The sequence below is a fragment of the Crotalus tigris genome, unplaced genomic scaffold (assembly GCF_016545835.1).
Source record: "Crotalus tigris isolate CLP2741 ecotype Arizona unplaced genomic scaffold, ASM1654583v1 scf7180000017674.1595824, whole genome shotgun sequence".
Taxonomy (NCBI): Eukaryota; Metazoa; Chordata; class Lepidosauria; order Squamata; family Viperidae; genus Crotalus; species Crotalus tigris.
In genome coordinates this window covers 732,617-800,208 of record NW_024096559.1, presented here as the reverse complement: position 1 = coordinate 800,208, position 67,592 = coordinate 732,617, and the positions used below count along the sequence as shown (strand labels likewise).

Genomic DNA, 67,592 nt, shown 5'->3' with positions numbered 1-67,592 from the left:
AACTGACAAAGGTTGGTGACCTCTGCCTCAGCTAACCTGGGCCCGTGCCATAAAGGGCTTTAAAGGTGATAGCCATCACCTTAAATTGGACCCAGAAGCATACTGGCAACCAGTGCAGTTTGCAGAAACTGGAGGGAGGGGCTTTGAAACTATTGAGAACCCCCTTGTCCTCCATTATAGTTTTAATGAAAGGAAGCAAAACATGATGCTGCATTGTTAGGAAAGGGAGCGCTTCAGAGAAAGCAACAACTCCCTCCTCTGTTCTACACCGAATCATTCCAGAGGCGTTGGTCACAGGTACATATTCTGCCGATTTCAGGGCTTCCGTTATTTTGCATTATTAAACTGATCAGGATAGGGAACTTCTAAGGACCCAAATCCCCAGGGACAAAAACTAATGAACTAGAGCAACGTAAATAAAGGAAATGTGCGTCAGTTCTGACATGCTGCTCATCCTTTTCATTTTCTCCTCCTCCTCTTCCTCCTCTCTGCCATTTCCTCACTGAACAAGGGGGGGGGGGAGAATAATTAACAGAGGACGCTTTCTCTTATTCTTCTAGTGCTCAGCGGAAAAGGTTTCAGAAACTGGAGGTGGAAGGGGGGGGGTTGAAAAAAAAGAAAAATAAAAGACAAGATTCGCTTTTTCTGTTGCTGCTGCATTGAAGACAGCGCACCCTGACCTCTCCCCACGGATGGGAATGACGCAGGCTTCCTCATCTTGCTAATTAAAGGGGAGTGGAGGCGGAAGAGAACCACGTGGCACCCCCACAGCTCTGCCTGCAATAAGCCAGGATTTCGCAGACATCAGGCGGAACTGCAGGTTGAAGGCTGCCCTGGCGGTTAGATGGTACCCTAGCAACTCCCTTGGGGAAGAAGGAAGAAGACCTTTTGAGGTCCGCAGAAAATTTGCAAAGAACAGGAATGGACCACAAGGGAATAAACAGGACATTGCATCGGATGACCGGTAGCTATATCCATCTCAAGACTGCATGGAACAGCAATCCCAGGGTCTTATATTTTTGCCTGGGGATTGTGTGTGTTTGCCGCACACAGCCAGCTCAAGCAGCACTGTCACATTCCCCACGTCAAAATTTGCACCAATCAGACCATTTTGAGAAGGGCAGTAGCTTGCAGTTAGTTGCAGGGTGAACTAATCTGCAAAAGGCAAAAGGAGGCAGGCATTTAGGTTGCTGTTTTAAACAAAACCAGAGCTGTCTAATTCAGTGCAGTATCAGCTACTGTTAAGAGCAGCAGCTCTCCAGGGAAGGAGGGAGGGAGGGAGGGAGAGAGAGAGAGAGAGAGAGAGAGAGAGATGTGTGTTTCTAAAATTGTATACTTAGAAATTCATACATGGCTTTCCATCCTCTTTAATACTGCAAGAGTTTACGGTCACCTCAACTTCTTTTGTGATGGGTTCAGAACAGGCATGATTTAATTGTGGCAGTTTTCATTCAGTTAGCTTGCTTTCAGAAATTATTAGATCAAATGAAGAAATACGGGGCTATTCACCGTTACAAATCTCAGTAAGCAAATGGGATTTATCTGATCTAGACAATCGGTGACTGGAGACAACCTCATGGAAGAGAACTTGACCTTTGGGTGCTTCATGGAGATAAAAACAAGTCAAAATGATCATAACTGGCAGTAAAGTGATACAGAAAGCTCAAACATGTTGCTGATGCTAACAACTGTCCAGATTTTTGCAGTAAGTATGTGTGTGTGTGTACACACACACACACACACACACACTATATCTACCTCTGGTCCCCATAGTGTAGAAGACTTCAAATGAAAAGCCATACAACCTTTGTTAAATAAAAATAGGTTCCTGTCTTCCTTCAAAAAAGGAATGTGAGCAGCTTATGTGGCCTCAAATCCACTTTGTAGCCTTCAAGGAACACCCACTGTTTTTCAATAAAAAGACATCATTTAGCTATCTTTTAAGCCTTCACAATACTTAAGACACATTAACACCCCCCCCCCCCAGCCAATGGGGGAAAGGATATATTTGTCCCTGGTTACTTCAATAACACAATCAATTGAGAAAAGTCACTCCTGTTGGTCCTCAGAGAGCTCTTTATATAGGACTCCAACCAAAGAGTGAGGTCATATGGATCAGGACATCATCGGATATATGGTGCAATGTTCATAACTGGTGTCATCTGGGTAATTATGTCCTATTTTAGAGGAAGGCAGAATATGGAAAGAAAAATTGGAAAGAGGAGAGAGCATGAAGGGGAGCTGGGGGAATGATGGGGAAATTGAGGAAGGGATGGCAAAATGGGGTTTGAAGTGGTTCTTTGCTGGGCATCCATGCTGGCATTGCCAGGATTTAGCAAGTAAATAAATGATTTTCATACCTGAAATTGTAGAAGTCTTGTATATACAAGGTTCTACATATTTGTTACTTCATTTATTTTAAATGTAATGATGTTTTTAGTGCACGATCCTGTATTCCAAGGATCACAAAAAGTGATGTTTAAACCTGTTTCATCAGTGGCAATAGTGATGCTGCCAGCAAGCTGGAATTGCTGCATTGAAATGCTGTAAATACCCTGCTGGCGAACGATGCCAGACCCAAAGCAAGAAGCAGCGAGGCTAGATGAGACAGCCAGGAGTGAGATTCATCTTTTGAGCCTCAGCAAAGGCTCCTTGTAGCCTGAAGACATAGGATGGCACCTTCTCGGTTTGGAAGGAATGTCACTCATTTTTCTCAATGAAGTTGATGGAGGGAGGGGGGACCCCACCCACTTGAAAGTGATGGTATTCTATGTGGTGCGTCTCAGCAGCCTAAATAACAATGCACTATCATGTATATATATATAAAGACCAACCAGAGGGAATACCGGTCAGGTATCCTGCGGGTGCTTGTCATTCGTCAGACTCAAGGAGCGGTGATGCTGGGAGATTCCAGAAAAAAGGAACTTGTAAGGTAAGGGAGCAGCTTGCATTCAGTCCTCCTCCTGAATTCCCATGTGAATTTGCGTCCAGTCCTGGCACTTACAGAAAGCCTGTATCCTTCCTCCCAGCTCTATTTTCCCTCTCCTGAGGGCACCAGGAAGAACATCTCATATGCATAAGCAAAGGCAGGAAAAAAATCATTCTGCTCCAGTTAATTGCTTGGGAGTTTTCCTGCCTCCATCTCCCCCACCTGCCTTGCACTAAAGAAACACAGCATCTTGGCTAAATGTTACTGCTTTGCACCTCTCCTTTCAGCAATTGCTTTGTTGTATCTCCTCCCCCTTTACTTAAAGAACATGCAAATTAGATGCCAAGCATCCTTCCTACACACATATATATACAGATGACAACCATTTGCTCTGCTCTGCACTGGTGAAACAAAAGGTGGGGGGGGGGCAGTTTTTTTACAAATCCATCAGGAGTATGTCAGGGAACAGTAAGCTATCTCCACACATGCCAGTCTTTCATAATGCCACACTTCCAAAGGGAAGGGCGTTCTCACTTATTTTTCTTTTCCAAAAGCAAGAGGCTGTGGTGTATGAGTAAACTACATATAGTTGACTTGGTTGTGGTTTACTCCATTCACCCAATTGCTGAACTCAGTACAACACAACATGCTATCTGCTTAAACAAAGCAGATTGTAGCTTGGTGCATTGCATGGTTTTCAAACCCAATGGCCTTTTTTTTTTGGCAGCCATTCAAGGATTGCTATTCTTAATGGCTCACTTATAGATCAAGTCTCCTTTGAGTTCCTCTCCTGGTTAAGTTCATAGACATATTGATATAGTTTTCTCAACAGAAGGCAGTAATGGTTTATTGTCATCTTTTTTAGGCCACCTTTTAACCTACAATTCTGAAATCTTTTATCCAAAGATTAATCAGATTAATCCCACTTGGCTTTCTAGCTCAGCCAAGGTCAGCTAGCTGATCTGAATCATTATTCCAGGGCTAGAGATGAGAGGTTAAAATCAGAACTGCAGTTCCCAGAACTCCAGCATCGTGGACCAGTATGTCAAATACTTCAGCAACATTTGCACAGAATAATTCCCTTTTCCTGTTTTATCCCACATTCTGCTTCAATGGCAACTACCAGCAATACCCACCACCCACCCGCTTACATCACTACTTTAACATCCTCACTAACAAGTTGTATTGTAGTTGATGTTCTTATGCCCCAGACCAGGCAATGTGCAATAGATAACATGATGTAAAAAACACAGCATCTGTCACCTGTCTTTACACTGGTTATCTAGCTAGCCGAATAGCTCTCCTATAGTGATTACTTGGCATCTTGCAAAGCCTTTTTCATTCACGTTCATTTGGCTGTAAGATAGCACAAAAGAGATGCAAAGAGGCTAGAATGTACAGAAAGAAAACTGGATCCTTTCCAGGACCATTAGGTAGCAAAAGAAACCATTGCAATGTGTACAAGCAAATTCTGCTGCTGGAGTATGTAAAATTGCAAGATTAGTGTGGTTAGATTTGCTATGCCAGTAGTGCCAAGTAGAATCCTATTAGGCATGGGAAACGGGTGGTGCCAAAGGACTGGTTGACCCATACTAGAGTTAAGTTACTGATCTAAGTCAGTTGCAGACAACCTGTCCCATCCAGCTGATTCTAGTCAGGAAATTAGCTACTACTGCAGTTAGATGCAAAGGTGACCCATTAAGATGTGCTGCATTAAATAATAGGATATCAGGTCACATGGCATCAAACTATTTGAAAGGGTGGCAAATGAATATTTCTAGGTTTATATGACAAGGAGAAAAAACCCCCCAAAATAGATATAAATTTTTGCAAGATACTAAAGGAGTTTGAGTTTACTAGATTTGAAATTGTACTTTGATACTTGCTGTTTGGCCTAGCTAAAAGAATGAGTGACTCCAAAATAAAAAGGTTATTCGTTTTGGAGGGCCACAAATTAAGATTTGGATGGCATGCCTGCTTATGATATGACACGATTAAAATAAATGATTTCAATAACCACTTTGTTAGATGTGCCATCCTAAGTATTTGGAATAGAAGGTTCTCTGCAAAGATACCTCTCTGGGTGTCACGCCAGAAAGCTTATCTTTAGAAAAGAAAGGACAGTGAGGTCAGACTGGTGGACCTATGGTTAAATAAATTTTTAATCAAGGCAAACCTACTCCCAAATCTAAAGAAGAGTTGGAATCAGAAGTTATGTATCTGTCACTTGTTTATGTATTTACAGTTGAAAAGGTAGTTTTAAACTAGAGGAAAAAGATATGGATCTGACTTTGCAAAAAATGATTTGGAAACACTTATGTGGTAATGATGAACATATTACCAAGATTTATAAACCGCTACTGAAATTGAAGAATGAATATGTAAACCATTGTATGATCCGATGGGTAAATTTTTTTTGAACAGAATGGTTGAACAATGGGAAAATATGTGAAGGGTTTAAAACTTACATTAAATTATACTTCAAAACAAACATTTTATAAGATGATGTGCCAATGGTATTTAACACCAGATAAATATCCCAAAGATGCTTTTTCACGAGGCAACTGAACTTTGTTTTGCTTTGAAGACTTTTAGCTGCTTCTCATCCAAGAAGCTTCTTCAGCTCTGACTGGATGGTGGGGGATGAAAGGATTTATATTCCTTGCAGACAGCTGTTCATTTGCATTCTTTTAGCAAGTCCTGGAAGCTTATCTATGTCCTCAGGGTTACCTGAGTGGTGCAAATGGAAAAGACTGTTGTAGACCGGAGATGGATGATATCAGATCCCTCCCCCTCTGTTGAGCTCTCTGCAAGGAATATAAATCCTTCCACTCCCCACCATCCAGTCAGAGCTGAAGAAGCTTCTTGGATGAGAAGTGAAATGTCTTCAAAGAAAAACAGTTGCTGAAAAAAGTATCTTTGGGATAACTATGACCTGGATGGCTAAGACTCTCCATAGACACCAGATATAGTAAAAAAAAAAAAAAAAAAAAAAAAAAAAAAAAAATAGAGGTATTTTAAATGCATGCTGGAAATGTAAATGAAAAGGGACCTTTTACCATCTCTGGTGAACTTGTGACAAAGAAAAAAATTATTGGAGTAGGATTGGTATCTTAATACAGAAGATTCTCAAAGTGAATATAAAAATAAAATCAAACTTGTCTATTAGGCTTAATGGACAAAGAATTTGAAAAAAAAAATAGAAGTTTGGTGTCATACAATGGTACCTTGGTATTCCTCATTAATTGGTACCAGGAGGCACAATGAGTACCAAAACTGATGAGTACATTTTTCCCATAAGGAATAATGTAGTGAATCACAACGCAGTCAATACTTGTGCACTGAATACCAATGAGCACCAGGACAATTTTTTTTGCATCAAAATGCATTGAGTACCAAATCTGAGGAGTTACAAAATAGTTGAGTACTAAGGTACCACTGTATATACCGAAAGCAGTAACTTTTGCCATGGATCTTCTGCTTGTCAATTCTAATTGCAGCAGAGTAGAAATGTAATAGCACATAACTATCAAATCTGTTCTGCAGGACACAATCTACGTGTGACAAACCCTCTCAGCCATAAAGGACCCTCTGATAAGTCTTTTCCTAATGAAAACCCTACTTGCTTTAGATCTCTTCATCACAACCAACCTCTGCCGCCACATTGACTTGTTTTGTGTTTTTGAAAAGGCATCAGGAGATTCTGTAACCAAACACCCCCAGACATAGGCAGAGCAATAAGCTTGAGAAATTGATACTAGAGCAATTACCGATCCCTTGAGTCTTAGCCGATTAATCCCGATTACTTTCATTTTACAGCAAGTTATTGATTTCTATTCTTTCTTTGAGCATCCAGGCATAACACCTTTAAAATGAGTTTCTGATGACAAATTGTTTATAGGTGGCAACCATGTCAAGGTTAATGTTACCCAGTTTCCTTACAGCAGGCAAAGGAAGAGAGAATTGCTGTCCTCCTCCCTTCCCAAAGGCAACCTTAATGGCTGTGGTAAGGGAAAGAGAAACACATCCCTATGTGTAGTGTGGGAGTCAGTTAATGAGATTCAGGAGGAAGTTGCTCAAGTACTTAAAAAAACCAAAGCTAGCTCAAGAGTGAAAAAGCCAGAGTGGATAATATCTCTTTTAAACATACTTTTGTTGCATCAGATTAACAGTGGCAGCCTTCTTTTTAGGTTTATGTAGTAAGGTACATAAACTTACATATTACTGAACTGGATTGTCACATAATACATTAAGCCAGAGGTGTCAAACTGGCAGCCTGTGGGCCAGATGCACATCCACGCCCACCCTGGCTCCACAATGGCAAAAACCATCACGATACATCATGTGACACAATCGAGTTTGACACCCCTGCATTAAGCCGAAACTAGATAGGTAGTGTTATGACTTGGTACGAAGTTGTGGAAACACAGAGGGTTTGAATGTCCATGTTTCTTTAAGATTCTATTCTAGGATTAAGGTTTAGCAACATCTGAGCATTCTTTCAATAATGATTTTTTTCAGAGACTTACGCAGCCAAAAAATTTCCATTCCAACTTTCCAAATTGTATCCATTCATTTGCATTAGAGAACACGGCACTTAACTTGTCCAAACCTGGGTGAAGTTGCTTACAAAAAACTGAACAGAGTTTTGGAATTCATGGCAAACATGCCTGTTCTGGGAGAACAAGATTTAAATGCATGCTATCTAGAATATTCAGAGGCATTTCTGGACTGCTATCCAAGGAATCTCCGCCTGCATGAGTGGCTGGCTGTAGGCGAGCATATTAACTATGCTAATCTGTCTTATTTGGCAAATGCTTTGGAGAAGAGGAAGGAATCATTAAGTGCCAGCACTTAATGATCTTTACAGGGTAGAAGGATTTTCTGCATCAATCCAGTTCCCATCAATTCTCTGTGGAATATTCTGGGCAATCACCATATTGGAATTAACCCTAAACAGCACAATCTTGCTTCCCAATACAGTCAGCAAGAATGCCTTACTTGTGGTCAGCGAATCCAGAATCAGCAAATTTGGTCTGCTTCAAGCTATAGCTTTTCTTCCTGTTCCTGATGCAACAGTACCATTAACTACTTCTATAATTGCACCAGACCGTTTATTGGAAACTTAAATATTTTCAAGAAATTTCCAAGAGTTTCAAGAACTGTGAGGTGGGACAAAGTGAACCACTGGACATTTGAAAGCATACAGGATTTGCCTCAAAGGTAAACTCATGCGAGTTCTTCCGCTAACTTGTCAGCCTTGGCCACAGCTTCCTCAATGGGCCCCACCATATAGAAAGCCTGTTCTGGGAGGTGGTCATATTCTCCTGCAGAGACAAAAAGTCAAACACTGAAAATCAGTAAAATCGTTAAGAAGAAACAGATCACGACTACATGCCTTTCCTGCTCATTCTACCGTCATCTAAATAACAAATAGTAACTGAGGCAGAGCACGGTGAGGTTGGGGATGGCTGCTGGTGGTGTGGGAACGGTCGCAATAGCCGCTGTAGTGTCTCACACTTCAGGAAGGGTGCTGTGGGCATGTGTGCACAGAACAGAGTACAAGATTCTTGAGGCCTTGTACCCCTTAGCCAGGCTCCTCAGGAGAAAAAGCATCAGAAGCAACTTGTGACCTTTTTTGCCACCTTCCCCTAAATCAGTGGTTCTCAACCTGTGGGTCGGGACCCCATTTGGGGTCGAACGACCATTTCACGGGGGTCGCCAAACAAGGCTGTCCGCCATTTTTCCCTTTTCTTTGGCCATGCCCCTGGCACCCGGTGATGCATAAGTGGTTGGGGGTCACCACAACATGGGGAACTGTATTATGGGGTCGCAGCATTAGAAAGGTTGAGAACCACTGCCCTAAATTGACTTTGTTTGTGGGAAGCTGGCTGGGAAGGTCACAAAGTGATCATGTGACTGCAAGATGCTGCAGCCATCATTAAGCACACACATGGCTTGCCAAATGCCCGGATTATAATCGCATGACCTTAGGCAATGCTGGGACCTTCAATGACCAGTTGTTAAGTACTTGTTCAGCACTGCCCTAACTTCAAACTAACTTCAAACTATCGCTGAATGAGGGGTTGTCAACTGAGGACTACCTGTAATTATTTGTAATCTCATTACAGGCAGCTATTATTTTCCTAGATTTGAATGGAATATTGATGGCAATCACTAGACAATTACTTGGAAAAATGCCTATATTACATCTGAAAAGCAATTAGATTGTAGTGCGGTAGATGCCTTATGAGTAGAATAGGGAAAATTATCAATGAGAAAAGATGACAACAAAAGACGGCCAGCAGCTTCAGGGGGGTTTTCAATTCCAGTTGTCATACATACCTATCAGAATCTGTTGGAATCCTTTGATTGTTTCTTTCAGAGGCACCAGCTTGCCTGCATGGCCAGTGAAAACCTCAGCCACCTGGAAGGGCTGGGACAAAAATTTCTGGATCTTACGGGCACGTGACACAGTCAGCTTATCCTCTTCAGACAATTCATCCATACCCAAAATAGCGATAATGTCTTGGAGGGATTTGTAGTCCTAGAGAGGAAGCCTACAGGTGAGTTGAGACAGCAAGGGCATCATGGAGTAGATCAAGCCATAGGCCACCCTCTCTACATTCTGCCTCTTCCAAGCGGCTGTTGCTGGTTTGCAGTATCACCAGTCTCACTTGCTATAAAAATGTGCTAATATTCTACATACACAATTAAAAAGAATACAAAAAGCATTCACTAATTTGTAAGTTAGGATTCCATGATTTTCACGCCATTCACCTGCAAAATCTTTTGCACCCCACGGGCCACATCGTAATGCTCTGGTCCCACAATATTAGGATCCATGATACGTGAAGTCGAGTCCAGAGGATCTACAGCTGGGTAAATGCCCAGCTCTGCAATGGCACGAGACAGCACAGTGGTGGCATCCAAGTGGGCAAATGTGGTTGCAGGAGCTGGATCTGTCAAGTCATCAGCTGGTACATAGATGGCCTTGGGAGAAAGATAATGATTTATAGGCAGTTTTAATGCTAACCATTAGAAGCTTTGTGTAGCTCTTTATATGGAAGGGGAGCACTTCCATCAGATCCCATGGGGAATGATGGAGATGAAAACGGAATCGCCTTCCAGAAATGAGACAGTAACATCGTACACCCTGAATTGGTAGACAATGTAACTGGAGAAACACATTTATAATAGCAAATTACCTGCACAGAGGTGATAGATCCCTTTCTTGTGGTTGTGATTCTCTCCTGCATGGTACCCATATCAGTAGCCAGGGTAGGTTGGTAGCCCACAGCCGAGGGGATTCTACCCAGCAAGGCGGATACCTGGAAGAGAAAATTAAAATCATCTGCAGTTGCCAAGGTTGTTTCTTTTATACATAGTTTCTTTTATACAACACATCTATGCTTTCCTTGTCCACAATTTAGGAAGATCCTAATCTTAATATTATTAATCTATTCTGGTTTTTTTTAAAATTTTTTATTAAGTACAAAGAAAAAAAAGGATTAAAAACACCGAACATGGTAAATCGTCTTTGACTGACATCTCAGTCCATATTGTACATTAATTACATATAATATACCTATATACAACTATACATTTCTAGTCTCTATCTCAGTTTATCTCTTTACTGTGACCTCCATTTCCCCCCCTCAATCTGTAAAATTTATTCCATATTCGATAAAATTCTGTTTCTTCCTGATTTTTTAATCTTTTAGTTATCCTATCTAGTTCTGCGCAATACATAATTTTCTTTATTAGTGCTTCCCCACTCGGTACTTCCACTGCTTTCCACTTTTGAGCAATTTGCATTCAAATCCTTGCTGCTGTGACCACATGGATAATTAAATATGTGTCCTCTTTATTTACATTTTTCTCTAGTATTCCTAATAGTAATGTCTCCGGTTTGTATTGAATGTTTTGCCTAGTCATTTCTCTTGCCCACTCCCAGACCATACGCCAGTACATCTGTGTTTCTCTACATGTGCACCATACATGAAAAAAGGTGCCCTTTTCTTTTTTACATTTCCAACACATAGATGAATATCCGTTATACATTTTGACTAATCTGGCCGGAGGGAGATGCCATCTATAAGCCATCTTATACAGGTTTTCTTTATATGATGTCGCCACTGTGATTTTGTTATTTCGCTCCCATACTTGCTGCCACTGATCCATATTTATATTATATCCTAGATCTACTGCCCATGTCACCATTGTTTCTTTAACCTGCTCCTCATATAGATTATGTTCCAACAGATGTTTATAAATATTCTTTGTTTTTTTTCTGGGCCTAGCAGTATTTTATCTAACCCCATATCTTGTCTGTTAATTCCCCACTCTTGCTTATCCTTTATGTATCTTGCTTGTATCTGGAGATAAGACCATCCCTCCATGTCTATTCCTTGTTGTTTTAGCTCGTTTTTGTTTTAAATAACCTTCTTCTGTCAAGATGTCTTTATATAAAATAGCTTTGCCTGTCCTGTACAAATTGGGGTATGTGACTGCCTCCAATGGCAATAGCCAAGCCGGGATCTTTGTGTAATATTGATGTTTAACTATATTCCAGCTTTTTATTGATTCTTGCCAAACCTTATGTCTTAAAAAATATTGGTGGTTTCTGCTTTGCCCCATCCATATGTGAGCATGCTAGCCCTGCTGGAGGTCGTAACCTTCTAAATGTAAACATCTTTTATTTTCTAAGGTTATCCAGTCTCTAATCCATGTTAGGGCCGCTGCTTGGTAATATAGCTCCCAATCTGGGAAACCTAAACCTCCACTCTCTTTGGCTTCCTGTAGTGCCTTTAATTTTATCCTTGCCTTCTTACCGGACCACACAAATTCTAAGGTTAATTTATTCAGCTCCTTGAAAAAATTCTTGTCTAATTGAATTGGAATATTCTGAAACAGGAATATCATTTTAGGTAAGATGTTCATTTTCACTGTGGCAATTCTCCCGAGTAATGAGATGTAAATTATTCCAGCGGTCTAAATCTACTTTTATATTCTTGACCAATTTGCCATAATTGTCTTCTTTAATTGATGATCAGCGAGCTGAAATAACTACCCCTAAATATTTTAATTTGGAAACTACTTGTATACCTAATTTTGCCTCGAGGTTTCCTTTTTGTATGTTAGTCATGTTTTTTGTGATAATCTTTGTTTTGTTTCTATTTATTTTCAAACCTGCCAGATCCCCATACTCTTCCAATATTTCGAATAATTTCTGGCCTGATTGTTCTGGGTCTTCTAATATAAATGCTAAGTCGTCTGCATAAGCTTGAAGTTTGTATATTTCTTTCTTGATCTTAAGTCCTTTAATCTGCTCTTCTTGTCTTACTACTCTAGCAAGAATTTCTAATGTATATATGAATAACAGTGGTGAGAGAGGACATCCTTGTCTTGTGCCTTTCTGTATGTTGAATTTATCAGTGGCCTCTCCATTTATTATGATCTGGGCCTTTTGTTCAGAATATATTGCGGTTATCACGTTTAAAATTTTTTCCCCAACATCCATTGATTTTAGTTGTTGGATCATAAATTGCCAATTAACATTGTCAAAAGCCTTCTGTGCATCAAGGAACAGAAGTGCCACTTGACGATCACTATGCGATTCATAAAATTCATGTTTTGGTGTCTAAAATTGTTCTTATATTCTGCTTAGTCTGCCTGTTTGGTAAAAACCCATTTTGATTCGAATGTATGAAATCAACTAGGTAGTTTTTGAATCTCTCCACCATTATTGAGGCAAAAATTTTATAATCAGAATTCAATAATGATATAGGTCTATAATTTTGTATCCATGTTTTTTCCGCTTCTTCTTTTGGAATCAATATTATATTTGCCTCCGACCAGGACTTAGGTATTTTAGCATCGGTTAATACTGCATTGAAAACTTCTAGTAGGTATTGATTGAGTGCACTTTGTTGTTCTTTACATAGTTCCGCAGGTATTCCATCTGGACCAGTCGCCTTATTGATCTTTTGTTTATTTATAGCCCTGATTATTTCAGCCATTCTTATTTCCTCATTTAACATAGATTTTATTTCCTCCGGAATCTTCGGTATGTCTACCTTCCCTAAGTATTCTATTATCCTTCTTACATTTCCCCCCCTCATTTCTCTTATATAATTTTTCATAGTATCTTTGAGCGATTCCCCTTTTTATAGTCTTCTCCCCCTGGGTCTCTCCTTTCTCATCTTCCAAATTAATAATCCATTGCTTCTCTTTCTGCCTTCTTAGTTTATACGCTAGCCATCTTCCTGGTTTATTCGCGTGCTCAAAGTTATTTTGCTTAGCTGCCTGTAGTTTTTGTGCTAGCTTTTCCGAATCCTCTATATCAGTGGTTCTCAACTTTTTAATGTCGCAACCCCAACTGGTCGTAAGTCGAGAACTACTCAACTGGTGCAGCACCGTTTGCAGAATGGGACTTTTGGCAGGCTCAGCAGGGCAGAGACAGCCTGGACAATTCCTATTGGCTTTTGAAAGCCAATAGAATTAGACTCTATTCAAGAGAGTCTATTCTATTGGCTTTCAAAAGCCAATAGAATAAAAGGGAGTAGCACAGCTAAGGAAAAGGGGGAAAAAATGGCGGACTGCGTTGTTTGGCGACCCCCGTGAAATGGTCGTTCGACCCCAAATGGGGTCCCGACCCACAGGTTGAGAACCACTGCTCTATACAGAGTTTATGTTTAATTAAATCCATTTTGTTTTTCAATCCTTTGTTTTCAGGATCTCTCTGAAATTGTGTTTCGGCCTGTTTGTATTCTTCCTCTAGCCTCATCCTATATTGTTTTTTCTCTTTGTTTCTCTTAGCCATGTACGAAATTGCTACACCCCTCATGTATGCTTTTGCCGTATCCCAAATGTTCTGCAAGGATGTATCCTCATTGTCATTCGCTTGAAAGAAAAAGTGCATTTCTTTCTCCATTCTTCCTTTAAATTCTTTTTCTTTAAGAATCACTCTTTGGAGAGTCCATCTTGGCCTGCTTCTTTGTCCTTTCAAGTGAAAACTTATCGGATTATGGTCTGCCCAGAGGCTAGGTTCAATATCAATTTCTTCAATTTCCAAAGCTAATTCCTTGGTAAACCATAGCATGTCTATCCCGGTCCATGGTCTATGTCTATTGGAAAAGTATGTGTATTCCCTCCTATCATAATTCCTTTCCCTCCAAACGTCATGTAAGCTAAGATCTGTACACATCTCAAAGAAGGTTTTGGGAAGTATTTTTTTTTTCCTTTCCTTGCCTCTGTACTTTTATGGTCTTTTGTTTTATCTGCAATCGCATTAAAATCTCCAATTATACAGAAACCATCTCCCTCCATATCACTCAGCTTATTAGGAAGATTTTTAAAAAAGGATACTTGAGCTCCATTTGGGGCATATATTACAACAATTATATATTTTTTTATTCAGCTTAGCTTCAACTATCAAGACCCTTCCCTCTTTGTCTTTATTTTTGTTTTGAAATTATCTTCTGCTTAACATAGAGCTACTCCTCTTTTTTTTTCTCGTCTAGTGAAATATATAGCCTACCTAATTTAGATTGTTCTAATAGATATTCTTGATCATTTTTTATGTGAACCTCCTGTAAGGTGATAATGTCTGCATTTAGTCTAATAAGCTTACTAAAAACTTTCCTACGTTTTACTGGTGCGTTCAACCCTCAAATATTTGTTGACCAAATCTTATACTCCTCTTCTATTGTCCTGTTTTTGTCGTGTCTTTGTGCTTCTAGTAATTCTTATTTCCTTCGCCTCCTCTAAGCTTCTCCCCTGCTGTTCTAGCCTATCATGACCTCTTCCCCTTCTCACTTCCTCCATGCTTTGCTCTGTCCCTCTTTTCTCCAACATTCGTTCAATATCTCTTCTTTTTTCAACCATAACTCTTTCTTCTCCGAGAGCCCTCAGGTCTTCCTCTGAAGCACAATATTGCCTGTAGAAGTCTTCTGCTTTCTCTACTGTATCCAATCTAAACCTCTTCTCTTGCCAAGTCACAATAAGTCCCTCTGGTGTTAACCCTCTAAAATTTACATTGCTTTGATGTAACCTGGACGTCAGGAAGAGGTAGTTCTTTCTGAGGTCTCTCATCCTTTTTGGTTATCTGTTTTAATACAATAATTTGTTTCCCTCCGTATTCTAACTGTTCATCACATGTTCTATATAATAGTTCATCTCTAATTTTCTTTTTTATAAACTTCACATGGTCCTCTCTGGGAAGGTTATGTCGTCTCCCATAATTTGTCTGCACCCTGTATGTCTCGTCCATTCCAGCAATCATCTCTTCTTTGTCAATCTCCAGAGCTCCTGCCAACAAACCCGCCATCTTGTCTGGAAGGTCTTCTCCTCTTTCCTCAATAACATTTTGGGATCTAAGATATTGGGTCGCCTTCTCCGCTTCCAGTAACTCTTTATTAGCTTCAGTTAAGTTTTGTCCATCTCTTCCACCTTCTTTTCTTCATTATCCAATCTTTGCTCTACTGCCAACAACTTCTGTTCATTTTTTGCGATTTGCTGCTGAAAAGCTTCAAATCTTCCGTCCATTGCCTGAATTTTCTCTCTCATTTCTCCAGTAACATTCCTAACTACTTCTAGTTCTGTTTTGATTTCCTCATGGTTCTTCATCATGACTTCCTGGATTGCCGCATCATTGCCTGCAATTCTTTAAGTGGATTGGAACATTCTCTCTGAAGCATGTCATCTAATGATCTTTGGCTCATAGGGCTGGAACCTTGTGTTACGTTTTTCTTCCCCCCACCAATCTTAGCTAAATTTGGATTGCTTGCCATTTTAAACAAACTCTCCCACAACTTACTCTTCTTCCAAAATATCTACTTTCCACTTCCCTCTTTTCGTTCTTCCACTTTCTTCTCCTTTATGTTATTCCCTTTCCAGATGTTTAAACAACAATAAAACTGGTATATTCCATCTATGTAACTCTATCAATATAATACTAATACAAGTACAGGTTCCAATAGTTCAATCTCAGCCGTTAACTTTAAGCTTTCCCAGCGTTTTCCTTTTTTCTTTATATAATCCAATAAACCCTTCAATCTCTCTTTAATATCCCTTCTCTTTTCTTCTTTCTTCTGTCTCACACCATTCCATTCTATACATCCATACAAACACCTGCTATCTCCTTAACAACGCATTCCACAGTTGTCAATCTCTATACCGTTCCAGTTCCTTCTATCATACAGTCTCTATCTCTTTCTGGGGAGGAGGAAAAAAAAAAACAAACACTAAAAGAGAGAGGACAGACATCTTTCCAGCCGGCCAATCCGCTCAGCAGTCAAAGGCAAAAGCCTGAGGCTATAAGACAAGATTCTTAGCTTAAATGAATGTTGATTCCTGTCTTTTTGTGTGGTTTTTAAAATGTTAGGTCTTTAATCAGTGCAGCCTGGCTCCTCCACATCAGGCCCTTCCGGGCCTTCCTGCCACTTTCACTCGCCGCTGACTTTCCACTCCTTCAGCTTCTCTTTTTCCAGGCTTCCCCTTTCAGCTTTCTCTTTTGATGCGTCTACCAACACCGCTCACAAAGCTTTGGGAAAAAGTCAATTTAGTCAAATCCAATTTACCGTCGTTCCACTATTTCCTCACTTACTCCGTCCAGCTGTCAGCTTCAGCGGCCATTTTTGGCCGTCTTCTTCCCGATCCGCTCGGTACCAGGTTTATCCGCTACCCTTCGCCAGTCGCCACTGACGGCAGAGCAGCAGATCGCCCACACCTTCTGTTGCCCCCACGAGGCTTCTTTCGGCTCAGAAGAGCCTCACGGACCTAGGACGAGCGTTTGGCAGTGCCGGAGAAACCATTCACACCGCCGTCCGCTCTGACAGTTGGCTCCGCCCCTCATTAATCTATTCTGTTTTGATCGACAAATTGGTTTAAAGCTTACCTCAGATCCAGCCTGTGTGAAACGGAAGATGTTATCGATGAAGAGCAGCACGTCCTGACCCTCCTGGTCTCTGAAATATTCAGCAACAGTCAAGCCTGTCAAAGCAACTCTGGCACGAGCACCGGGTGGCTCATTCATCTGCCCATAAACAAGAGCAACCTGTGGGAGAGCAAAGAAACTTAAAATAACACAATGTTAACAATAACACACCATTTCATTAGCATGTGGCTAAATTTTTCCTGCTCCATAGCAATAAATTGGTGTACTATGATCTATACCCAGAAATATCCTAGCTGATTTCTTATTATCCTACCAACTCTAATATGTCTTTCTGAAACATAATGCAGATTTACTTCTAATAATGTACTACTTCTTCCAGCCTATGTAATTCCTTCAATAGAGTGACTGTCTAATATCTGTACACTTCGTATTTTGTTCAAAATATTCCAGGTGCACTAGAAATATCTTCAGTCCTTGAAACTTTCTCTAGTACTGTCAACCCATGACCCAAAATCAACATTGGAAATTCAGAAGTGCACACCCTCAAGAATAATGGCCAATTTTGGATGCAAGCAAGACAGATTAAGCCAACCCATATCACACTTTTGGAGTCTAAGGCCACAGCTAAAGCCTGACTAGTTTGCTCACCTTGGAGGTGGTGTCCTTCAAGTTGATGACACCGGACTCTATCATTTCATGGTACAAATCATTCCCTTCACGGGTTCTTTCTCCAACACCAGCAAATACTGAGTAGCCACCATGAGCTTTGGCAACATTGTTGATCAGCTCCATGATCAATACAGTCTTGCCTACACCAGCGCCACCAAACAGACCTGAAGGAAAAAGCTGCTTCAGTACTAGAGAACGATCAGGAGCTCCTCTACAATTTCACATTTTCCTTCTCAGAAGATGAATTGCTTCAGCAATCTCAGAAGAACGAAAGTCAAAGAGTTTTGCTCATCAGTGAAGGAAAGACAGCTAACATAATGTGTACATAAAACATTGAGACTGGTAATGATTTAAAGTCCATGCTGTGGCAAGGGCAAGGAAGTGGCAAAAACACAACCGGTCACCATTCTACCTCACTTAACTTACCAATTTTACCACCCTTTGCGTATGGGGCAAGAAGGTCCACAACTTTAATGCCAGTCACAAGGATTTCCTGTTCAACGCTCATTTCCACAAACTCAGGTGCTTCTGCATGAATAGCAGCAATCCTGAAAAAGGTGGTCATATGTTAAGTATATCTTTTTCCAAGATGACCCACACTACACTGTTCTCTAAATGCAGACATATATTTGTGTCATATTTCATATTAATGTTCCCATTTTTATTTTCTATTTCTTTTCTAATGATCCCTAATATGGAATATTCTTGTCAACTGCAACTATATACTAAGTCAACATTCACTAGGACTCATCTAAGACCATTTTTCTCAGTTAGGCAGACCAGGGTTCCTCAACCTTTCTGGCTTTGCAGACTGGGGAGATGGTTCCATGCAAGCAGCTGGTAAGCAGATGAGCTTGCCCGCTTCTGCAACCTGGTTCCAAATGGTTCACAGCCCAGTAGTAGGCCACAGTCTGAGGGTTGGAGACCCCCGAGGTAGATAATTGAGACACCACATACGTGCAAAATTTTTCTTGCCCCTTAAAACGTTTGGGAAGTGGCATGGAAATCAGTGGGTACACCTGTCTCTCCTTTTTCATTTTACTGATGGGATTTTGTGGTTAAAATATAGTTCCCTAGGTGGAGAGGAACATCAAATAAACAAGGCAAACCAAATGATGAATGAAGGTTGCCTTACTGCTTCCTCCAAATTCATGCTTACTGTTTGGTTTTTATTGGACCTCTTTCATCTATTGGCTCTCCAATCACATTCATGATTCTGCCAAGGGTCTCAGGTCCTACAGGAATTCTGATTGGTGCTCCGGAATCCAAAACCTTTTGGCCTCTCACCAAACCTTCAGTACCATCCATAGCAATGGTACGAACAGTATTCTCACCTGGAATAGAAGAAATATAATAGAAGAATGCATTTGAAAAGTTATTTTTTACCAATGGGTAAAAATAAAGAATCCAAATAACTTTTAGGAAAGTTGGTAGAAAGTTGTTTATAGACACAACATGCCTTCTATTATGTAAGTAATGCCAGCTCTAAAGATACGCAAAATTCATGCAGTCAAAAAAATATTTTAACAGAAATCATTTTGGCTGAAAAACTAACTGATATCGAATGCCCAGTTAGACATGCAAAATTTTAAGTATTCTTTTATCTGAGAGCTTCAGGGACATACTGAGCCTTGAAACATAACAGGAGGCTCATAAAAGCTGCTCCACAATATCAATCAATAATGCTAGCCTAAAAGACCTTCCTTTTCAGATCATAAATATGACTTCATTAGGTTCAGAAGAACGAAAGTCATTTTTATTGATCATCACGAGGAGCATTAACAGACTTAAAGTCAGGTTTATCAATGTCATTTACCTAAATGCTGAGCCACTTCTAGCACCAAGCGTGTATCTCTGCCTTGCACCTCAAGGGCATTGAGGATTGGTGGCAGGGCCTCATCGAACTGGACATCAACCACAGCACCAATGACTGCCACAATATGTCCAGTGGCAGTTCCAGCTTTAGCTGCAGGAGCTGTTTGTGCGGCATAGTTCCGGCCTACAAAAGAAAGTACAACTATTATCAGGCAAATTAAGATTCTTAATTATACAACTTCACATTCAGCAACTTATAAACACCTTCCCCTTCCTGAAAAAGATTTAAGATTGAGATTCTCCTCTTTGCAAGATAACATCAAAGAACTTCAGTTTGTAGTTTCATTCCCAGAGTTGTCAGGAGTTGGGCAACATACATTTTATAAATAATTCTGGCAATTATGCAAAATCACTCACAGCAGCAATCCAGTCAAATACAGAACCCTGGAGGAAAATGAGTCTCAGGTTTCCGTAATGTTTTGAAGAAATTTTATTCTAACAATCTATTAGTACCAAGCTTTAAAGAAAAACTTAGAAATAACTGTTATATGAGACACCTTTACGAGCTATAGAAAGCCAGGCTTTTGCAGTGGTCATCCAGGAGAGTCCCTTGAAGGAAACATTTCCTTATCACAACTGGAATGCTCACAGATCAACAATAAGCTCTGAAAAAATTCAAAATGCAGATGCATAAATAGCTTCCTCCCTAACACCAAATTATTGATAAAATAATTTCCTCCTCACTAAGTCTGGATTGTAATACCTCCGGGCCAGGTTATATTAAAGATCTTATCCACTCAAATCCACCCAGGTTATATTGAAGATCTTATCCACCCAAACCAATGATGAAGCATTGTGGAAAATTCGTGTTTTTTTTTTAAAAAAAAAACTCCTAGATCGATCAAGCATTATTGATTCTTGTAAATCGTTCCTAAATCCTGTCCGCGCAATTTAAAAATTCATGGAGAAAGGTCGATGCCTAGATCTTTAGAGAACCGCGTGGCAAAATCCCGTTTTATCTTGCTCGGCCATTCTGCCCTGCCTTTCTTTCCGTCTTCGCCCGGCTTACTGTACCCACAGAGGAGGGGATGGCAAAAAGGCGTCCAGGATCTGAAAAAGCGCTCCGCAATGCCTTCCCATGCCCTCTAGTGCCGAAGGACGCCATCTTTGTCCTTGGCAAAAGAGCGACGGCCTCCGTGGTCCCCAGGTCGTCTTCCTCGCTCTTTCTTCGGAGGCGGCGGACATTCATCGTCCCCGGGCATCTTATAATACGGAAGCAGAAGGTACTGCGACACCTCTGGGGCCGCCGCTCGGCGTCTTCCCGCCCACGCAGAAAGGCCGGACCCGAAACCATCGGTTCTCCCGTAAATCTAACGGGGGGTGGGCAAAGACTGAAGGATGAGATGATCGTGGCGAAAGCCCATCCGCGCGATCGCTAAGAAGAGACACCGCCAACACGTAACCAACGACCGGGGTTTGGCATCTGTGCGATTCTGCAGAGGAAGGCATTGCGGGGGGGAGGGGCAACACGCCGTCCCGTCTTTTTATTTATATATATATATATATATACACACACACACACACACACACACACACACACAAAACGCAGAGAATCAAACTACGTTCTGGGCTCTCACGGGCGCATGCACCCTTCTAGGTCAGGTTAGCCAAATGCGTGGCTCGATGAGCCGTGAGAATCCAGCAGAAAAAAAAAGGGCAAGCGACAAATCTGCTTCCCCTTCTTGGAGGGCAGCACCGAGGAGAGACGTGGCAGAATTACGACGGGGGGAAGGAAAGCCTCCCATCCGGGCCGAGCAGCACCCTCGGTGCAGAGGCTTTTCTCTGTACTCCTGAATCCTCCCGAAGCCAGTCCCCGCCACCGCTAGGCCGCAAGGTGACCCCGCCCTCGAGCTCCTACTGTGCTTCGCCCACCACTTACGGGCCTCGGCGGCAGCGGCAACAACACCACCCCGAAGTTGCAGCAGATCCTGGAGGGGACTCGACGCGCCTCGCGCACCCCTCAGTAAAAAAGAGGCCGAAGAGGCGCAGCAGCGACCCGCGAACCCCAACATGGCGGCCACCGGCGAAGTGGAAGAGCAGCCCTACCACCAACCTGGATCGGCTTCTAAACGGCTCGCTTTAGAAATTCTGGATCAAGATTGGCCAACGACCTTGCCTTTCTAAAGTCTAATTGGGTACCCTCCCGTCACTCACTCGCTTGAGGACTTGCTGATTGGAGAAGTTTTAACTCCCTCTGCGCCGCTCAGGCTTCAAAGGACGGAACTATGGCACATGCTGAGCTCTCCCAATGCTTAGCTTCCTGGGCGTGAGCTACTCGCTTCACTAACAGCCTCTCGTATTGGATAGCATCGATGCGCTTCGAAGAAATCCTGCTTATTAATTGGACAAATTTTAAAAGCCACGCCTCTAAAGGAACTAATGAGTAGAAAAAAGCGGTTAGAAATGTATGAGGCAGTGTTTTTTTTTCTAGAGTGAAAGCTGAACAAATGTCCTAGGTTTGTCCTTGTGTAAAATGAAAGCTTCGGTTGTTTGGTCAGGTCATAGAAATGATGGGGTGTCCAATTGTCAGCTATGAAAACATTGCGAAACGTAGAGTGCATTAAGAATTATTCGGATTAGATTTATATTTAATTGAAAAGTTATGATCTTGTGCAGAATTAACCATATTTAAACCCATTGAACTAATGATATAAAATATGGTTCTGATTTAAGTTAAATTAGTTCATTAAGTTTCCAGTATAACCGTACAAAGGATTGCAATGTAAGAATATTAACTCTCAGTAGAATCAGGGGAACATAAGTCACAGGCACACTTCTGAGTAAATATGTGTAAACTGGATAATGAACAGCTACAGTCTCTATTTAGGAAGAAGCAAGCTAGCTGTTTAAGATGGGGCATATATTAGATTTTAACACTTTTCCGTGAGATTATATCTACATTACCAAGATTCCTTCAATTTTAAAGATCTGTTGGCTCATGTTAACACTGTAGCAAAACACATACCTAACATCTGCATTTTGGGGTCAATTTAGAGCAGTGGTTCTGAACCTTTTTAATGCTGCGACCCCCAACCGGTCGTAAGTCGAGGACTACTCAACCGGTCGTAAGTCAAGGACTACTCAACTGGTGCAGCACCGTTTGCAGAATGGGACTTTTGGCGGGCTCAGCAGGGCAGAGACAGCCTGGACAATTCCTATTGGCTTTTGAAAGCCAATAGAATTAGACTCTATTCAAGAGAGTCTATTCTATTGGCTTTCAAAAGCCAATAGAATAAAAGGGAGTAGCACAGCTAAGGAAAAGGGGGAAAAAATGGCGGACTGCGTTGTTTGGCGACCCCCGTGAAATGGTCGTTCGACCCCAAATGGGGTCCCGACCCACAGGTTGAGAACCACTGATTTAAAGAATAACTCATACCTGAAACTATAGGACAGACCAGGGCATCCTGCTTTCCTTTCCATATTAAAGCGGATAGTTGGTCTTACATGATAATTTGAGGAATATTTCCTTATACCTATTAGTAACTTTACAGAACTATAAGGGTCTCTTCTGTTATCATTTAATTGTCCTTTAGCAAGGTAAGTATTGGTTTAATATCTTACTTTTTCCCCCTTCCATTTCATCATGTTTGATTCGGAGAGACTGCTTGAACAAGTCTCTGAAGTTTTCTTGGCAAGACTTGGTTTGCCATTGCTTCCTTAGTGTTGAGAGAAAGTCACTGACTCAAGATCATCGGGCTTTGTGCTTAGGGTGGGACTAGAATTCAGGCTGTCCTTTTTCTCCTGATGCTTTAACCACTACTCCAAACTGGCTCTCAATATCTCATTAGAACTCATTATTTCAATGGACTAAATAACTAGGGATAAATCGAATTAAGGGGTTTAATTTTCCAAGGCATATTTCAGCCTTGCCTGTCACATGTTGTCCAAAAAGGTAAACATAATTTTCTAAACTCAGCGATTAAAATGTAATCTCAGTACTATTAATGCATTTCATGAAAAGAGAAAGATGCTTCTACAATGTCTATGGAGATTCTCAGTAATCCAGGTCATGGTTGTCCCTTTTTCACGAAGCAACTGGACTTTCTTTTTTCTCTTTGAAGATGTTTTGCTTCTCATCCAACAGAGGGGGAGGATACCACATCATCTATTTCTAGTCTACAACAGTCCTTTCAACAGTTCCTCCACACTCATCTGCACTATTCAGGTGACCCTGAAGGCATAGATAAGCCTCCAGGTGGCATCAGTGATTCTCTAAAAGCAGGGCTTTTCAACCTTTTCACCCATTGTACCACTTTTAGGATATGGCAATATCCAAGTACCACCAGTCACCTGGCAAGATGTCAAAAACTTGATGACCAAAAAAAGAAAAAAGTGATAAAGTACAAGTAGTCCTTGATTTACAACAGATTGCTTAGTGACTGTTCGAAGTTACAATGGCACTGAAAAAAGTGCCCCCCAAGCCAAAGCCGAGCAAGACACCTGCCTGCCCACCCGGCGGTCCTCTTCCTCCTGTCCGAGGTTTTCATTGTTGTGAGCATTTCTGTTGAGGATTGGCAGGGGAGGGTGGTGTGGGGAGTGTTTGGTTTTTATTCCCCCCGTCTGCTGGGTGGTTGCAGCAGGTTTTAGTCACTTCACATGATCCTGGGATACTGTGACCGTCATAAATATGAATCAGTTGCCAAGCATCTGAATGTAAATCACAAGACCCTGGAGATGCTGCAACATTCCAGTTGATGGGCACTTCTTCTGGGCTCAGCAGAAGCGCCAGGATCAGTGCCGGGCTCCAGCTGGAGCCTGGTGCTGATCCTGGTGCTTCCACTGAGCCCTAACAGTCCCGAAGAAGCGCTGATCCTGGTGCTTCCGCTGAGCCCTGACAGCCCTGCAGCTTCAGCCATCTCTCACTCAGGCTTCTGCGGTGCTGCCACCGGTTCAGCTCATTCCCCTCCCCCACTACCACTTTTCTAGGATGTTCGCGTACCATCTGCCAGGTGCCAATGTACCACAGGTGGTACTTGTACCACTGGTTAAAAAGTCCTGCTCTAAAAGAATGCAAATGACTAGGAATATAAATTCTTCCATTCCCCACCATCGAGTTAAACTGAAGAAGCTTTTGGATGAGAAGCGAAACATGTCAAAAAAAAAAGCCCAGTTGCCTCGTGAAAAAGCACCTTTGGGACATGCTTCTACAATGTATATACTTGGATAAACGGGGTTAATAGCTCACCTCATTATAATGTAAGTATGTGTTATTTGGATTACCATATCTACCAATATATTCACAATCCAAGTTTTTAGTGGGAAATAAATCTTTGACATTTTTCCTAATTATCAGAAACCTCAGATATATGTCTGGTTTTATAGTGTTTATTACATCTCAATAAGAAAACTAGGCTGAGCAACAGAATAACTCAAATTCATCGTGTGAACGTATGTGGCATTTCCAAGCTTCACTTCTGCCAAATGGAACTCAAAAACACATCACGAAGCATAACTGAATTCAGCATTGATATCAGGATTGAAACTGATTTCAAGGATCATCAATCAAAGTTAAATAAATTGGAATAATTTAGGCCTCTTTGAGTGTATGTTAGTTCAAAACTACTATGTATTACAGAAAGTTACGACACAAAAGACAGGAATTTTCTTTTTATTCTTAGATTATTTTATACGTATAATATTACACTGGTAAAATATATACAAAAGATGAATTTTCTTTTTCTAGAAATACAGGCTACAGATTTCAAACTCTACTGAAAAATATAGGTATGTAGAATGGGTCCTTTTTTGTAATTTTTACTCACAAAAAAGGGGGAAAGCTTGAAACCCTTACACACTCCCACCCTGAAGTCATGCACCTAGAAGCAAAAATGTATTTATTCCAAAGCTAGAGATGAGCTAACAATTAGGTAATCAGGAAGGAAGGCACACTTTTTGCCAAGAAAAGTAACCTTAGCCTTGGCAGCCTTGTAGCAGATCTCAAAATCAAGAAATCAGGGAATCTAGCCAACATATTAGTTTACGGCTCATTGATAGTGCAAATGTTGGTATTATCTTATGTGTATTAGGTGCTACCAAAATATTTATGAAGCATGCACACCATCTTTTCCCATAGACACACTGTAGTTCATCTAATGGAATTGGATTTAACAGAAAAAGACATTGAAGAGGTCTCTTGGTTTCTATTCTCTATTGCAATTGAAAGAAGTTGGGATCTGGTGAACTGGTGGACAAGCTAATTCTAGCCTTGCCCTGTAATGGTTAGTGAATGAGAATAGGATGTATGGATGTCAAGAATCCAAAAATTTCTGAGAATAATGGATATGGTATTCTGGGGCTAGGTGAGAGCAGAAAACCAGTTGCTTGTGTTGCTTTTCAAAAATGTCTGGTCCATGATATCCTGGACATCAGAGTGCCAAGGTGTCCTTGATGAGGCGACGCATGGTGGTGGTGACGGAGGTCCCAAGTGAGTCAGTGATTTGGTAAGAAATCTTGTATAAGTAGGGCTGGACATCCCTCAGCCCTATATCAAAGACGTTATCCACCTCTGACTGAGTAGGCATCTTGGGCAGGTACTCATGTCGGTTCATCACTTCTACAATGTTGATAATCTTTTCACAAAGTTTTTCTCCCACCTTTTCACGACATATCTGCCGTTCTTGCTCATTAGCCAGACTCACTACATTTACCTTGACTGTCCAAACTTCCCAAGGGATGCACTCATCTGAGAAAGGCCATCGTGATTTCTTCTTCTGATAAAACTCCAGGGAAATTTGGCCCATCCCATCACTGCCTGAGTTTCGCAATGCGTCCTAGGGGAGAAAAAAGCATTATTCCATGTTTCACTGGAATAATTTTATGTTTTCAGTATATTTATAATAAAATATTATGAATATTTACTTGGAACAAAGTTATGCCATGCTCAACGATGTTTTCTTTTTCTGTAGAGAAGATATTCTAAAACTGAAGTCTCACTAATGAAACGAAGACAAATTTGTTTTCATATGGTACCCTCTAATACAGTGGTTCTCAACCTTTGGGTTGGGACCCCATTTGGGGTCGAATGACCATTTCACGGGGGTCGCCAAACAAGGCTGTCCGCCATTTTTCCCCCTTTTCTTTGGTCACACCCCTGGCACCCGGTGATGTATAAGTGGTTGGGGGTCACCACAACATGGGCAACTGTATTATGGGGTCGCGGCATTAGAAAGGTTGAGAACCACTGCTCTAATAAAAAGATTTGAAGAAGGATCCTTATAGTAGGTCTTAACACATGGGTATAGTTTCAGTCATAGACTATTTTCTCAACATCTGTTTCTAGTTTTCAATTTACAACTTGTCATTTAAAAACTATTCAAAATTACAATTGTCTTCTCCAGACTTACTTATAACCTGTTTTTGAAGTTACAACAGCAGCACCCCACCCTGGCAGTCATATGATTGCATTTTGGGCACTTGGCAACAGGCTCATCTTTATGGCCATTTGCAGCTTCCTGCAATCACATGACAGTGATTTGCAACATTTTTTTGCCAGTTTCCAGCATTTATTTTCTTTTGCAACAAAAAATACCCATAACAATCGCAACTGCAAAAAAAGTAAAAAAAACCCCATCAGATCCAGTCACGTGACTTGCAATTGCAATGACTTACAGCTTTTATACAGATACAAAAGTGGCAACTTAGATTGTTATCTAGGGGTGTGGGGGAAATTGCAGGCACAGCAAACTGCCATGCTTCCCCCCCCCACAAACCTCATAACCTTTTGATACCCTTTGTCCTAGTGAAGCAGCCAGAAGGTTATGCCCTTTTGACTTAATGCCTTACCTACCTAAACAGATAATATGCTTAGTTCCTTCTCCTATCTCTTCCTGTCTTTGTTAGTTCCTTCTGTTTTCATCTATCTGTATTTGTTCTTACCTGATCTTTGACCATGTAATGTGTTACTAGAAAATAGTTGCTTACATGAAGACATTTTCCAATGAAGAAACCTTTGTCAGCATTTAATGGTAAAGCCTATGTATGTAACAAGTATATAAGAAGCAATAAATTCATAGTTTGTCAAGCTGTGTCCTGCAGCTTCAAACCTCTGCTCAAGACATGCCTGCATCTTTTTCTTAGCGTCCTACATAGGGGAGGAAATTTACTGAAAAAAAGATGATAGAACACTTTCTAGAACAATAGCCATTCAGCTTGTTGCAGTATGAAGTGTTCTGTGGCACCATCTTAAAGTACACCTTTCATGTGTACCAAGTATTTCATCAGATGCATGCTTTGTAATATATTTACTTTCATGGCAGCAGAAGAGGAAGAAAAGATTGTAATGTAAAAATATAGCCAAGACTAATTGCCTTCTAACAATGGCCATTTATAAAATGATTATTGACTTTTGTCAATGTATGAACCTATGTACTTTTGCAGTGGAAAACTGTAAATGTTAGCATCCACAGAATCTTACCAATATGCACATTTTTTCAATGATACTCCTAACCCAGTACTGAAATTGTGATATTAATGCATATACACTTAAAGTTCTTTTTTTAAAGGACTCTCTCTCCCCCTCCCATCAATTTATTAAAATGACAATCTAGAATGTTTGCATTTTTTATTGTACATTTCAAATGGGGGTTTCTGCTGGTAGTTCATTCTGCTGATTGGGATGCTCGCTGCCTGAGCTGTTAGAGACAGTTTTAGACTTGATGTGTAGGACTTCTAGAATATTGATTCTAGAATACTACAGTATTTAAACTGGGACTGCCTTACAGGAACCACTGAAACTGTCAAAACTCTCTTGATAATGAGTATCTTAACTTGTTACTGTGCCAACACAAATAGCAAGTCACACTCTGGATTTTTTTCCCTAGTGAGCAAGTGGATGGTGGTTTGAAAAGAGGGCTATGCTTATATCTGTTCTTCTGTCATAGATTATTTTCTATTGAAAATGAAGCTTGCAGAGACTATTTTTCACTGCAGAGGTGAGGAACCCTATCATCTCAGAAGATGATAGATTCCAATGGCTTCCAGAAGGCTCTGAAGCATTTTTCGTGATCCCTGTCAAATATTTGACTACAGAAATGATGACAGCAATTGAAACAATTGCTCTTCAATCTCCTCTTCCCAATGCAGAGTCCATTCAGTCCCCTGAGTGCAAAGCAGGCAGTTGGAGGAAGACTAAAACACAGGTAGAAGAAAACTCATCTTAAATCTGATTGGATACTAGTAAGAACTTATTATCAAGCCTATACTGTACTGTGACAATATTGGAAGATTTTTTTCTTCTTCTGTTGTGTACCCTCAGCATCAGTGGAACTTTTTTAGTGGTGCAAGGAGTTCAGGGGTCTGGCTCAGATATGAATTATATGAAAAAAAATTGACAGTTGCTGATGACATGTCAACTAGATACTTTAAGAACAAAATCAGTCTAATTTGGCATGATAGACTCTACTATTTCAACTGTTCAGGCGAAAAATGTCCAAGGACCTGTCAGATATTTTGGGATGAGTTTCAGTTCTTAAGGCTTGATAATGCGGATAAGGTGCTTGATTATGTTTGGCTAGCCATGCTTGTTTTATATTTGCTTCTCATGGCTTAATAGAAAGGGAGTGTTTTCTGGAACTAGAGGAGTATAAATATGTTGCTGCAAGAAGTGGTCCTAGCTTTATTAAAGGAGGCTGCAGTGAGATGATTACTAAAAAAAAAATGTAAATATTTATAGGCCAGTATCCCTCTTCTGATTAAGGGGATTGAGCATACAGCGGTTAATCATATCCAAACATTTTTAGATGAAATTTTCTCTTTCAATAAGAATGTAGACCTAATTTAGGTCCTGAAACTGCCTTGGTCATCATGTTGAATGATCTTTGCTGGGAAAGAGACAGGGAGAGTGAAACCCTCTTGATTCTCTTGCTTGATACCACCAGAGTGATATTCTTTTGCAGAGCGTGTCCACTTTAAAAGTGAGTAAAATGAGCTTTGAGTGGCTCAGCTCATACATGGATAGCTTTATCCATGGCATTTATGCTGTCTAGTTCTGTAAGGTTTCACTGTTATCCCCCATGCTATTCAATTTTTTACACTGAATCACTGAATATGTTGAATATTTTAAAGTAAAATATTAGCAGCATGCTGATATTAACCTCGATCTTGCCTTTTCATAGGGGTCCATGTGACACATTGAAACTGCTGAATCAATGCCTGGTTGCAGTAAGGGCCAACAAACTGAAATCACTCCAGAGAACACAGGAATGCTGTTAGTGGATAGTTTACTTATCCAGATAAGGCAGAATTCCAACTGTTTTGGATGAAGTTATGCTTCTCAAAAGGATTAAATATGTGCCCTAGCATGTTTCTGGATCCATTCTGAGTCCAGTGTATTTTTACTCAAACTCTTACAGTTCTTACACTCTATGTCAAATTGGAATTTGTTGACTGGCAAAGATATTTTTATATTCGTAGGGCTTTCAAAACTATGTTAACGATGCTATGTTCTTAAACTTTTCAATGCCAGTTTTTGTTCTATGTATTAACAGTATCTTGCTAATTTTGCATTTTTTATTTTAACGAAAGTTTTAAATTTTGTAAACTGACTATATTTCACTAATTACAATTTTAATTATAAATTGCTTTGAGATTTAATGTGAACTGATGCAGAAACATATTAAACACATAAAAGAAATGCAGCAATTTAAGTGAAGTAATTTAAATCATTATAGAGATAATAAATATTTAAATAATATAGAAATAATATTGTTTTCACAGCTTGCTGATGTGTACTGATGGAATCAAGAATATTTCCTTAAACAAATTGTTCCATAATCTGCATGTGGAGACTCCCTCTTTTAGGAACACTCATTGCCTGAAAAATAGTAAACAATTTCAGCAAAGGAACAGAATTCTTGGACACTAATTTGAGATTATGTTCCAATCCCAATCTGGCTCGGGCTATGAAAATTAAAAGTCAACCTTGAATTAATCCTGGAAACAGCCTGTTAACTATCTGGCATCTGTATTCTGGGCCAAAGAATGTTTCTGAACCAGCAGCATGGGAATACATATCATTCTGAAATAAACACAGCCACTTTTACCTTGAATTCTCCAACTGCCTTTCTCAATGCACGATCAAGTTCCTCCGAAGAAACCCGGACATAGGTGAAATCAATGAAGTCGCAATCAACATCTTGTGTGCCAACTGTCCCAATCGAATAGGTTCCTTCTTTCTTGTAATGGAATTTCCCTGTGCTGCGATGAAGTAATATGGTGTGCAAAAGTGCCAGCATAGCTTCTTCAATCTGGCGACCTTCAACTGATATCTCCAGCACCTCTGAACGGCAATTCATTGTGACTTCTGCAAAGGAAAAAATAAGCAAGCAATCCTGGAAAAAAAGAAAAGCTACATGAGCGCAGACTGGAAAACTGTCACCTCGATGGTACGATAGATATGTACAGGTGGGAAGTAATATGGAAAATGTCTTGTTCCCAGAACAGCATAAAACGTGCCATTTTAAGGATTTTGCTATTGTTCTGAGTTGCATGCTAAACAGCTATTTTACAGTTCAATCCCTTCAGGACCGCTCCACATTATCACACGGTTTTCTGGAACTACAAAGTTCTCATAAAAATGCTGACACTGAATAAATTATGAAGAAGCACTCTAAGGCCAATCAAAATCAGTCTAAATTCTGCAGTTGTTTTAAAAATTGCTTTCTGAAAACTGAGACAGTCCTAAACAACAATGCTAAAAAGTTTCGATTCATTCCTTAAACTGATTCAATGGTAACTTTTCAACCAATATTATTAATTCATTGGAAGCACAATAAGTAATAGAGCCAAATAAGGCAGCAACCCAATGTTTTGCGTTATCAAACACATTGACTGAAACTGATCTACAACCAAACAAGAATCCCATTATTTCCCAACAGTTTTGAAAGAGGCAATAGTTCTCAATGTCGCAGCACTGTGACTTGAAAAATTGCTCTTAACGCCACCCATTGCTCCAACAATAAAAGGACGTTCTTTTGTCCTCGTGTACCTACCTAGAGATGAGATCACTTTTATGCTTTAATTATTTCCGAATGACCTGATTGGCTGGGACATTTAAACCTATATAATCCAGCCTTTTCACCAACACAACACGCTGGCTTTTGAACCCCACCAGGGAAGAACATGTTTTGTTCCTAACGCAGGTCGCAGTCCTGAAGCTCGGGGGTGGTGTGTGTGTGTGTGTGTGTGTGGGGATAAACCTCTTGTGACTTCCGCAGTCCTGTGACCAAAAACACTCCTAGGCTTTCCTCGGGGGAGGAGGCGCTCGGTAACTAAGGTAACCGATCGGACAAGGGCTCGCGCCTTCTGGAAGGTTGGGGGGGGGGGTAAAGAGCTAGGGGGTGCCCGGTGGGAATAACAGCTGGCAACTCACCTGTCCCAGATCTGGGTGCTTCCCCTAAACAAGCAACTTAATCTTCGGATTGGCCCAACTAAGAAAACATGGGAGAGAGGGATTTGAAAAATCATCCTCAAGGGCGAGTCGAAGCTATTCTTCTCGCCCCGGGTCGCTTCTGCCCTCCCTCAGACGGAAGGAACTTCTGAATCTCATTTACCTAGGGCCTTTAACCCTTTTCAGGCTTTTGAAATATAAATTGCTGATAGCCTTTCCCCTGCCGCACTTGGTACCGTCCAAGACAGCAAACCACAGACGAAATCACGAAGGGTCAACTTCCGGTTTTTAGAGAACCAGTTTCGCCCTTTGCTGCCCCCTGCAAATTGGAGATGAGCGCATCTAGGGCGCTCTGCAGTAAAAAGTCGAAAGTTTGGTGATGCTTTTTTACTGGTTAAAAAGAAAGCTTATTTTATTTTATTGGCGTTTTATTTCATTGGTTAAAAAACACGAGATGCTATACAAAAATGAACGAGGGCAGGAACTTGTTACTCATTTGTTTTTTGTTTCATACCCTGAGCGATTGCGTTAACAAGATGCGGTTTTCCCCTTCCCGTCCAGAAAACTCCAGAATAGCCCCAAAATATCATTTAATTGGCGGAGAAGCAGGGGAAGGAAAAAAAAGCTGCTTCTTCTTACAGTAATAAAACCCAGTCGTCCTTTTTAGTTCCGATCTTCCTGGACTGACTTATTCTATTGCCACAAGATTTGCATTTTCCCCCACACCTTATAGCTGATGGTTCAAACTGACTGTTGAGAAGGCATTATTTATAAATAGGACTCTAATACAGCAGACACAGAGCAAACCAAATTATTTCTCGGCACAAGGAGCGATCTCCGAGACGTACATTTTCATTCTTATGCTGCAGAGCCAACAGCCGATTTGCCATAGTTTTGCGTTCCTCGTTACAAACACTGGAGTAAATGTCTATGGAGATTCTCAGCCATCCGGACCACGGTTGTTTTTCTTTGAAAAACAAGAAAGTCCAGTTGCCTCTTGAAATGGGACATCATTTGAATACTATACCTAATTTATACCAACCAGAACTATGTAGGCCGCGGCTGCAAATGCGCACGCGCCTTCTTGCCTCCTTCTGTGCGAGAGATAATACGTCATTCGTGTGCAGCTTCAATACCGGAAGAGGCGGGGAAAAAGCGAAGGAGTGGAAGTGAGACGCAGCGGGGATCCTGAGGTCGGTGGAGCGACGTTCTGTGCGAGGGTGAAGGCTCCCACGATGGTGAATCTTTGGTGTTTGTGAATAAAAACGGCGGCTGCCAGGTTATATCAATTTCTGCGTCTTCTGTGCGTCTTGCTGTGCCTTTGTCCTTCTCCCGTTTCTTTTTTTGCAGCAATGCTTTGCAGCAATTCTTTAGTGTCTCTTTTGAATGTCCCAAAGGTGCTTTTTTAAGAGGCAACTGGACTTTCTTGTGTTTCTTTGAAATTGTTGCTAAAGGTGGTTCAATTTCAAAGAAAATTTGAAACAATTTCAAAGAAAAGTCCAATTGCCTCTTGAAAAAGCACCTTTGGGACAATCATGACCAGGATAACTGAGAATCTCCATAGACGCCTCTTTTGATTCCATTTTCATTCATTTCAAGTTTTACAAAGTCTTCCAACTCAAGAAGTATGACTCTGAGCGGCATACAACATAAGCATAAGATAAAGAGAGAATAGTAAGTTATTTACCAGTGGCCAATATACAAAATCTAGAAGCTAAACCAACTTATTACAAATAAGTGCATTTATATCTTAGCTATGTTTTTCATGGGTTTTTTTTGGGGGGGGGGGTAATTAAAAACTGCGTACACTAATCAGGGTGTCTTGCTTTTTTGCTGGCAAAAGAATTTTGTTCAGTCCAATTTAGGAAGCTTCATGTCTGGTTCTCACAATTTTATTCACATAAACTTTAACATATTTGTAGAAATGTAATCCCTTTCAGATGTCAAAGGTTGATCTATTTACAAAATAGAATAATTAAGACTATCGAAGAGACTTTGTCTCCATCCCCCAAGACATAAGAACATGCATATTTAAGGGTTCAGTTCCACAGTCTTTAAAGGTAGCCTAAAACATAAATTATCGGGGACTAAAATAAAAAGATATCTACTCTGAATTTGGACAGAAGTGAACCACTAAAAGTGATAGCTGATCCAGCTTTTATTTTTCATCTTTGCTCTTGAAATGTTGGATTCTCCCCTCCCCCACTTCTAATGGCTGATCCAAAGTGCCTCCAAATGTTTGAGGCCGCCTTCTTATGCCTTACTGCAATATAAGACTTTTTTTCTCCCTTAGGTAATTAGAGAATGGAACTATTCTACTGATGGTATTTCTAATTGTTTCTTTTATGGAATATATTTCAGTAAAATTATTGAAAAGGTAAATGACTCATGATGACAAACAGATTTTAAAATGGTCTCTGCTGTTGATAGCTATACATGTAGGTTACTTGTTTCTGCCATTTATGAAAACTTGATTGGCATAGGATTTCTTCATTTCCATTTGTCTGAATTGCTATGGAAATGCAGAAAAAAAATGCATTAGGAATAATACAATGTACCCTTTCTGTAGGCAGTATGTATGATTGTTTTCATTCTACTTCAGGCTAAAGAAAAGTGGCTGATCTCATACAACATTGCTTGTTTAAGTATGGTTTTCCTGAGTAAATCATGCTTAGCTGGGTGTACGTTACATGCTAAACCAGGGGTAGGCAACCTTGGCTCTTTTATGACTCGTGGACTTCAACTCCCAGAATTCCTGAGCCAGCCATGCTGAGGGGAAAGGGAGAGGTCTCCATACTGAGCCATGCTGGAATTCTGGGAGTTGAAGTCCACGAGTCATAAAAGAGCCAAGGTTGCATATCCCTGTGCTAAACTAAAAACATGCTACATTTTGGCATAGCTCGTTGTCTATTCAGTATTACTGATTTTAAGGCCACAACTGAATTTAACTATTTGAGTTAATATCAGAATTGTGCAGCTGTAAAGACTGTCTTGTTTAATAATAAAAACAGCACATTTTTCCTCAGATTTTTTTTTAAAAATCCTCAAATGTTGAGAGTAATCTTTCCATGCTTGTAATTGCTTTTGCTATTTTGGTTCCTATCCTTCCCCTTCTTCCCCTTTTAAAGTCAGAAGAGAGTATGCATGAGCTACAGGAAAACATGGATTGTGAAGCCAGATAGCAGCAATAAATCTCTCTTTCTGAGTGCTCACAGCTGAAGCTGCTCTAGAGTCACAGATTATAGGACCCCACACTTTCCGAAGGGCCACAAAAAGATTTAGTGTACTGTTGATTAGTTTCATTCAATTCAACAGAAACATGTTTTACTCATTGCTTTCTTAATGTATTCAATAATAAAGGAAAATAAAAATAGATAGAATCCCAGGTTAAGTAGAACATTGCTCACTCTTTCACCCAAGACCTCAAAAGCCCAGCCCAGTGGGGCATGTACAGATCTTCAATTCCTCCCATGCAGTTTTGAAATCAGACGGACAATCCTGACCAATAGGATTGCTCGCTCAGACTCACAAAGGGTTTTGGGGGGGGGGAGAGAGAAGTTGTTCAATATGGCAAGACTTATTGAATGCAGATTTCAAACAATGAAGAGTAAATGGCAGATAGCAAACAAGAAATTTCCTAATTTCTATTATGCATTCAGCATACACAAAAAAAATACAAATGGCTGGATACATGGCATGGTCACAGCCTGCTTCCAATTGTGGGGAGATTCAGTTTTCACAGGACAGACCCACATTGCTTTTAATTTTCCCCTGGTTCCAATCAGCTTCCAAATTAATATTTTATATACAGTACATATATACATGTATACACAAACACCATATAACTTGAGAATAAGGTGAATACTGGTGCCTTATTCATATCTCTTTTTCTTTGATCAAAAGCAAAATTAGCTATGCTGTGCAATTTCTAGGATACAAGTTTGATCAGTTATATAGGATTGTTTAAAAAAATGTTGCCTGAATCAGGTGCTGCCTGATTTACAAGAGCAGCATTTACTTGGTTTGGCATGATAAGCATGAGGGTTTTACCAACTTTTTGTTAAGCACTTTGATGTTCTGGCCAGTTCAGAGATCTTTTAGTCATTTCCTCCAGGGTTTGCAATAAATTAGGAAGTGCCCAATTGTATATTTGTGTGGGCATTCCCATCTGACAAGTTAGCTCATAGATATCAATACTCGATCTGCTAAGATGCCAAGTCTTTAAGACAGCACCAGAAGAGTTTTAACTGACTATTGAGAAATACCAATTTTTCTTTGCCAATTATCTAAATACCTGGTTTATTTGCAACACCCAAACATGAATTTTTGACATAGTTGGTTGAACAGAAAGCTTTCTTTCACACCAACAAGCAAAGAGTTTAACTGGGGCAAATTCTTAGAGATTATATTTTTCCCCTTCCTCCCATCTATGTCCCTATTTAAAAGCTGACACACGTGTCCAGTACATTTTAAGTTCTTTCCAGGAGACTCACTGGCTTCCTAATAAGATGCCACTCCTTTAAAATGTAGCATGTTCAATCCATAACAACAACTTTTTGTGTGTGGTGCAGAATAACCAAATATCATCAAATTTGCAGTAATAAATTTAAAGGGGTTACTTACTAATAGGAAGCTTTGGCATTCTGACTGGTTGGCAACAGCCAAGAGTCCCTTTATTACCCCAATGAGAAACAGCAATGATAAACTAGAGAGCTAAAGCCAGGGTAACTTCATGCTAGCTTGTACGTCCTCAAATCCATGCGGTGCTCATCCAGTTAGCTTGGTGCTCCTGTCTGGCTCATCATATCATGGCATAAATTATAAGAAGGTTTTGCCCCCTTCTTTTCCCATGGTCCGTTCCAAGCTGGGAGTCCAATAAACCAGGGCTTTTCAACCTTTTCACCCATTGTACCACTTTTAGGATACGGCAATATCCGAGTACCACCAGTTGCCTAGCAAGGTGTCAAAAACTTGATGACCCCCCCGAAAAGGAAAAAAGTGATGAAGTACAGGTAGTCCTGGACTTAAAACAGTTCACTTAGTGACTGTTCGAAGTTACAATGGCACTGAGAAAAGTGCCCCCCAAGTCACAGCCAAGCAAGACACCTGCCTGCCCACCTGGCAGCGCTCTTCCTCCTGTCCGATGTTTCCATTATTGTGGGGTAGGGTGTGTGTGGTTTTTATTCTCCCCATCTGATGGGTGGTTGCAGCAGGTTTTGATAACTTCACATGACCCTTGGATACTGTGACTATCATAAATATGAATCAGTTGCCACGCATCTGAATGTAAATCACAAGACCCTGGAGATAAGGCAATATTCCAGCTGATTGGTGCTTCTTCAGGGTTCAGCAGAAGCACCAGGATCAACGCTGAGCTCCAGCTGGAGCCTGGCGCTGATCCTGGCGCTTCCACTGAGCCCTGACAGTCCCGAAGAAGCGGTGATCAGCTGGAAAGTGGCACTGATCCTGGCACTTCCGCTGAGCCCTGACAGCCCTGCAGCTCCAGCCATCTCTCGCTCAGGCTTTTGTGGTGCTGCCACCGGTTGAGCTCATTCCCCTCCCCCGCTATCACTTTTCTAGGATGGTCGCGTACCACCTGCCAGGTGCCAATGTACCACAGGTGGTACCCGTACCACTGGTTGAAAAGCCCTGCAATAAAACATACCAGATGATCAGTGAAGAGTCAAAATATGATTATTCATCCAATGTTATCAAGTTGCTTTGGATGAGTGGCCACGCAGCACTTCTCATTGTTTCCCTTTTTATAAAGTTCTGATGCTTAGAAATTTATCCAATCATTATGAATGGAGTGGAATGGATTGGCTTATTACAAATAAATGTTTCTTTCTCTTAGAGATAGATTGGATGCAGATAGCTAAACAAATGTCTCTACAGCTAAGCACAGGTTTTTGTAAGCATAAAATATATGTTTTCCTTTACATGAGTATGCATACGTTATATACCTTCCTTACATAGGTTTTGTTATATGTTGTGCTCTTTAGTTTCAAATGGTGAAAACCAGTCTTTCCAAACATAGAATGAGTGTGTTAATATGCATCATTGTTATTTAGGTCTAAAAAAATATCCTAAGATGAACATAATTTATTTATTTAATTATTTTCCCCATTCCTGTACTGTCCATCTCCCTCAAAAAGAGACTCTCTAGGCAGCTTATTTAATAATAAAATGTTAAAATATAAAACTCTCTCTGTGTTGAATTTAAAAAAAAAATTAAGAAGAGGCAAGAGATTAAAATTAGTTAAAATCTGAAATGTGGGCTTTCAGGTGACTAACCAGCCCCATGGCTGCCTGCTCCCCTGGGAACCCCATGCAAGGCCGCAGAGCCATGTCTTAACTCTTTTTCAGAAGGCCAGGAGAGTGAGGTCCTGTCTCACCTCTGGGAGAAGCATGGCAACGGCAGAGAAGGCTCTCTTCCTGGACCCTGCCATTTGGAATTCTTTAACTAAAGGGGTCTCCAACATACCTTTACTGCGTGACCAGGTGGGACAGGGTGATGTAATGGGACAAAGACAGTCCTGTAGGTAGCCTGACCCTATGCCCTGTATAGGTCACAACCAACACCTTGAATTGGATCTGAAAACAAACTGGCACCAAATGCAGCTTGCAGAACATAGATGTTACATGCCCCCTTCTTTGGGCACCTAAAAGTGCCTGTGTAGGCCACATCCGTACCAGCAGAAGCTTCTGGCAATTTTTCAAGGATAGCACCATTAAAGCACATTGCAGTAGTCCAGTCAGGAAATAATCAGGGCATGAGTGAGTGGAGAGCCTCCCTATCCAGGAAAGAGCATAACTGACACACAATACAACTGGTGCACAGCAAAGAGCCTTCCTAGCCACAGCTGCCACCTGCTCTTTGAGCAGGAGCTGTGAATCCAGGAGTACCTCCAGCTTACGCACAGGGTCTGACTGGGTTAGTACAACCCCATCCAAGACCACAGGTGATAAAAGTCCTGGGTACAGAGGAGCCCACCCACAGCCACTCTGTCTTGCCAGGCTTCAGCTGTTGTTCCCCATCCAGGCCTCTACAGCCTCCAGGCACCAAGAAAGAACATCCACTGCATCACTCACTTACTGTGGGATAGAGATATATAACAGGGTATCATCAGTGTACCGGTGATACTCATCTCATGGGGACAGATGATCCCTACAGTTTCATGTGGATATTAAAAAGAGAGCACCTTTCCCGTGCCACTCACAAAGCAGTGTCCAAGTGCTGGACCTCTCACTCTCTATCAACATTGATTGGGTATTAACCTCGGAGGAAGGAGGTGAACCAGCACAGAATTGTGCCACTCACCCCCTAACTCTAAGCTGGCCCCAAAGGATACCATGGTATTGAAAACTACAGAGAAGTTAAGAAAAGCAGGGATGGATGCTCCACCTCCAGAAATCATCCATGAGTATGACCAATGCCATTTTAGTTCCATATCTGGGCTTGAAACCCAACAGAAAAGGATCCAGATAATCCATTTCCTCCAGGATCCTCTGTAGTTGCAAGTCTACCACCTTCTCAACCATCTTTCCTGAAAAGGAGAGGTGGGAGACTGGACAAAAATTGTCCAGAATGATAGGATCCAGCAATGGCTTCTTGAGGAAGGGAGTACACCAGTACCTCTTTAAAAGGAGCTGGGAACAACCCTTTCAACAAGGAAGAATTCATCATTACTTAGACCCATCCACATGACATGCTTATCATCTAGCATTCTGGAAATAAGGTAATGTTTGTGATACTTTATATTAAGTGTACTAAAAGTCCAATATGTTTTTTGTGTTTGTGCACTTGATTCATACAGTAATGTCTTCTATGAAAAGACTCTTTACAAAAATCAAGCATGTCATTCATGACTGAAACTTGGAAATAGAGCAACAATTGATCTTGTGTAAGTAGTCTGATTAATGACTTCTCTGGTTTCCATATTTTATTAGCAACTGCCAGGTTGCCTCACTGAATTAATGTTTCTCAATAAACACTGTGTAAGTTTTTAAACATAAATGGTATGGTCCTATACCATCACTCCGGATGTCCAGCTGTTGGGTTTGATTCATGGTTGAATACGCTTATAGTTACTTCTTTGAGGTTCACTAGAAAAGAGTCCCTTATATAATGGTCTTGCTAATATACTCTGACTCTGTCTCAGCTCTAATCAGAAGGGTCAGCAGTGATAGAGGTGGTGCAAGAACCACAGAGAGTTCTCTGTCTTTTAAACCAGCATGATCTACTCTTGTGATAAGGGGGGCAAAATAAACGACTGTTAATATTGGAAAGAGTTATGACCATCAATTAGAAATGAGGAATGTATGGAAATGGCCCAGCCTATGGCAGATAAGTCGGGTTTGTGTAGCCAGAGAAGCGCAGGAAATTGGCTGAAACCAAAAGGCGTATTTTGTGCAGTGCAACTGATATGTGAAGGAACAGTCCAAGGTTTGGAACTGGTAGATCAGGAGTGTCAACTCAATTTCATTGAGGGCCACATCATTGCGGTTACCCTCAGGGGGCAGCATTGCGGTTACCCTCAGGGGGCCAGGTGGGTGTGGCCAGGGTAGGTGCGGCCTACTGGGTGGGTGTGGATGGAGTGGGTGTGGCCTACTGGGTGGGTGTGGCCAGCTCTACATCATTCGCGTCAAGGGTGCCTGTGGGCGCCTGGGCAGGAATGGGACAGATCTGAGGGTCTCTGGCAGAAGGGGGTGGGACCAGGGCAAGTGCCGAGGCATGGTCCACTGGAGGAGCCTCACCATTCCTCTCAGGCCATGCAGGGGGGAGGGCTTATGGAGCTAAGACTGAATGCGTTTCAGCATAGATGGCCACCACAAAATTGTACATTGGCTCCCGGCCGGCCTGGGCCAGGGCCAAGGCAGAGGGGGCCGTTCCCTCACTGTTTTCAGGATGGCTTCGTGGGCCACATGAAACCACTTCAGGGGCCGCATCTGGCCCCCATTTGACATGTCTGTGGTAGATTCTACAGTTGCATTGTTGCAAATAAGAAAGTGAGAATAGCATAGAATTTAGTGTTTTGAGAACTGGAAAGAAAAGCTATAAGGACACCCTTGAAAAAAAAGGATAGTTATATTGTTGAGAACTATACTTACCTTCTTTAAAGCTGCAATATTTCTGCTTCTTTAGAAATCAGACATTGGTGAACTGATCTTTTTGAATTTTTAAAATTTGGTAAATATATAAAGGAATACTTGCAACAGGTACTCAACACCAGTGATGTTGATTACCTGTTGCAAGTATTCCTTTATATACTGAGGACCAAACAGGATGGACTTTGTAATATTTGCAATATGGTTTTTGTAGTACTGTTGCACTGGCTGACTAATATGGGTTTTCTTGTATTTTAAATTGGCTTTTCCAAGTGTATAGAATTAAATTTGGCCATCAAAACTAGATTTCGTAGTTATAAAATAATCAATACGGGGAGAAAATCCTGTATTGGAATGTCTATTGTATTTAATTCTATATAAAAAAATTTGAACCTATATTAATTAATAAATTGACATTATATTTTTAGTTAATGCAAACAGATTTATAAATACTATTAAGAAACAGCAACAGTGCTCAGTTTTTTAAAAAATTAAGGTATATGTGATTAAAAAAATCGGAGACTGCTGCCTCCCTAAAGTATTATTTATCAGTATGATGCTCTGCATTTCAATATGCTGGCTTATCTCCAAGTGATATATTTATTGGGGGGAAAGAAAATGATAATTTTCATTAAATACATCTAGAGAGCATCAATTGAGGAAAGCAACTTGAATTTCTAAATAATAGCCTTCTGAGAGGAAATATATTCCTGTACATTAAGAGATCATTAACCTTACAGAATATTGTTCTAATGTTTCCTGATTAAAGATTGCTTTTACACCTGTGCACAAAGCTGAGTGAAGACTGGAGCCAAACTTAAAGCATTTGTCTCTTGTATCACCAGAGGGAGTGGAGAAGAGCCAGTAGCTTCCAATGTGAGCTGCAGAGCACACCAGAAGCACCCTAGAGAACCAATCTGTGGGCTTCCGCACATAGGAAGCTGCTAATACTTTTTGAGGTTTTGCAAAAGGAAGGCTGGGCTGAGAGCGAGCAAAGGGCCTTTGATTAGGCTCTGTTGGTGCTGGGCTTGCCTCTACTTCTCCTGAAGCCTTTAGGCCAAGTCTCCAGGTACACTACCAACATGAGCTGCAGAGCATGCACTGTGGCTCTAGGAAGCCATTGTCTCTCTTCTCCCCTCAGTTCTATTGCCATCTCAAACAGTGTCTTCCTCACAGCCTTCACCTTCTGCTGCCTCTTCTACCTCACCCAGGGATGAAGTGCACCACACCATACCTCACTGTCCCATCCCACTGCCTCCTCCCTAGCTGGGCCTGGCAAGCTCTCTTCAACAGACAAGTCTTTTCTGCCCTTTCCTGCTTGTCACATTCATCCCAGAGCTGTACTCTCACCTAGTGCCTGGGTCCCAAGCCAGTGCCAGGAGGAAGAAGATGGTGAAGGTCAGCTGGTGATGGTAGGGATAATCAACAGAAAGAAGAGTGGCCAAATGGACAGAGAATGAGGGTGGGAGAGTTGAAGTGGAGGCGAGCACACTAGGGCAGGAGAAGTGTGAGGTCCTCGCTCAACAATGGGACAGTTCTCACCTAATGACCACATCTGGAACCATTGGAATTGCCGTCACTAAGCAGTGCAATCACACAATGTTTTGCCAATGACCCCTGCGCTTAGTGATGGAAATTTTGGTTCCAATTCTGTTCAGTGAGGATTTTCTGTATAACTTTTGCCACAGAAGTGTAGCACAGAAATGCTACAAGATCTGAATGAAGGCAGGAAAAGAGAACAGGTTGACTAGCTGATGGAAATGAAGAAAGCAGGCAATTCAGCAGGATGCTTTGAAACCCAAGACAAAAGCAGCGAGGAACTTTGGAGTGACTGTTAAAGAAAATTAGACTAATAGGGATAACGGTGGCTGATGACGCAGAAAGAAGCATCAATAATATTGCTTCGTTTAAGTGCAGCTCCCTTGGCTCAAAGGGCAGAAAAGTTTAGTTTTGTAAGTGGGGATAGGTGCTTTCTTCAGCAAACAAGGCTAAGCTGCGCTCTCTGCGCATATTGCATTGCTACATCCTCACCCAGTGCTTAGATTCTAGGCCCAGGAGCAGGAGAAAGAAGATGATGAAATTCAGCTGGGGGCAGCAATGGTGGAAGACAGCAGGGGTATTCAACGGAGTTCAGGAAAGCCAAAAAGGCAGAGATAAGGGGAGAAAGATGGATGAGGGGAGTTGAAGCACTCCTATATGTTCAAAGCCAAGCATCTGAATTTTGATCATGCGACTGGACGTTTGCTGCAAAGGTTGGGATTCGAGGACCAGTCACGACTATAATTTTGGTCAGCACCGCCATAACTTTGAATGGTCACTGAACAAATGGATGTCAAGCAAGGACTACCTGTAATCTTTTACATATTTACCTCAGAGCGAATCGCACTGATCCATGGGAGCCTGCTGAGAAAACATGTACAGAACTGCCCTGGTAATGAGGACTATGGCATCAGCTGACAACCTGCTATCCTTTCCAAAGGTGAAAAGTGGGGCCTTGTTATTGATCCCTTTCCCTCCCCACTAGAGGCGCGCGCCCTTGTTGTCAGCTACTGCCTGACCAGGGTTCAAAGAGGGGCGTAATAACTGTGAGTGAGCTTGCACCATCTCAGATGTCTTGTCTGTGGTCCAAAATGACTTTGTGTCTGGACATTTATGGTATGGGTTACTCGCCTGCTCTTTTTACAGTCAAGGACACTGCTAAATCCAGACCAGGTTATTATTCCACTTGCCTGGCATGTCTGCCAAGTCCTTCCCCAAGAAAGTTGCAGCAAGGAGATGTGTCAATTCACTCTGGATGCCTTTCCCATTACACTGGGCTCTTTCTACATGGGGCTTTTCCATTGAGCTCTGGCCTCTCTTAAGCAGATGACTTATCATACGCAGAGGGCGGTAGAGGCTTAGGGATCCTTTTTAAAATAGATCTAATTTTGCATAATTCAGAGCAAGTCCTACTGAGTACCTTGATTGCTCAATCCTTTGTTCTGGTCAACAATGTTAATGGAAGATATAGGATGCTTATTACAGTAAGCTGGGGTACTTTTTGAGTTACTACCTTAAAAACCTCAAGAAGTCTCAGTTGCTAAGCCATTTGCTAAAGCTAAATAATTGTAATTTCCTAATTAGAAGCAGATTGGATAGGCCAGCCCTCTTTCATGAATCCAAGTGCCCTTAAATATTCTCTTGTCTCCTCAAGGCTAAAGACTTTAAATAAGATGTTAGGGACCAAAAGTGCAATTGCTGAAGTATTTTAAAATCTACTCTGAAAGGGGCCTCAGTTTATCCTCCCCCCCCTGCCCCGCCTGTTTAATCCCAGGTGTGTGTTTTAAAATTAAATCTGCAGATGCTTACGTAGGGTGGGACTGAGTATGCTTCAAAATTGTCTGCTGCTAATACTCCAAAGGCTAGTACTCTATGACTCTCACATTAGCCTACTGAGAGCTCAGAAAAAGGCACTATATCAATATATAAAGACAGTACGGGTAGCCCTTGACTTAAAATGGTTTGTTTAGTTACCATTTGAAGTTGCAACGACACTGAAAAAAGTGACTTCTGACCATTTCCCACACCTATGATCATAGCACCATCCCCACGATCACATGGTTTACATCTGGATGCTTGACAACTGGTTCATACTTATGTCGATTGCAGTGTCTCGGAGTCACGTGATCCCCTTTTGCGACCTTTTGATAAGCAAAGTCAGTGGGGAAGCCAGTTTCACTTACAGTAACAACTGTGTTACTAACTTAACAACTGCAGTGATTCAGTTAACAAATGAAACAAGGAAAAGGGGCAAAAGTCACTTAACAAATTTTTCACTTAGCAACCTAAATTCTGGGCTATATTGTGATCGTAAGTCGAGGACTACCTATACACAAATACAGAAAATAAATCCATATTCTAATGTTCCCATGATTTATTTTGTGGACTAAGGGAAAAAAGTGTACAAAGGGATAGAAAAACACAGGACAACTCATTCTCTTGTGCCATGTATTATGTCAACCTTGCCCTGTGATTGGACACAGGGTTTTACTTAGCCTTAGAGTACACCAGTGAAATAATGAACTCTTTCCATTTTAGCGGGTGAAATCGCAGCACAGGATCCATCTGAGGAAGCCAACTCACGAAAGCTTCCGCCTTTTAAGAAAATATGCTAGTTGGAAAAGGTGCTACTGGACTTCCCCTGACTTTTTGCCACCTTAGACTAATCCAGCTCTCCTCCTAGGATGGGAGGTCAAGCTGTCGCTTGTCACTTTCTGTCAGGCTGCACTGCTTCCACATAAAGATGCACTGGTTTTTCAGTCGAAAATCCCTTTTCTGTCCTAAGTTCTGCAGGCATTACCATTGGTGTGTATGCCGGCGTTTTTCAGCACAATCGTTTTAATCTGTACACCGCATGATTTTGCTGGACTGCTGCATATAAAATCAGAGCCGGCACTGTTTTCTTTCCTTGTAATCAACCATCTCTAGTGATTGTCTTTCATATTACAAAAGTCCCAGCAGGAGCTATAACTCCCTTGTGGCGTTTTGGTGGGCATCTCCCTATGAGTTTCAACTTTAAACACAACAGGAATTGAGCATGCGAAATCTTTTCTGACATAGCAATGTGGGGTAGGAAAAGGTATTTTGCTTTCCCTGTTTTAGACTATCCCTAAAAACCCGGGAGCCAGAACAGATTTTAAAAAGAGCAGGCTCTCTTTTCATCCCAAACTGCTGATCTGCAACAGCACCAGGGTGTTGTGTGTGCCAGTAGCTATGACAGCAGAGACGTGTCTGTTCCAATCTTTCCGCGCAACTGGGCGTCCAGCCAAAACTGGGCTCAGGGAACATCCCTATCTCATGCTCACAAAAATTGCCTCGGGCTCCCCAGCTTAGGTAGCATGTGATTATTGATAAATATAAGGGTGTTGTAAGGATATACATGTTTATGTGTCACGTGAACAAGTTCCTGTACAGGAATAAACTACACAGTGACTGCTCCAGTTTTAGATCCCCAATTGCCTTGTTTTGTTTCCTTAATTGCACAACCACCCCTTACAGTCAGATTGAGGGAAAAAAGGACGTTTGGGCAAGAAGAAGAGTAACTTTCCAGGCACTATGCACAAATAACAACAGGGTTTGGGCACTGTATATGAAAAGCCCATACAAAAAGAACATATAAAGAAGCCAACACAGATGCTTTCTGGGAACAGTCATTGAAGCACAGCCAGAGCACCACCATCTGGAGGGCACCAGATTGGAGAAAAGATTCTTCCAAATTACATAACAGGCTCTCAGATGGGCATCTTAAATTTTAGAAATTATTATTCCTCAATGCAGCTTTGGGGATATAATCCAATTTCTCATCACCCCATCAGCTACAGCCAGGCTCTTACACCATTGTTAAGTATTATCATACTGTAGTTTTACTTCAGTAATTTGCTACTTCCAATCTTGTTTGATTGGGACTGTACTAATTTTTTTTTTTAAAGTACAGATTGTGCTCGGTATTCCATGAGCCAAAGAGGGGTAAAAATATATAACAACTGGCAGCATCATATGATGTAATTCTTGGATGTCCACAGCTATATCTGTGTGAGAGAGATCCCTCTGCTAAGCCAGTAAAGCTATGCCAATTCCAGCCTTAGGCAGAATGTGCAAAACTAGACACTCTGAGATCTGTTAACCAAACAGCCAAACTAGGAAATGAACAGAAAAATAACTCTCTCTCTCTCTCTCTCTCTCTCTCTCTCTCTCTCTCTCTCTCTCTCTCTCTCTCTCTCTCTCTCTCTCTCATATGTTTATCTGTTTCGATGGAGGAGCAACACGTGTCTCCTCTGCTGATAGAATTTGAATTGCCTGCTTGTATCTTATGCATGTTTTAGTGTTTCTGAAAAAAAAATCTAGAATATGTCTTATCACTTACAGTAATAGCAGATAAAACCCTGATTAATGCCTAGCCTTTCAAAAATGATATTGGGCTGTGAGCAGTTTTCCAAAAAATCTTTGCTAAACTACACTAAAGCAATTTTCCAAGGCCAGGCTTTGTCAACTCTGTTCACTTGTTAATTTTTCACAGGCTTCTTAACTGAAAAAAATATGTAGTTGATTGCAGTACTGTTAAACATCTTTGTGACAAGGGCTCTGCCATTCTTGTGACATCAATTAATTTCATCTTGGCCCAGTTTCAGTCCTTACATAGGAGACAACTGGGTTGCTTAGTTACCACCTAGGCTGCTTTGGGACATGCTTTGTCGCATCCTAGACAGTTTTCTTTTCGGAGATACTGGATTCCATGATTGTAGATAGAACATCTCAATAGTCCTTTTGGTAGCATTTTAACTTTTCTTGGGAAATTCCTGGAAGGAACATAACCCAACAGCACTGACTTGTAGCACAAGCCTGTGTGTGCACACTGAAGCATATCCTATTGTATTCTGTATAATTTGTAAGTATGTATATATGTATGGGATTGCTTTCCCTCTCTGCTTCTTCAGTTGTGATACTTAGCTAAACTATTTCTATTCTGACAAAGATCCTTGAAAGTCAAGGACATTTTGAAATCTAATATGACTGAAACAAGATGAATAGACAAGTATCCAATATCGTCACTCTTTTTCCTGCCTGTTATACAGTCTGTCAGAAAAATCTTGTTAGCACACCATGTGTCAAAAATGGCCACTTGGACTACAAAATGTAAACATTGGTTTGCGATTTATCTTTTCTAGATTCACTGAAAAATTCTAAGTAATAAAGATAATGTACGGAAGGCATGTTGCATATATGGCAGTTCTCTATATTGACACTGAGATGTTATATTATAGGATAACCATATGCATTTGTTTGGACAACTTAAATTATGTACATTATGATCAACTATAAATATTGTGGTACATTTTATGATGGACTGGAATATGATTTGAATTGGCTAGGTTTACAAATTAATACATACCTGAAAACTCATGGGAGGTTTTTCTCTGAAAAACAAGTTTGGGATTAGACTTGCACATTGCAAAGTTAATATGTTTATTGGGGGGAAAAAAAATCAAAGACTTCAACAGTATTTACTTTTCAATAACCAATGTTTGATATGATTATTTAATGATAATTTGAAAATGCACCACTTTAGCATATACTATGCTGCTGAGCTTTATACCATATACCAATTAAATAATTTTTCTGGGCTTGTATGGAATCACATTTTGTTTAGTGTTTCATTGTTAATTGAAACTGATTAGAATATTTCAAAACAGAGTGTATTATATCAAATATGAAAGTACCCTTCTTCTTAAGACTTTTTGTGCCATGTATTATTGTTCCAATTATTATTTTATTTGGTTTCTGTACTGTGCTTTGTTATAAGAGCACAGTAAAATTAATACTACTAAAGCTACTAGTATCTGAGAATAGACTTCATGTAATTATTGTGGCTTGAGTATAAAAATCAATATTACGTCCGCATATCTGATATCAGACAGATAATTATTTTGTATGTTTCCATTTGTGAACACCTTAACCTTGGTTTCATTCAGTGAAAGTGTTTTATTATACTTTTTTCAAACCAAGTCATAGACTATATACATCACTTACAAAATGATCTATAAAATATTTTCAAAGTCTCAGGTGCAATTAAAAATGTAAAATTAAATCTGCAGGGATAAATATGTAAAATTCAGCTGCAGTTGATTATGAACTTACATGAGATCTAACCTCATCCAATCCCAACCAATTCCTTTTCACTAAGAAATGTCTCTCAGTCTTGACCAGAGAGCAACATGCAGTAAGAAGGCTTTTGATGACACTAGTTTTCCCATTAAATTATATAGGATATGACTGCTGTGGAGACATGGGCAGCAGATCAGACAGCGCCTGTGGCATCACTTATGGCTCCAGCTAAATTAGCTTGAGAAATACTGAAAGCTAAGTTCAGAAATACTCCTGAATTTATTTTGATGGAATCAGATGTCATCGCTTGCGTTGAATTATTGAACCACTGACATATGAGCTGGAAATTCATGCTACAAATTAAAAATTGATCTCCTGGTCAAAGCATTAGCTTCTGGTTTGCTCTGTCACACTGCTGAATCAAAGTGGGAATGAACATATAAAAGAACAGCTTGCAAGGATCTCTAACTACTAGAAGAGATCATATTTCCTAAAATAAAAGCTGATTTATCATATCTAAAGTCAGTGCTTGAGGAAACCATATGTACCTTTTCAACAAGGTTGAAGAGAAAATGTTGATAAAAATAAGACGATGCTTAACTCTATTGCTCCAATAGGATAAGGATTTCTGACTAAATCCTTCCTTCTGTACAACTAATGTCTCTGTTTTCTCTTGTACTTACTTGGTCACCCAGCTTATACTTATTTACGATAGGACAAACTCATCTTTTTGTGCCTTTTTGTGATTGCAAGCTGGTCGTAGTTAGCAGCTGGCCAACAGAGGGAGCTAGCACTTCAGACTTTGAGCTGCAGTTTTGGCATTTGCTAAACAAGGGAAACTGTATATTTGAGTTGGTCATATGACCTCATGTCTTGCACCACAGAGTGGTGGCATTCTCTTTCTCCAGTCAGTAGCTATTTTTTTTCCCCAGTGTATTCAGATAATTTGTTATGAGCCCATTCCCATCCATAACATGTTTTCTTCTGAGGGATAACTAGATGATTTTGAATGCTTTATCGTGACTGATTTCACACATGGTGCCAAACCATAATATGACTTATTTGGCTTTTTAAAAAAATTCTTATCAGTTTGTTTATTCAGTAAACCACAATAAAACTAAAACCTACAACTAAGGAGAAACTTCCTGACAGTTAGAACAATTAACCAATGGAACAACCTGCCTCCAAAAGCGGTGAATGCTCCAACACTGGAAGTTTTTAAGAAGAGACTGGACAGCCATTTGTCCAAAATGGTATAGGGTTTCCTGCCTGAGCAGGGGGTTGGACTAGATGACCTCCAAGGTACCTTCCAACTTTATTATTATTGATCATTGCACAGTCAGCCAGATGTTCAGACTGGATTTGGCATTTTGTCTACCTATCGAGTCCTTACCCAGAACCTGGGATAGGCAGATGTGGATGTTTGATGGTATTACAGATATCGTCGCAGGATGGAAACAGTTCCTAGTAAGGCCGCCTTTTGCAATTGACTAATAGCGAATTTGTCAGTGCCAATGATGTTCAAGTGGTACTCCAGTTGTTTTGGGATTGCACTTAAGGTGCCTATGACTATTGGTACTACTCTTGCTTGCTTTTGCCACAGTCTTTCTATTTCTATTTGTAGGTCTTTGTATTTTGTTATCTTCTCCAGCTCTTTCTCTTCTATTCTGCTGTCTCCAGGCACTGCCACGTCCACTATCCAGACTTTTTTGTCTTTCTTATCGACAATTGTTAAGTCTGGGGTGTTATGTTGCAGGTGCTTGTCTGTTTGAATTCTGAAGTCCCAGAGCAGTTTAATTTTATCATTTTCTATGACTTTCTCTATTTTATGATCCACCAGTTTTTGCTTACAGGCAAATGATATTTTTTGCAGATCTTCCAATGCACCATTGTTGCTACTTTGTCATGCCGCTGCTTGTAGTCAGTCTGTGCAATCTTCTTGCAACAGCTTACCAGGTGGTCCACTGTTTCTTCAGCTTCTTTGCATAGGCGGCACTTACTGTCTGTTGCTGTCTTCTCAATTTTGACTTTGTATGCATTTGTCCTTAAGGCTTGGTCTTGTGCAGCCAGAATTAGTCCCTCCGTCTCTTTCTTCAATTTTCCTGCTCTTAGCCATTGCCAGGTCTTGTTATTATCTGCTTTCCCAGCTATTTTTTTAATGTATTGGCCATGTAGTGCTTTGTCTTCCCATGCCTCTATTCTGTTCTTCATTTGGTCTTTCTTGTAGGCCAGTTTGGTCTCTCCAGTAGTCAGTAAGCCTTCCTGATATACTAATTTCAGTGCATCTTCATCATTGTTCTTCAGATATTCTTCCAAAGCCATTTTTTCTTCTTCAACCATCTGATGTACTTGTAGCATTCCACGCCCACCTATTTGCCTTGGTAGATAAAGTCTATCAATGTCACTGCGTGGATGAAGGGCATGATTCATTGTCATTATTTTTCTGGTCTTCCTATCCATTGCTTTTAGTTCTGCTTGAGTCCAGTCCACTATTCCAGCTGTGTACCTAATGACTGGAATTGCCCAGGTGTTGATTGCCTTTATGGTATTTCCTCCATTGAGTTTGGACTTTAAGATCTTCTTCACTCTCTTGATGTATTCACCTCTAATCTTTTTCTTGACTTCAGTGTGCTTGATGTTGTCAGCTTGAAGGATACCCAAGTATTTGTAGTAATCTTCTTCATCCAGACTCTTAATGTTATTTTCATGAGGCATCTTGATTCCTTCAGTTTTCACTACTTTTCCTTGTTTGATAGTAAGTGTTGCACATTTGTCCAAGCCAAACTCCATAACAATATCTTGGCTATATATACGGACAGTGTTGAGCAGAGATTCTATTTCAGATGATGTCTTTCCATACAGCTTCAGATCATCTATGTAAAGGAGATGGGATAATCTGGTAGATGTTTTTGATGTTTGATAGCCATGTCCTGAGTTATTCCGTATTGTTGACAGAGGAAACAGTGCAATAACAGATAGTAATGGTGACAATGAATCTCCTTGAAATATTCCTCTCTTGATATTAACCTCTCCCAGTCTCTCACCATTGATCTGCAACTGTGTCTTCCATTGTGCCATCGATCTTTGCATAAATTTTCTGATGTTTCTACTGACTCCTGTTATTTCTAGGCACTTGATTATCCAGTCATGTGGCAGAGAGTCAAATGCCCTTTTGTAGTCAATCCATGCCACATTCAGGTTGGTCTTCCTTTTTTCCAAGATCATTTTGTCTATTAGGAGTTGATCTTTTGTTCCTCTGCTATTGGGGCGGTTTCCTTTCTGCTCAGGTGGAAAGAGATTGTTTTCAACTAGATGCTGTTGTACTGCATCAGCTACCACACCAGTTAGTAATTTGAAAGTTGTTGGTAAGCAGGTAATTGGCCTGTAGTTGCCTGGTGTTGCCCCTTTTGCTGGATGATGATGATGATGATGATGATTATTGTTTAAAGTTGCAATGAATTCACCTGGCAACTAAAGGGGAAAAAAAGAGTGATCAGAGTGATCATTTTAATAGAGAAGAAGAGCATGCTGGCTTTTCATTGGATTGTCATCCTGGGAAGAACTGTGGAATCCCATCTGGATAGCCTTCCTTGGTACAATCAGCATGTTTTGGATTACAATTTCTACCACTCCCAGGCAGCACAACCAGACGGTATACTGGCTGGAAGTAATGGGAGTTCCAATACAACACATGTAAAAAGCAAGTTGTCATCCTATAAGCACAAAACTAGGCCATGCAGGAAGCAATGGATTGCTTCTCTTTAATAAGGGCAGGACTGTCCCTTGCTTATTAGCAGTTCTTCTTTCTTTGTTATGTTGAAAACCAAAAACATGTAAAATATAAAAACACATTTTAAGAGTATTTTATCACTGGGATGTATTATATACTCTATGTGGGGCTATCCTTGAAAAGTATACGGAAGCTTCAGGTGGTATAGGCAGAGTTTCCCAATCTTTCTGGCTTTGGAGACCGGTGGGGGGGGGGAAGAGGGATGGTTCTGCACAAGGGGCAGGCAAGCGCTCATATCTACGCAGCTCCATTTGCACGAGCGGCGGGCACCCTCACACACCACTCATGCAAATGGAGTGTGTGAACATGTGTTTGCCTGCTGCTCACATAAGCAGTGATGTGCACATGGACGGGCATGCTTTCCCACTGCTTCCATGGCCCTGTTCCAAACGACTCACAGCCTGATAGTGGGCCGTGGCCCAGGGGCTGGGGACCCCTGGTGTGGAATGCAGCCACATGAGCAATCCTGGGGACCTCAAGGATGGAGCGTATAACACCTCTGCTGCATGAGATGCATTGGGTGCTGGTTTGGTTTCAGGCCCAATTCAACGTGTTGGTTATGATCTTTAAAGCCCTATGTGGATTGAAGCCAGATTACCTTGGGAGCCATGTTCACCCCATTATATCAGCCTGCACCACTTGGTCAGGCACGGAGAGTATGTCACAGATCCTCTGGGGGGGGGGGGTGTCCAGGAAAAGAGCTTTCTCTGCCATTGCCCCTGGCCTGTGGAACATTCTCCCCCCCAAGAGGCAAGACATGTCCCCACTCATAACTTGTATGAAAGACAGACCTTTTGTAAATGCTTGAAGACCTGGCTCTGTTGACTCACTTGGGGCCCATAGAAGCGCATGCAGTCATGGGACTGTTCAGCATCCCGAAGCCCCCCCCCACCTTTTAATCTTGAAATTTAATTATTTTATTCCTCTTTTAATTGTTTTTATTACAATACTTCTATATTGCTTTTATGTCTATTTGTACACTGCCCAGAGTCACTATATAAGGGAGACGAGTGGTTTTTAAATATATGTAAACAAAATAAATAAGTACCTTACGTTACATAATTTGAATACATACCACATTTATTTACATTATTACCCTTCTTTTTATTCGAAGAAAATCAAAGTACAGTTGATTCCATAAAAGTTACTGGCCTGCCCAAACTTCTGAGAAGCCCATTTTCTTTACGTTACCAATTTTTGGTAGACAAAAGCTGCCCATTGATATTAAATATAGGTAGAAGAAACATACATACATATTGATATGTGGGAAAGCGGCAGCTAGGAAAAAAATTCCGGGCTTCTCATCTACATATATTCAACTTTGAAAAGTAAACTTATGCACTAATAAATTAACATGTACAACAAAATGGAGAACTTGGTTCCTTCCTTTAGATTTTAGACTATATTTGCCATCATCCTCAAACAACTTGTTTAACGGCTGACCATAACAGGGGTGGTAATTTAGCAACACATGAAAGGCTACAGTTTTTCCTTAACCAGGTACATCAATTTTTTAATAAATTCATATTCTGTAAGTAGGAGATGAAGTCAGCTTCCATGGTTTCTTTTTGGTACATCCATCCTGCATTTGTTCCCAATCAACATTGCTAAATGGCTGCAGAAATAGAAAGACAAATAACTTATTTTCACTTTGTCCATCTGGTTGCCCATATTTTATTTTTTATTCACCATAGATGTGTAGTGACTCTGCAAAGCGGCTCTCTGCTCTTCAATTAAAAAAAAGTAGATTCATCTCTTATCTATGACCGAACTTTTTAAAAAGCTCAAGTACGATTTAGCAAGAAGGATGCGTATATATCCCAGTCACCCTGAATGACTTGCAATACTGAAATTCCAATTTTCTGGGGTTTTAAAAGTAAATAAATTGTTAATTTAACCTATGGGTGGATAAAAAGATAGCAAGACAGCAACTGAATGCAGGAATCGTTGGTTGATACTCTCTGTGGGCATTCCATATTATAAATAGCCATGGCAAGATCGGGTGTGAAATCTAGATTTCAAGCATGTGCCAAGGTATGAGTTTCACTAGCTCTGTGCCAAAGATTGAAAGAGTGAGAAAAATGTAGCCAAAGTTGGCGCCTGACTTCACAGACAAGCTGGAGCAGAAGTACCCTACCTCTTAAATTAAGTGAAACTCTCTGACAATATTTTCCCTTCGTTCCTCTCTTAATATTGCCTTGGCTTGCTTTCCTAGCATTATTTTCTGCATGTTACTTTTTAGTGCAGAGGGTGAAACACACTGCTCGGTGCACACTTGTAACCTAGGTTTCGCCCAGATAATTTGCCAGTGCTAAATATAACCCACCGTGCTCAATGATGGCAGGAGAGACAGGGTTGACACAAACTGTATGCCTGCATATTCCAGCAGGGCTCCTCTGAAGCCTGTCTTACTTTTCCCTTTAGGCCTGTCCAACGAATGTTAAAAGCCATCTTTGTACGATGAAAAAAACAATGGTGAATTTCCCAAAGCGTGTGGAATATGGCTTCAGTGAGAATCATCCACTTGCCTACATGATTATCTTGCAGACACAGTAGAGAGAGAGAGAGAAAAAAAAGTGCCATTCCAGCCAGCGGGGGGCAGGCGCCCTCTCCCTTTGGTGTGATTTCGGCACTGCCCCTGCTCTGTGTTGAACACAAGGAAACAAGGAGAAGCAAAAAGGAGCAGTTTTGCAGTTTCTAGGCTTCAGTGATACTTGCAGAGAAACAATTGTGAGTATCATGGATACACCCTGTGCGGCAACCAATGCTAAAAACTGAACAATTCTGAATCACAGAATTACTGAGTTGGAAGGGACCACTGAGGTCATCAGGCCCAACTTCCCACTCATGACAGTAAGCCAAATAAAAGCTTCTCTAACAAATGCCTTGACTACCTTCCACTTGAATACATCCAGTGAATGGGAGTCCACCATCTCCCTGGATAACTGGTTAGACTGTCAAACTTCTCTCCCCTTAGGAAGTCTTGGCTTATGTTCAGTTGGAATCTGCCTTCCTGTAATTTAAATCCACTTCTGCTGCAAGGCCTCTGACTGCACCCTCTCAAAGCCATAGAGCATCTCCTGCTGACACCCCTCTGGAGGAAATTTGTCCGCAAGATCTGCTGACTCGGGAGGTAGACTTTGCACCTGACAGTATAGTTTGCATAGATGAAATGTCTGATTACAGTGATGACTACCTCCGGGCATTTTTCGGCATTTTGCCTGGCAGAGTAAAGCAACACCGTGAGTGACTAATATGTTGGGCTCAAAATAATAACCTGCTGATTGCCTCACTTTTGAACATGCAGATGCTTCTTTCATGCTAGTCTTGGGTCACCTTCAGTTCTGAAGCTGGAAACTCAATGGCTTCAACGTATCTATGGGCTTGGACCATGAATAGCTTTTCTTTTACACCTCAAAAGCACAAAACAGTAATGGCAATATTCCTCTATCGACCCTAATGTGAAAAACAAATGGAAAGGTTTTGTCTGAATTTCAAATCCAGATGGGTAGATTCCTTATACCAAAGATTCTGCTTTGCTTCCCTTTGTCTTGACACTACTTAAGTTTGCTATTAAATACTGTAAAAGTGAAAAACAGTCCTACAACTAAATATTGCAGAGTTTCTTCCCTCCTGATAGAAGTACTTTCTGATCTAGCTAGCCACCCATTCCTCTTCTGGAATACTCCTTTTCCATTAAGACACTTTCCTAATTCTTTTTTAGCTGCCACTGTGCATTCTAGCACAACCTGCTGAGTAATATCTGGGCTAGATTTCTTTTTTAATAAATGATGCGTTACTTTGTAAACACCAGTGCTTACAAAAACATCCTAATATCTCCTCAACATACAGGGCTTCTGGTTTTACTTTTCATCATCTGTGTTTGCATGTCTCAGCATGTCTAGTGACACCTCTAAGTATGCACTTATTTTAGATTTTTCTTTTAAAAAATGTGAAACAAATGACCCTATTACAGACTATAGAAGCATTCTTCAAGTATAAAAATTGTGGATGGTTATAGTCTAATGGTCTGTAAAGAAAGAACCGAGATAAAGAGAATAGTGGAGGACATATGGGAAGGAAGTACAGAAAGTACAGTATAGAACAGGGGTAGGCAACCTTGGCTCTTTTATGACTTGTGGACTTCAACTCCCAGAATTCCTGAGCCAGCTGTGCTGGCTCAGGAATTCTGGGAATTGAAGTCCACGAGTCATAAAAGAGCCAAGGTTGCCTACGCATGGTATAGAAGCTGACCTTAGTGTCAGCCCTTCAAGGTTCACCAATTTTGAAGACCAAAGTCATGAATACCAGAACTACTTTTATTACAGGGTTAAAGTGACAGAATCTTGTAATCCTGAATGTGTCTTTCTCTTCCCTGCCTTTGTCCGAAAGAGATCTTGGGAAGGTCCAATCTGAGAGGCTTTCTCCAATTTCATTCCTACTTTGAATTAAGATTTCTCTTATCTGACTATTGCCTCAGCTGTGGCTCTTCCTCAGGGTTATTCTCACAGCCCATTCCACTTCATAATTACCCAATATCTGGGTATTTTGTGAGTGTCTCCCTCCCACGATAACCATTTTATAAGAATGCTTATATTCACACAATTGCATATGTGTCTTTTGGGCCAAATAGATGGGTTCCCTTGTATTAGATTAAGTGATAACTAGGACCTTCCATAAAATATAGTGGCAAATCTTATTTTCCAAGAAGAATCAAATTAATTTGGGGTGTGCGTGTGTGTTGGTCATGGCAGAAGAACTATAACTTTTTAAACCCTTATACAAGTCATTGAAGAAAGGACCTTATTACATTTCTGTTGTGTTGGTGCCCATGTGCAACCCAGGGTGGCCTACAATGCTATAGCTTTTTCAGTTTAGCGGCCAACCCCAGGGCTGATTATATTTTCCACCTGTTTTTCTCTTACCCAGGAAAGGGATGTAGTGAATTCAGAGTTTCCACCCTTGTACTCTTCCTACCCTAATTGCCTTCAGAGTGCTGGTGGCAGAATATTTTGGAGTAGAAATTTTGGACACCATCCCAAAGGACAGCTGCAGGCCCAAAATTCAATTGACCAAAAATGTGTCCCCAATTACCCAAGCAGCTGATTTTTCTTGATTTAATTTAAGTAAGTAAATACAGTACTTATAACTGGCAACTAAAAAGAGCATTTTTTGCTCTGCTGCTCTGCTGCTTATGCCCGCAATAATATGCATACGCTTGTATCACCTAATAAGAAACGTGTTTTGCTTCAGAAATTTATGACTCATGTGCACGTTTGTTAATATTAGCTATAAACAATGAACATTCGATGAATTAAGAATGGCTTCATTAGGGAATCACCCATCAATCAAGTTTTACTAATCTCTTCAAGAGATTTGAAATTCTTGGGTTTGTATGATACACTGAAGCACAATTAGCTGCCAATAATCTTAGCTAACCTGTTGTACAGACTCAGTCTATGCATACTTAATGGGTCACTGTATTAATTGGGCTACTTGAGTAAACCATGGTTGGGAGTATTCCCATATTATGACATTTCCCCTTAATCCATACGTCTGGTCTGAAGATAGCTTATGATCTCACCTTGGAAGGTAAAAACAGGCATGTCCGTGAGCCAATCAGTGCTCTTTGTCCAGCTAACCAATTGTTGTTATTAGTTGTGAAGTCGTGTCCAACCCATCGCGACCCCATGGACAACGTTCCTCCAGGCCTTCCTGTCCTCTACCATCTTCTGGAGTCCATTTAAGCTCATGCCTCCTGCTTCAGTGACTCCATCCAGCCACCTCATTCTCTGTCAACCCCTTCTTCTATTGCCCTCAATCTTTCCCAGCATTAGGCCCTTCTCCAGTGAGTCCTTCCTTCTCATTAGGTGGCCAAAGTACTTGAGTTTCAACTTCAGGATCTGGCCTTCTAAAGAGGAGTCAGGGTTGATAGGAGACTTATATCCACACTTTTCTACTTTAACTACTGTAGGAATATCCCCCACTATCACTGTGAAAACAGGAAATAAACTGCAACACCCCACCCACCTCCGTCATGTTCCCAATGCGTTTTGGAGAGTGTCTGGTTATTTGAGGGGGAAAGAAAAGGTATGTAAGTAATTGCTATAAAGGGGTAATCAAATCAGCATCCCTCTGTCACATTCTTCTATTCAGAAGCTCCATTTCCTGAAGAGGATGGTTGTGGAAATAAAACGGTGGGAGACAAGAAACCCCTCCCCCCACCATATGCCATACTTTTATTTCCTGGACAAATTGTGGGGGAGGAGGATGGGGAGATAGATATGTGATAACACATTGAAGAACTAAAAGCCTCTTGCCAGCACTTTTGGTGAAAGGAGAGCATGCCAGCAATCTTGCTGCCAGGTGCTTTTCCCACCAGCTGTCGCCATGGTTGCCTGTTGCTGGGGTGGCAGGAAGGGAACTGCATTCTAACCAAGGCTCGCAGACAGTCATCGGGAGCACAATGCTGAAGGCTGTGGACGAGGGAGGTGAATGTCCCTTGGCCTCCTCTGCACATACAGGTAGTCAACTTACTACTGCAACTGAGCCCAGAATTAGATAAGGTAACCTTTATTGTCATTTTTTTTTTACTGTGGGCATAACGGCACACATCAAAAATGAAATTTAGTTGCCCGCTCTTAAAGTGAAACACATACATGACACACACCTAAAACATACTATGTACAACATATGTATAGACCCACACCCCTACATATACATAGCAAATAAATATTAAACATTGTCCATCTTGAATATATAACGGAAGGAGGAAGCTTGAGAGTTTGCAAGGTTAATGCTGTATGGAATGAAACTATGGCTGAATCTGGATGTTCTGCTTTGGATAACACGAAGCCTCCTCCCAGAAGGTAACAAAGAAAACAGGTCGTGAAAAGTATGTGTAGTGTCCCAGATAATCTTACGGACCCTGCTCAAGCAACGCTTCTGTGCTATGTCCTGGATGGGAGGGAGGGAACTGCCAATGATCTTTTCGGCCATCCTCACCACTCTCTGTACCACCTTCTTGTCTGAAGCAGTGATGCTTCCAAACCAGACTGTGATACGGTATGACAGGATGCTCTCGATCGTCCCTCTGTAGAAGGTGATCAGGACAGGAGAAGGAAGATGTGCTTTTCCTCATGCAACGCAGAAAATGCAAATTATAGCAATATTGTTCACACTTTGGAAACAGTATCCTCAACATTCTGAAATGTCAGCTAAGTAGCCTTCCTTTTTCCCTCCAGCACCTTTTCTTAGATTAAAGGCAGCAAAAGTGACCAATTCCCACAAATCGGGGTCTTATTCTCTGATCCAGTTTTAGATTCTTCTATTGCAGTGCCACTTCTAACCACAATCTCCAATGGTTTCAGAAGCAAGCCATGAAGTCACCATCATTTCTGCAGATCTTGGAATGCTGAAAGATCAGAGACACGATGAACCAGCAACAGCTCCTTTGAGCTGGCCATTAAGAGGGTGCAAAAATTGCCAGCTGTGTTCTAGTCCAGAGCTACAGCAGCTTCTGGAGTAACAAAAACATTCTCATCCCTGCTCTATATAGAAAGAAGAAAAACAGATTACTAATCTTGCCTTCCCGCTATTTTCAGTCCATATTATGTGTAGCATTTGGTTAGTTTGCAATAAAAAAAATCTGAACTGTTGATATTAGTTCAGTAATATTGAATGTGTACAGCTGAAATGGAGAATTGCAAAAGGAGGCTGTTTCCCCTCCTCTGTCATTTCTGAATCTAAATGGCTTCCCTTTTGACAGTTGCTAATAGTTCCACAATAGCAAATTCCCCCTCATAATTTGAATGTGAGGGGTAACAGCCTCTGGGGGTCTAAGGTAAGCTTTAAATTGCCTTTCCCCCTTACTGATCAAATTAGCAGTCTCAGATGACTGCACAGAAATCAACAAATATTGGGATTACAGATCTCCTGTCATGGTTTCAACAGATGAAACTTCAAAGAACTTTGAGGCATTATTTACCTTAAAGAATCTTTATTTGAGTAGCATAGCATCGGCACATACATAGGCAAAGCCAAAATCTGAATTCCCCTCCCCTGAGCCCATAGTATCAAAGCACAATTCCCTCCTTTAATTAACAGTCATAAATCACATTCTCCAATTAGTTTGAAATGCAGGCTTTCCCTCCAGTTCTTCAACCCGCCATTTCTTATCATATCTTATTTCAAAAAACCTTGGTTCTCACACTAGTTACAATATTATTATGTCTAACTAAACTCCCATGCACATTCCTTCCCCCCCCTCAGTATCATCTAATTTTAACTCTAATTCTAAGAGTAAAACATAAGAAGGAAAATGGCTGCAACCCATATGTTGTCAAAGCAAGAACATCCGATGTTAGCAGCGTTGACATCTCCTATGTCACATCAAATTAAATCCGACTTTAGGGTAATATTTCCAGATTACTCCTAAAGATCAAGGATATGTGTGAACCCAGATTTCCAGAAGCAATGTATGGATTTAAACTATTTTGTTATGCATTCTGAAGTAACCTGAAAATGAAACCATTAGCTTGGCCATGCAAGTAAAACAAGGACACATCGATAACAGTTGATAATGCCACCCAATGAGATTCCAAGAAAAAAGACTATATAATATATGTTCTTTTTTCTTTAATTTGACTTTAATAAGAGCATCAATTTGGTCTAATGGTTAAGGTGTTGGTCTAGAAACCAGGAGACCCTGAGCTCTAGTCCTAATTTAAGCATGAAAGCCAGCTGGGTGACCTTGAGCCAGTCACTTTTTTTCAGCCCACCCTACATCAATTGTTATTGTGGGGAAAACTGAAGGAAGAAGGATTAATAAGTAGGTTCGCTGTCCACGGATACGGAAATAAAAGGATTGGAGATAAAAGACCAAAAATATAAATTACAAGCCTTCGCAGATGATTTGGTCGTCATCTTGAAGGAGCTGCTAAAGACATCTACTAAATTGTTGCAGAAAATAGAAAAATTTGGAGAAGTGGCTGGTTTGAAAATAAACAGAGAAAAGACTAAGGTATTAACAAAGAACTTAATAGATAAATAGAAAACCTACTCCACAAAAAAGACAAATTTTCAAATAGCCAAAAAAGTTAAATATCTAGGCATATATCTTACACCAAGATGTACAACAGTAAAAGAAGATTATGAAAGACTGCTGAAACAAATAAAATTAGATTTGGAAAAATGGAAAAACCTCCAACTTTCATTGTTAGGAAGAATAGCAACGTGAAAATGAGTATTTTACCGAAACTACTTTTTTTATTCCAAACAATCCCTGTAAAACTGGGGAAGATTTTTTTTGATGATTTAAATACAACAATATTAAAATTCATATGGCAAGGGAAGAAAGCACGAATTAAAACTAAGATGTTACAAGAAGCTAAAGATAGTGGGGGATTTGGACTTCCAGACTGGAGACTTTATTACCAAGCAGCGATCTTACCATGGATTAAAGAATGGGTAATGTTGAGAAACAAAAGACTTCTCTACCTAGAGGGGAATGACTTGCAATTGGGTTGGCATGCCTTTCTGTGGTATGGGAAAAATAAAATACACAGATACTTTCAACGCCATGCTATAAGGAATGTACTCCTTTTAGAATGGGAGAGAATAAAACAAAAACTTTATACTAAAATACCAGAATGGCTTTCAACAATGGAAGCCTTTGCCTACCCAAATCTAATTAACTATGTTAAACTGATCACCTATAAAGATATTTTGGATAACGATGGAAAACTCAAAGATAGGCAAGACTTACAACAACAAGGCATTGACTTATCATGGTGGCCTTACTTACAAATTAAAACAAGATATGAGAAAGATTTAAAGACAGTGGGATTTTATAAAGAACAGATAGAATTTGATCAAATACTTTTGAAAACAGAAGAAAATTTGATTAAGAAACTTTATAGATTTCTGCTAAAATGGAAGATGGAAGAAGAACAAGTGAAAGAGACAATGATAGTATGGGCAGAAAACTTCGGATATTCTATAGATTTAGAAGCTTGACAAAAACTATGGAACAGAAACATCAAATTGATTAAAGCAGCTTCATATAAAGAAAATTTGTATAAAATGTTTTACAGGTGGCACATGACACCAGTAAGGTTAGCGAAAATGTTTAAAAATGTTTTGAATAACTGTTGGAAGTATAAACAAAAACCAGGCACTTATTATCATATCTGGTGGGTGTGCCCTAGTGCAAAGAAATTCTGGCATAAGATTCATATATGGCTGGAAAAGATAACTAAAATACATATAGAATTTAGGCCAGAATTGTTTCTGCTAGGAATACTAAGATCTAATTATGGGAAAGAGAACAAGTATTTAATATTACATATATTGACAGCTGCGAGAATAGCATTTGCCCAATACTGGAAAAATGAAGATATACCACCCGATGAGATTATAATTAGGAAATTTTTAGAATGTGCAGAAATGGATAGATTAACATTAGAGATTAAAGAGAAAGAAGACTCAGTTTATTATAAAACATGGGAAAACTTTTATTGATGCTTAGCAAAATGAGATAATGAAATTGAAATTTATTAAGATGATTGATTTTTTCTTTTGATTAATCGATATGCTTTATAATCTTTGTTATTTTTGTTGACTATAGTTACTGATCATTATATTAGCCCTGTGGAATATTTGTATCCGGATGATGGTTTGTTTGCTAAAGCGTGAAATGTTATTGGGGGCAACCCCATTGTTGTACCCATTCCCGCCCTAAATTCTTCCTTGAACCCCACCCTGAATCCCACCTCTCATAATGACCCTCGCTTTTCCCTACCCTGAAAAAACTTAATAAAATATATAATAATAATAATAAGTAGGTTCGCTGCCTTGAATTACTTATAACTAATGGCAGGATAAAAATCAAATAAATATGGTTGCTTGGACGCCACTTATTATCATATTTGGTGGTTATGCAAAAATATAAAAGCTTTTTGGATTAAGATATGGTGGAATATTCAAAGAATTTTTAAAAGAAGGATAACATTTACTCCACAATTGTTTTGTTGGGTATTGTTTCCGATTGTGACAGTAAAGAAACTATATTAATGTTAAATCTAATTACAGTGGCTAGGTTGTTAGTAGGGCAATGTTGGAAGAAGGAATCTTTGCCTACTTTGCAAGAATGATTTCTTAAAGTTTCTTATTTAGCGGAAATGGCAAAGATTTCGGTTTTCTTGAAAGATAAATCGCAAGAGAAGTACCTTTTGGTATGGAAAATATGGATAAATTTTATACAATATAAGTATGATATAAAAATATTATTTAGCTTTTGAATAATCTATATTTAAAGTTTAAGATATTTTTTAGATATTTTTTCTTTTTCTTCTTCTTTTTCTTGTTTCTTTTTTCTTTTTCTTTCTGTTTTTTAAATACTGGTGTTAAAATATTTTATGATTTGTTTAATTATTGTAACCAAATTTATATATGGTTTATTTGTGTTTAAATTTTTTTCTTTTAAATTTTAACTAAGCCTGTATTCAGCTCTGGGAAGGTTGGGGGAGGGTTGGGGCGGGTTGGGAGGGTTTGGGGAAGGGAATTTTTTTGTAAAATTTAAAAAAATTTCAATTAAAAAAAAAATCAAATAAATAAATAATCCAGGATAATTCCATTCCGTAGTGTAAGAAAAAGGTAATGATACAAAGTACAATACTGTTCTGTGAAGCTTGTGCCTGCTTTCTTGGTTGGAGGGTCCAGAATACTTTCATGGAAGAACCACTGGGATTATTATCTCTTTATTCAGAGTTTTGACAGCCAACATGCCCATCAGGTGGATTGTCCAATGCAGGAAACAGTTCAGTGATACTGTGAGAGTTCTCAGCCTCCAGAGATCAATCAATCAATCAATCAATCCGAATAGAGCTGGAAGGGTCCTTGGAAATTTTCTAGTCCAACCCCCTGCTCAAGCAGTACACCCTACACCAGAGGTGTCAAACTCAATTTCATTGAGGGCCGCATCAGCATTGTGGTTGCCCTCGGGGTGTGTGGCTAGGGTGGGCACGGCCTACTGGGTGGGCGTGGATGGAGTGGGTGTGGCCTGCTGGGTGGGCATGGCCAGCTCTACATCGTTCACATCAAGGGTGCCTGTGGGGGCCTGGGCAGGAGTGGGGGTCTCTGGCAGAAGGGGGTGGGACCGCGGCAAGCGCCAAGGCATGGTCCATTTCTTCATTCCTCACAAAGGGTGACACCTCCCCAGCATGCACCCAGGGGGCAGGGCCGACGCGGGAGGGGCTGGTTCCTCGCTGTTTCTAGATGGCCTTGTGGAGTTAAGACTGAATGCGTTTCAGCATAGATGGCCACCACAAAATTGTACATTGGCTCCCGGCCAGCCTGGGCCAGAGCCAAGGCAGTGGGGGCCGTTTCCTCACTGTTTCCAGGATGGCTTCCTGGGCCACATGAAACCACTTCGCAGGCCGCATCCGGCCCCTGGGCCTTGTGTTTGACATATCTGCCCTACACCATTTCAGACAAGTGACTGTCCAGTCTCTTCTTAAAAACCTCCAGTGATAAGCACCGGCAACTTCTGACAGTAAGCTGTTCCAATCTTCATTGCCTGTGGCAGATTATCAACCAATACAAATGACATGGAATTAATCCCCACAATTAATGATATTGTGTGCCATTGCAAGTAGACACCTTCAGTCATTTTCTGTTTCCAAGGATGGCTGGCTATATGTTCTTCAAGTATTAATATTATTTATTATTTATTATACTGTGGGTGTTATGTCCTGGGCCTGTGATTGACAGAGCAGGTGCAGAAAGCTGCAGAGAGACCCAGGCAGACCACGTGGCTGCCCGGGCCAGACAGACTGTCTCCAGCCTATTGCGCACGTGCAAAGTGGGAAAATACATTGCATTTATTGGCTGATGCTGTTCCCTGCAAAAGGGTATAAAAGGGATCCGCACCATTTTGTGTTGTTCTGTTGAAGCTTGAATAAAGAAGGAACTGTTACACCTGCCTTGTCTCAATGCCTTACCAACGCACAGAACAGAACATTGGCGATGAAGGTGGGATCGTGCTGCAAAGAAACAATGGGAGGCCGAAGTGCTTGGAAGTTCGGTGTTCCGACTTGTGTGACTCTGCCTGCCAGTACGAAAACACTGGAGGAGAGCTCAGCAAGATTTGCCCTGGAACCCCTTTGCAAGCCTGAGCAGCATGAGGTGTTGATGAGGCCGCCAAGAAGGAACGATGGCTAAGATAGGGTATTTGTCCGAATTCAATACAATGCACCCTGAACGTTGGAGTTCATACGTTGCCAGAGTAGAAAACTACTTTTGGGTAAACCAAGTTCGGGAAGACGGGCTCAAAGCTGCGACGTTACTTTGTGTCTGTGGGCAAGAGACATTTGATATTTCTGAAAATCTGGTTGCCCCAGCACCTTTGGAATCCATCGCTTATACTGAGCTTAAGAAAATGTTAAAGGAACATTTTGAACTGAAGCTATTGGTGATTGCATGGCATCATGCATTTGAACAGCAGGACCAACGTCCAGGAGAGTCTGCTGTGGACTTTATTGCTGCTCTGTGGCAAGCTGCAAGGCCCTGTGAGTTCAAAGACTTAGAAGAACAGCTGCGTGATCAGCTAGTTTGTGGCTTGAGGAGCCGAGAGCTGCAGCAAAAGATCTTTGTAAGGGAAGATGTTTCCTTCCAGAAGATGCTAAGGGAGATCACGACCGACGAAGCAGCGGGAGGAGCTTTAGGCCTTGTGGCTTTCCAAGAACTGTACAAGTTTGGGCTCAATCCATCAAGAGGTTGTTCGAGAGGTATCCGAACTGGATTCCGAAAATGAGGTCGACCATCTGCAGCGGCCGTCAGAGAGAAGGCCCCAAGAGCGTGCTGACAAGGGGTCTGACAAGGCAGTTCTATTCCCTCAGTGTTTCGGATGTGAAGGATGCCACAAGTGCTCCAACTGCCGTTTTCGCTCTGCTACTTGCTGGGCATGTGGTTGGCAAGGCCACATAGCCGCCGTCTGTTTGGGTTGCAAGGAAGACCGTCCATTGGAAGAATTGCCTTAGAAAGGTATCAGGGTCCCCAGCCAGAATGGGTGGGGTTCTGCAGTCCAGTAGGAGCGTGTTGAGAACAGGGGCCCACCGGCCATTGAAGAAAAAGCTGTGCATTGATGTCAAATTGCAGGGGGTCCCCGTAACGATGGAGCTGGACACAGGTTCAGCTCTGTCAATCATTTCCCAGAACATCGTCAAGCAGATCTGCTGTAGAAGTGGTCAGAGAGTCAAACTCAGGCCATCGAATCTTATCTTAACAGACTTCCAGAATTCCTAAGTCAGTGTGAAAGGGGAGGCCATGCTCAGAGTGCAGCGTAAGCAATTCGAAGGGTTTCTGGACATTGTTGTGGTTGAGGGTGACCGCACGAGTCTAATTGGACTCGATTAGTTCGAGGCACTTGGGATTCAAGTGACTGGGCTACACAGCGTGCAAATGGCAGACCTCGTGGAAGTTTGCAAGGAGTTTGCTCATGTGTTCAGCCCAGAGCTAGGGTCATACAAGGGGCCTCCAATTGTTTTGTGGTTAGATCCCTCCATTGCACCGATTAGGATTAAGCCTTGTCGGGTGCCTTTTGCGCTTAAGCAAAAGATTAATGCTGAGCTAGATAAACTGCTACAGCAAGGTATTTTGGAACTTGTGGATAGCAGTCCATGGGAAACACCCATAGTCACACCACTCAGGGCCAACGGGGAAGTCCGCATTTGTGCTGACTATAAATGCATGCTAAACAAAGCGTTACAGCAGCACTCTTATCCGGTTCCTGCGGTAAGCCACATTTTGGCCTCACTTAAAGGAAGCCGAGTTTTCACCAAACTCGATTTGGCTCAGGATTATCAACAGCTACCAGTTGATGATGCAACGGCAGAGGCCCAGACGATCATAATGCAATGGGGAGCTTTCAAAGTCAGAAGACTGCAGTTTGGGGTTAACGTAGCCCCTGGCATTTTCCAAAGCATGATGGAGTGAACGCTCTGTAACATTCCAGGAGTTTGCCCATATTTCGATGATGTCCTCATTGCAGGGGAATCTCTCGAAAACCTGTCTGAAAGGCTTCGGTCCGTTTTGCTGCGTTTCCATGAAGCGGGGCTGAAGCTTAAGCAGGAAAAATGCAAAATTGGGGTAACTTCCACTGAATTCCTGGGGTTTTGCATAGATGCCGAAGGCACCCATCCTGCTGAATCTAAGCTCAAAGCGATTCAGCAGGCCACAAGTCCCAAGTCGAAGAGCGAGCTTCAAGCCTTCCTTGGGCTTCTAAATTTTTGCCATT

The 67,592-nt window shown here is 40.9% G+C and overlaps 2 protein-coding genes and 2 non-coding genes across 7 annotated transcripts; all 4 read right to left on the bottom strand.

The window, feature by feature from the left end:
• Positions 1-8,021: 8,021 nt before the first annotated feature.
• On the bottom strand, positions 8,022-21,446 carry ATP5F1B (ATP synthase F1 subunit beta). The gene is made up of 10 exons (XM_039337326.1): positions 21,253-21,446; positions 19,315-19,497; positions 18,658-18,832; positions 17,925-18,046; positions 17,478-17,662; positions 16,830-16,988; positions 10,138-10,260; positions 9,710-9,922; positions 9,275-9,476; positions 8,022-8,256 (listed from the first exon to the last, which is right to left on the bottom strand). Exons 1-10 carry the CDS (start codon positions 21,383-21,385, stop codon positions 8,159-8,161), a joined length of 1,593 nt encoding a protein of 530 aa, XP_039193260.1. The 5' UTR covers positions 21,386-21,446; the 3' UTR covers positions 8,022-8,158.
• Positions 17,727-17,799, bottom strand: LOC120305477. The gene has a single exon (XR_005556050.1). It is a non-coding gene; the product is annotated as a small nucleolar RNA SNORD59 (small nucleolar RNA).
• LOC120305479 lies at positions 19,201-19,272 on the bottom strand. The gene has a single exon (XR_005556051.1). It is a non-coding gene; the product is annotated as a small nucleolar RNA SNORD59 (small nucleolar RNA).
• Positions 21,447-24,965: 3,519 nt separating the features above from the next.
• On the bottom strand, positions 24,966-32,630 carry ATG101 (autophagy related 101). Of its 4 annotated transcripts, none has more exons than XM_039337327.1 (3): positions 32,607-32,630; positions 30,413-30,700; positions 24,966-26,143 (listed from the first exon to the last, which is right to left on the bottom strand). In XM_039337327.1, the coding sequence occupies exons 2-3, from the start codon at positions 30,662-30,664 to the stop codon at positions 25,739-25,741; spliced, it is 657 nt and encodes a 218-aa protein (XP_039193261.1). In that variant the 5' UTR covers positions 30,665-30,700; positions 32,607-32,630; the 3' UTR covers positions 24,966-25,738. The 4 variants fall into 4 exon arrangements, with proteins under 4 accessions (XP_039193261.1, XP_039193264.1, XP_039193262.1 ...); XM_039337330.1 differs by lacking the exon at positions 32,607-32,630 and adding an exon at positions 31,741-31,911 and having other exon boundaries at positions 30,413-30,672; XM_039337328.1 differs by lacking the exon at positions 32,607-32,630 and adding an exon at positions 31,741-31,905.
• Positions 32,631-67,592: the final 34,962 nt, after the last annotated feature.

Bases quoted from the DNA above. Each gene is read 5' to 3' on its own strand.
- ATG101 (XM_039337327.1), bottom strand. From the start codon at position 30,664: ATGAATTGCCGTTCAGAGGTGCTGGAGATATCAGTTGAAGGTCGCCAG. The intron at 26,144-30,412 runs GTAAAAGTGGCT...TTTCTCCCCTAG, and splicing joins AGGCAGTTGGAGAATTCAAG to GACGCATTGCGAAACTCAGG.
- ATP5F1B (XM_039337326.1), bottom strand. From the start codon at position 21,385: ATGTTGGGGTTCGCGGGTCGCTGCTGCGCCTCTTCGGCCTCTTTTTTA. The intron at 17,663-17,924 runs GTAAGTTAAGTG...TTTTTCCTTCAG, and splicing joins CGCAAAGGGTGGTAAAATTG to GTCTGTTTGGTGGCGCTGGT. The intron at 8,257-9,274 runs GTATGTATGACA...TTGTCTCTGCAG, and splicing joins ATTCCAACAGATTCTGATAG to GAGAATATGACCACCTCCCA.